This window comes from Akebia trifoliata, chromosome 7, assembly GCF_017979445.1.
Source record: "Akebia trifoliata isolate Shusen 1 chromosome 7, ASM1797944v1, whole genome shotgun sequence".
Lineage (NCBI taxonomy): Eukaryota > Viridiplantae > Streptophyta > Magnoliopsida > Ranunculales > Lardizabalaceae > Akebia > Akebia trifoliata.
Genome location: NC_141381.1, coordinates 572,056 through 644,144, shown reverse-complemented (window position 1 = coordinate 644,144; position 72,089 = coordinate 572,056). Strand labels below are relative to the sequence as shown.

At 34.5% G+C, this 72,089-nt stretch overlaps 3 protein-coding genes, 2 long non-coding RNA genes and 1 pseudogene across 10 annotated transcripts; 1 reads left to right on the top strand and 5 right to left on the bottom strand.

The window, feature by feature from the left end:
• Positions 1-6: 6 nt before the first annotated feature.
• LOC147397837 (uncharacterized) lies at positions 7-927 on the bottom strand. 4 transcript variants are annotated; one of them, XR_015179599.1, is made up of 2 exons: positions 681-927; positions 7-576 (listed from the first exon to the last, which is right to left on the bottom strand). It is a non-coding gene; the product is annotated as an uncharacterized LOC147397837 (long non-coding RNA). The 4 variants fall into 4 exon arrangements; XR_015179600.1 differs by having other exon boundaries at positions 7-573; XR_015179601.1 differs by having other exon boundaries at positions 699-927.
• A 261-nt stretch (positions 928-1,188) lies between these two features.
• LOC147397836 (putative disease resistance RPP8-like protein 2) lies at positions 1,189-6,867 on the bottom strand. Of its 2 annotated transcripts, XM_086446841.1 has the most exons (4): positions 6,305-6,867; positions 4,924-6,220; positions 4,107-4,152; positions 1,189-1,365 (listed from the first exon to the last, which is right to left on the bottom strand). In XM_086446841.1, exons 1-4 carry the CDS (start codon positions 6,594-6,596, stop codon positions 1,330-1,332), a joined length of 1,671 nt encoding a protein of 556 aa, XP_086302967.1. In that variant the 5' UTR covers positions 6,597-6,867; the 3' UTR covers positions 1,189-1,329. The 2 variants fall into 2 exon arrangements, with proteins under 2 accessions (XP_086302967.1, XP_086302966.1); XM_086446840.1 differs by having other exon boundaries at positions 4,924-6,867.
• A 3,886-nt stretch (positions 6,868-10,753) lies between these two features.
• On the top strand, positions 10,754-17,815 carry LOC147397835 (uncharacterized). Its single transcript, XR_015179598.1, has 4 exons — positions 10,754-11,085; positions 11,641-11,697; positions 12,878-12,992; positions 17,574-17,815. It is a non-coding gene; the product is annotated as an uncharacterized LOC147397835 (long non-coding RNA).
• Positions 17,816-21,712: 3,897 nt separating this feature from the next.
• On the bottom strand, positions 21,713-64,737 carry LOC147397833 (transcription initiation factor TFIID subunit 15-like; annotated as a pseudogene). Its single transcript, XR_015179597.1, has 11 exons — positions 64,255-64,737; positions 60,156-60,432; positions 59,852-59,939; positions 59,190-59,372; positions 59,020-59,101; positions 58,852-58,926; positions 54,851-57,500; positions 54,471-54,701; positions 22,778-22,954; positions 22,264-22,641; positions 21,713-22,138 (listed from the first exon to the last, which is right to left on the bottom strand). The product of XR_015179597.1 is annotated as a transcription initiation factor TFIID subunit 15-like (transcript).
• LOC147397834 (putative disease resistance RPP8-like protein 2) lies at positions 36,254-38,233 on the bottom strand. Its single transcript, XM_086448879.1, has one exon. It carries the CDS (start codon positions 38,231-38,233, stop codon positions 36,254-36,256), a length of 1,980 nt encoding a protein of 659 aa, XP_086305005.1.
• A 2,239-nt stretch (positions 64,738-66,976) lies between the features above and the next one.
• On the bottom strand, positions 66,977-71,854 carry LOC147397832 (putative disease resistance RPP8-like protein 4). Its single transcript, XM_086446836.1, has 2 exons — positions 69,776-71,854; positions 66,977-67,223 (listed from the first exon to the last, which is right to left on the bottom strand). Exons 1-2 carry the CDS (start codon positions 71,683-71,685, stop codon positions 67,220-67,222), a joined length of 1,914 nt encoding a protein of 637 aa, XP_086302962.1. The 5' UTR covers positions 71,686-71,854; the 3' UTR covers positions 66,977-67,219.
• Between the last annotated feature and the right edge of the window lie 235 nt (positions 71,855-72,089).

The following is a 72,089-nucleotide window of genomic DNA, read 5'->3' as shown; positions in this document are numbered from 1 at the left end:
ACCAGATGATAAATAAATGTTTGATATAGAACTAAACCAGTGACGGCTGATAAAATAAAGTTATTGGTTGAAAAAAATGCTTCTTACATGTTACATCATGGGGTATGATATATTTGTGTGCTCTCTCTTATATCGGAACGATGCCTCGTACAGAAGGCGGCTCCAATACTCTCTGGATCATTGAATTGGTAGTCAGGTCTGATATCTATGAAGGTCTACATGTTCTAAAAGCATCGATACTTTCCAATGAATCCACATTTTCCCCAAGTGAGTTTTTTTAAAGGACTTTTTCATTGACAACATGTCAATTCATATTTCTCTGTTGCAGGTGTTACAGATGCAGGGTTGGTTTCTCTTGGAAATGGTCTTCCTTGTCTACAGTCATTGGATGTATCCTGTTGTAGAAAGCTCAGTGACAAAGGGCCGATCATTTGGACCAAAGAGCCCTGTAGGAGCACCAACTGGACGGCCACGACCCCCAGATTCATCACCTCCACGACCCCTCCCATGACCACCAGCACCTCCACCGGTACCAGAGACACCAACAGGCCGAGCACTTCCACATTGGAACAACTGCTAGCAAAATGAAACAGAATCCACTGATGTATTCTGAGTCATATATAACACAACAAAATAATCAAAAGAGTCTAAAACTAGATGTACAAGAAAGAGCTGCTCACCAATGTCACATAACAGACCTTGAATTTGGACACAACCAGTCTCCTGCCATGCTTTCCCTGAAGCATTTCCACGACCTCTACCTCTTCCTCCACTCTCATTCATATCACTAGCATCCTCTTGCCCAACAAAATCACCAAACAAACTTGGATCTTCCATCTGATTCATTTGATTCCCTGAGTTATATAATTGATCATCTTTATTGTTTGACTCAACTATAAATACTCCAATGATACTCCCATGGAAATCCTTGTTGTTGAACCATTCCACGGCAGCCAATGCTGCATGTGGATCCTCATATGTGACTGTTGCATCTCCCTTTGGCTCATTCGTGACTTTGTGTTTGTAAAACCATATCTTGGGGCGGCCAGTCCTTTTGTCTTTCAAAATTTAATTTGAAAAAGAAACATCAACACTATTAGCTTTTACAGGTATAGACAATCCACAGAAAAGGCTATCAGATTTATTATGAAGTGTGGATTAAAATTGTTACCTGGTCAGACTCCCTACCTTTAGCAACCCAATAGTGCCAAAAAACTCAGCTAGCATATTGTCATCAGTTCCATGTGGCAAGTTACAAACATATACAGAACCATTTGACGGGACTCCACTTCCTAAGTAGTTTGCCATGTCAACAAATATGCTCCAATCTCATGAAATCGCAGCAAGCATAACCAGCACTGATTTCTGGAAATATCAAACACTTCTTAGCATAACATGCATAAAGGATGTTATCGTATTATAATTTGAAGAAAAAAAACACAGAAGAAACACATCACTTAAAATCATTATATACGTATTGGCATGAAACCCACTAATTTGGGTGCGCAATTGGGTACAAAGAATCATAGATCTTTTCATCATAATACATTAAAAACTGGCCACGTCAACCTGTGCATTCATCATTATTCAAACATCAACTCACCTCTTTCAATTCGAAGTGAGATGCCATTGGCACCCAAAATTTTACTTAAGGTTTTGTTAACATGTGCCCTAAACTAAAGTTCAATAAATACACTTTGAAATGGATTTTGTACCGGAATTGCCCTTTTAAAAAAATATTTTTTTACCAAAATACCCTCACATGCTTATTTCGTAAACCATTCGATCGTCCCCTCTATCGTAGAGAATTTGTTGAACAATGCAAGCCATAGTATCATAGCACTGTTCTAAGTTTGAAGAGGTGTGAAACTTTTCTATCCAATTCTGAAAAAAAGTGTTTCAATAAGAGAATTTTTCGTTGTGAAAAAGTTCCCTTCAAAAGATGATATGAAGTATAAAAGACGTTCGATAAGATAAATGTAACAATGTGGTGATATATAATCAAACTCTTTCCGCCAATTGGCACTAATTGTTTCTCGCAAAGCTACTTGAAGGTTGTAGGCTAGAGACACCTCTTGGGTTCCTGAAACTTGGTGCCCTTTAAGTTGCTCAATAAATAACTTCCATTGTGGATTCAAGTCAAAGCCCTTCGCTATCATCTCGTAACATTTGATTAGTTAGCTTACCAAACACAAGCAACAACATCACAGCCTTTCCAATTCTTCCATTCGTAAAACTCACCTTTTGTGTCGATTTTTTCTATACTAGCTTCTTCAAGTAGATCCTTATAAAGATCGGTTTCTCTAAGAGAAATCATATTCTTCATCATTGTTTCTCTCCAATCGAAGGGAAATACAAGGTTAAAGAAGTTCAATCTCGACGATTCAAGGAAATTCTGCAGCTTCTGCAGTGCCCAAGAATGGATTTTCCGGTCTAGTATCTTGGACTCCAAATGATGTTAAGAATGCTCTTAGCTTGGCAAAATAATGAGAAAGAATTCTGAATGCAGAACATATGAAGAGCTTCGAGTTTCTCCAATACTTTCATACAAACTGAAAGTATTTCCGAAACCCAATAACTTTGCGTGGTAGAGACAAATTGGTGAGCATCCATACGATCAAGTCCCCATTCTTACGAAGACTACTGTCATCGATTTCTTTCTTCCAATAGGCATCATTCTTTAGCAACATGTAGATGGTACTCTGATTAAACTACATTTTCCATGCACCCAAGGAACCCAAACAGAACTCCCCATAAGTCATGTACTCTCTTTCATGCGGTGTGCCAGGAGATCGAAAGTATCCAAATATATTTATAATTCTCTCCCTCCATAAATTCCGAAAAGTAAATGAGAGATTCAATAGAAACATCGGTTACGTGAAATCACATAGTCTACGTGTGAAAATGGACATCAAGGATTTTCCATGCAGAGATAATTTCAGCTTGGAGATTCTTAAGTCTCTGGGAAGAACTCAAACATTCTCCCAAGTGTAACAAGCTAACATCTTGGTTTGACAGTATGCTCGCCTCTGTACAAACTGACTCGTAGAAGACATCTGACATGTCTTTAGCAATCATCTTGGCTTTTGTAAGAAGTTCTTTCTTCGTTGTAAATTGCTTCAAAAGCCAACACTTGCTTTGGTTGCCCAAGGAGAGTTCCCAAGAACATACAATAGAATCAGACTTGATGCATCTTCTCAACACCCACACCTTTCAGCATTGCAATGCTGGCCGCTTCGAGAAAACTCCCTGATTCTTTCTCCAACAACATGAGGTTGTCAAGATAATTCTGAGTTCTTAAGAAAGTACGCATGGAATCCATAGAATGGAAGGCCATAACAAACTTCATCATAGTTGAGGTATCTTTCAACTCATGATAGTGAAGTGCACCTCTCTTCACAAAAGCTTTCTCCATTTCTTTTAATTCTTTACTTCTTCCAACCATATCAATGGTTGTATCTGCACTCCCTTTCATGTTGCGCGAAACACGTTTGAGGACTCAAATTTAGGAGACCCGTCTCAGAGATGTCATTGCAAAAATCCTACTGATTAGATGGTTGTAAAATCCTATAATTTTAGGTTTTTTTAGTAATTTCTCAATTTGCAAATGGTGAGAGTTCTCCAACATAATCAAGTGCAAGTCTGTTTGATTCGTGTGCACGCTGTGTTCTCATTGTTTGTCTATGGTTTGCATTTTAATAATCTAAACGAAAACCTTGTATTGGTAAGATTTAATGGAAGGTAGTAACACATCAAAGATGGGTCCACTACATGATAGTGTCTCACATGCTCAAACACTTACGAGAAGACAGTCCCTCCAAAACGTTGGTTCTCAATCATTGGTACAAAGAGGACAACAATGCAATCAGGAAGGACACTTGTTTCTTAAAACTGAAATGCAAACTTGGGCACTGAGTGAATTCTATCGTAAGACATGAAAAGAAAATATTTCATAGAAAGATCGCATACATAAGATCACAAAACCCACCCAAAAATTTCAGAGACAAGATATAATACAATGACAAATCTAAATTATATATATATATATATATATATATATATATATATATATATTCCTTAAAAATGTCAAGAGAAATATTCCTTACAATGACAACTCTTCTTCGCTGATACAATAGTCCTCCCAGGCTGTTGCTGATAGAGATAAGGAGAGAAGTCCAGTCATCTTCATAATGGAAGCATATAACTCACTTGCATCTTTTTCAGTTAACTGAACAATTCCTGACTCTCTTATTTGGGTTAAGTTACTTAACTCACTGGCAATGCCATCACCTACGTATAAATCACTCAAAGTCTGGAGGTTCGTCAATCGCCCTATCCTTATAAGGGCCAAAGTTCGTTCCTCCAGAAAACTGTATATTTTAAGGTGCCTTAATTGTAAGAGATTCAGATTTCCACTTGGTAGTTCTTTCAACGAAGGACAATTAAAATTCAAAGTTTCGAGGTTTCGAAGTTTCGGAATGGGCTGATTTTTTGTGACGATCATCTCTATGAAATTATGTGGGTTAATTAGGCTGAGTTTTCAAAAGCTTCGCCAAGATTTCAAAATATCGGTTGAGTCATCCCAGATCACGAATGATTCAATTTGACTTTCTCACTGATTGCCTCCAAGACCAAGATGACATTCTTAATTTATCTCAACCTCTTTAATGAATTTAAAATATATATTAAAAAAAATGCTTCATAATGCTTAGTCTTTCCATATTAATGGGTTTAAAAGTGTAGTCACATTTGAGAAATTTCTATAGACCTATCAAGACCATCCAGCATCTCTATATATTTAACACAAAGAAAGCTCTTGTAACCACAATTCATAAGTTCATAAATATTTGATAAATAATAACCATTTTTACACCATCGATCAACATGTTGTCAAGAAATAAAATTTTGAAGGAAGAATTTTACCAATGAAACTCTATCCTTGGGATGTGTTTGATCTTATAATTCTCTGGCCCTCCATCAGGACTCAACTTCCGTGCAAGGTCACTGTGACAATTGGGCATACTCAATTTTTGGAGTGTGGTGATTAATTGCAAACCGTCAGGGAGAGTTACCAAATTCGGACAACTAAAGTAGAGGAACTTCAAGCTTGGGAATGATCCTTGTTCAAGTTCCGTCCATTCAATTAGAGACGAGGATTGAATAATGAGAGTCACAAGACTAGGAAACCCACCAGACGTGCAAAACTCTTTACCAATATACCTTGCTGTGTAGGCCTCATCTAATTCAAGAAATTTCAAGTTAGGAAGAGACTCAAGGACAGAAATTGGGTTCTCCAATAGATTAGAAGACGTTAAAACTAAGTGAGTGAGGTTTTTCATGGAGCTGAAGCAATCAGGCATTTCCTGCAAGCACCCTACTAGACGAAGCTTTTGAAGGAGAGGCGGAGGCGAGAATGGTTCCAAAGAAGGTAACAACTCTTCTTCGATGCTAAAACTGTCGTCCCAGGCTGTCGCTGATAGAGATAAGGAAAGAAGTCCAGTCATTTTCATTATGGAAGCATATAACTCACTTGCATCTTTTTCCGTTAACTCAACAATTTCAAGCTCTCTAATTTGGGTTAAATTACTTAACTCACTGGCAATGCCATCACCGACGTATAAACCACTCAAATTCTGGAGGTTCGTCAATCGCCCTATCCCTATAAGGGCCAAAGTTCGTTTCTGCCCAAAACTGTATCTGTTTATTTTAAGGTGCCTTAATTGTAAGAGATTCAGAATTCCACTTGGTAGTTCTTTCAACGAAGGACAATCAATATCCAAAGTTTGGAGGTTTCGAAGATTGCCTATGCTCTCTGGAAGCTTCTCTAACTTATGAAACGTCAATTTTAGATATCTTAGGTTTATCAGATTTCCCACTTCTTCTATTGTGATGCTCTTACTTCCTTCATAATAGAATCTTAACACCCGCAACAATTTCCAATTGTATAATTTCATTTCTATGTCGTAGATAAATAGGTGACCAATATCCTTAATGTACAAATATTCATCTCCTGCTGCAATACAGTGACGATATGGGTTGGGAACAGAGCAGTGAAGAGAGTCGGGCAGATATTCATTTCGAACTTGAACCATTCCTAGTTCAATTAACTTGTTGATATTGCCTTTGACAATATCCTCCATTCTCTCTCCTCCTGGAATTTCTTCAATTAGACCTTCGGCCATCAATAGCTCAACCAAATCGCCTTCATCTGTACTCCAATCTTGAAGGTAAAGGCAAGAGTACATGAAGCAGGATTTAAGGTCTATCGGTAAAGTAATAAATTTATGTATAAAAGAATTTTCACCTTCATCAGCAATAATAGTACTATGTTTGATCGACAACGAAGCAATTGAGGTATCCAGTTGAGACTTGGCATCCAGAATTTCAACGAGACATTCGTTGATAATTCTCAATTCACATCCGAGCAGAGCAGCAGCCACTATTCGATCTGAGTCGTCCAACCCATCTTTGCTATTATTATTCATCTGAATGATGAATAGATTGATGCAATCATCAGCGTCATGGATGGTTTCTTTGAACCTAACCAACCAATTGTGAATCGATTCTTTCAATTCAATGCTTATTATGCTGGACATGGCACTGAAGTAACCGATTTGAACGAGTTCGCTATGGAAAGGTTGGATATGAGAATTTAGATGTGAAAGTTAGGACTTAAGAAATAGGATTTCATCTTCTAGGCCACCAAATATTTCAGACTCCTCACGTAATAGTGAATTTAATCTCCGAAGGAAAATGGTTGCTACGACTTCTTCCATCAATTCTCTTGATTATGTGAAAAATAGATAAAATCAAAGCTTTTTGAGGTTTAAGAAAACAAGGTCGTCTCCGTCGTCTTTTTTTTTTTTTTTTTTTCTAAAGCAATTATTGCACCTACTTTCTTTAAAAAACATCAAAATTAACCCCCACTGTGGGCACAAAAAAAGAAAAATAATAATAATAATAATAAAAGATAGGACATCACTGGCGTCAAGTCTTATCCACCTCACTCTCTCTTTTTTTTAATGCCATTATCTATCTTCTTTCTCTATAGAATACCAAAACTAAGCTCGTTGTCGAAGGAAGAGAACGAAGAGAAAGTAAAACGTTAACTCACTTCTTTCAAAGAGAGATGCTATAGTCACTCCAAATTTTAATTAGGCCCTTTTAACATTTACCTTAAACTGCAATACAAAATTGGATTTTGTATAGAAAATACCATTTAAAAAATATTCTTTTACCGAAATACCCTCACATGCTTATTCCAAGGTTTACTTATTGCATCCGTTAAGTCGTTAATAAAATCATTTTAATTATTACATCTCAATTTCTTAAATTATTTATCAAGTCGAGTCATGCTAGAGTAATATTGAAATTGACATCCTCTGAAAAACATTGGTGTACATGTAACCATATATATTTTCATCTCGTATCTCGATGAAAAATATTTATGATTTTTATTCATATGCCCTTTAAAAAAATATTTTTAAGAAAATAAGAAACATTTTTTTTCTTTAAATAAATGATAAGATAAGAGATGTACATCATTATTATAGTCAAGGTCTTCTCCATCTCTCTCTCTCTCTCTCTCTCTCTCTCTCTCTCTCTCTCCCTTTTTCTATAGCAATTATTGTGCATTCTTTCTCTAAAGAATACCAAAACTAATCCCATTGTCGGTGGTGTGCAAAAGAAAGAGAAATCAATGCACGCGGTTTAGATGGGTTCGCGATTGGATACATGGCTGATGTGGTAAATGCAAAAGAAAGAGAAAGCAATGCACGTGATTTGGGTGGGTGCGTGATTGGGTACATGGCTGACGTGATAAATGTAGAATCATAGAATACACTAGAAAGAAATGTGCATTCCGTGCCCTCGCCATGTCAACTGCTGTATTCATCATTATTCAAACATTAACTCACCTCTTTCAATTGGAAGAGAGATGCTATTGGCATCCGAAATTTTACTTAAGATTTTGTTAACATGTGCCCTAAACTAAAGTTCAATACACTTCGAAAAATTGGATTTTGTATCAAAAATACCCTTTTAAAAAAAATATTTTTTTTACCAAAATAGTCTCACATGCTTATTCCAAGGTGTACGTTTTGCATACGTTAAATCGTTAACAACACCCTTTTACTTATTACATCCTAATTTCTTAAATTATTTATCGAATCATGCTAGAGTAACATTGAAATTGACATCCTTTCAAATGTTGGTGTACACATAATCATAAATGCTCCTACTTGTATCTCAATGAAAAATACATATATGATTTTTACTCACATGCCCTTTAAAAATTATATTTTTAAGAAGAAAAATGTTGAAGTGACGTCTGACTAGAATCTCATATTGCACTTCTTGACGTGAAAGTGTAAGGAACCATAGATACTTTTCATTGAGATAGGAGTGAAATAGCATACATGGTTCCTATCCACTTTCTCGTGAAGAAGTGCCATATAGGATTCCATCTTGAGGTCACTCTAGCACGACTCTTTTAGGAAAGCAAGAAGCTTTTGTTTTGTTTAAATAAATGATAGATGGGATAAGAGATGGACACCAATATTGGAGTCAAGCCTTCTCCATCCCTCTCTCTTTTTCTAAAGCAATTACTGTACCTTATTTCTCTAGAGAAGACCAAAACTGACCCTATTGTCGGTGGAAAAGAAAGAGAAAGCAATGCATGCGGTTTGGGTATGAGATTGGGTACGCGGCCAACGTGGTAAGTGCACAAAATCATAGATCTTTTTCATTGGGATACACTAGAAAAAGATGTGCGTTTTGTGCCCTTGTCACGTCAGCTATGTTCCTTCGTCATTATTCAAACATTAACTCACCTTTATCAATTCGAAAAGAGATGCTATTAGCACCTGAAATTTTACTTAGGGTTTTGTTAACATGTGCTTTAAATTAAAGTTCAATAAATACACTTTGAAAATGGATTTTGTATCAAAAATGCCCTTTAAATTTATTTTTTTTTGCCAAAATACCCTCACATGCTTATTTCGTAAATCCTTTTACTTGGAGTCGTGATGAATGCATGCGGTTTTGGTACATGATTGGGTATGTAGCTGACTTGGCAAATGCACATAATCATTGATCTTTTTCATTCGGATACATAAAAAAAAGATTTGTGGTTTCATACCCTTGCCATGTCAACAACATATCCAATTGTGTGCATTCATCATTATTCTTTTACTTATTACATCCCAATTTAATAAAGACTAGTGTTGGAATGACACAAACAGAGAGGTGACACAAAGGACGTGGTGGTGCGTGCAACCGTAGATGCTTTTTACTCATATCTCACGGAAAAGCAGCTATGGTTGTGTGCATGCCACCAAGTCATTGTGTCACCCCAACTTGACTCTTTCATAAATTATTTATCAATCTTGCTAAGGTAACATTGAAATTGACACCATTTCAAACATTGGTGTGCACATAATCATAGATGTTTCTCATTTGTCTGATGATGAAAAAGTATCTATGATTATGTACCCAAATCCACATCAATAATGTTTGAAATGATGTCAATTTCAATGTTACCTTAGCAAGACTGATAAATAAATAACATCAAAGTATCTATGATTGTTTAAACAAATAAATAACAAATGAGATAAGACATGGAATCATTATTGGAGTCAAGGTCTTCTCCATCTCTCTCGATCTCTTTTTCCAAAGCAATTAGTGCACGCTCTTTCTCTAGAGAATACCAAAACGAACCTCGATATCAATGCAAAAGATTCTCTAGAGAATGCCAAAACCAACCCCATTGTCCAAGCAGAAAATAGATTACACAAAAGATTCTCTAGAGAATACCAAAACAAGCCCCGTTGTCGATGCAAAAGATAAATTACCGCAAAAGATTGTCTAGAGAATACCAAAACCAACCCCGCTATCGATGCAAAAGATTCTCTAGAGAATACCAAAACCAACCCTGTTGTCGATGCAAAAGAAAGAGAAAGCAATGCAAGCGGTTTGGATGGGCGATTGGGTACGTGCCTAACGTGGCAAGTGCACAAAATCATAAAGCTTTTTCCATCGGAATACATTAGAAACTCGCCATGTCAGTCTGTGCATTCATCATTATTCAAACATTAACTCACTTCTTTCAATTCGAAGAGAGATGCTATTGGCACCCGAAATTTTACTTAAGGTTTTGTTAACATGTGCCTTAAACTAAAGTTCAATAAATACACTTTGAAAATGAATTTTGTACCAAAAATACCTTTTTAAAAAATACATTTTTTATTATACCAAAATACCCTCACATGCTTATTTCGTAAACCCTTTTACTTAAGAGTCGTGATGAATGCATGCAGTTTTGGTACGGGGTTAGGTACGTGGCTGACTTGGCAAGGACACAGAATCATTGATCTTTTTCATTGGAATACATAGGAAAAATATGTGTGGTTCCATGCCCTTGTCACGTCAACAGCATATCCAACTATGTGCATTCATCATTATTCGTTTACTTATTACATCCCAATTTCATAGACTAATGCTGAAATGACACAAACAAAGATACAAGGGAGACACAACACTACCTCAAAAAAGCTAAAATTCGCTACTAATATAGCGTTAAATTCGGCGGCCCAAGTCTCACGTCAATTTTCCGTGGCCCAAAATCTACGTTTAAGCCCAACAAAATAATTCGACGGACTAAGCCCAATGAGCCACCTAAATTTTCTTTTTAAAAAAAAAAAAGAAAAAAAAAAAAACCTTAAAACTCATTCTTCTTTCTCACGACTCTTCCATCGAAAACTCACAACTCTTCTTCCCAATCTCTTTTTTTTTTTTTGAAAGGTACTTCTTCCCAATCTCTTGTTTCGATTGAAAACTCACAAAACCAGCTAAAAAGTAAAAACTATATTTGTCTTCTCTCCCTTACCTCTCTCATCTCTTTCAATCCCGAATTTTCTTCTAGAGGAATCAAAAATAGTTTTTTCTTTCTCCCTTATCTCTTTCAAACCCTAATATTCTCAATCTCTTTTTCATCTCCCTTGTCGAGATTGGAGATCAAATCGAAGAACTAAGCTCAAATCCTTGGATTGAAGAAGACCACAATAAGTTCCTCGAAGCTTTGCAACTGTAAGTTCTTTCAATCTCTCACAAGAAATTTCCTATTTTGTTGAATTATGATCTTCAATAGTTAACATTTGAGTGTTGTTTTTATCATTGTTTATTGAAATTTCCAAGAATCTTGATTAGTCACTTTGCATTGTTGATTGCTTTCTTAAATGGAGTCGAAGATCTATTTTTGGGTTAGATGCTGAAATGGAGAGATTTTAAGATCTCATCTACCATTAATATGATTTCAATTCAGATGCTCTAGGACGGATTTGCATTTTCAAGCTCGAATTCTCTATGTATATGCATTTTTATGATTTATCTATCCGATGTTAAATGAGACTTCTCTTGCGTGGAATTCATACCTGAATCTGGAACTTAGCATCTTGTTCTAACGTAGGTTTGATCGTGATTGGAAGAAAATTGAGGATTATGTTTTTTAGATTTTTTATTTTTTCCCCTGATTTGTCTATCTCAAATCTCACAGTTGGTTGCCCCACCCTACCTCTATTGAATTAATTTTTTTAATAGCTTTTTTTGTAATTTCTCTCTCTAATGTGTACAATCTCCCCTCAGACATTCTTTGAGCTCCAAGCAGCGCATACAGAGGAGTTTGGATCTTGATTTGATTTGGTGAGTTTCAACTTTATCTCCCATTGTTTAGATTTATCTCATTGTGTTGAGTGTCATAGATTCAACTGGATTTGAATTGGATTCATCAATTTAACTGGAAAATGGGGATTGCATCTATATTTTGAATATGGAAGAGAGGGAGAGAGTTCTCTTGATTTTTAAGAGAGTTGCACTTGTTCTGTGACATTAGGAGTTGCACTACTTGTTTAAGAAATAAATATTTTTAACCTTCACTATCTGAATCTCAGATTGCAATTGCCAGACCTGCACTGACTTCACAAAGAACGCCGAAACTTAGTCCCTTGACCCCCGCCCCCCCCAACATCCATCCCTTGAACAAGGTATTTCCTTGTTCTTTTACTTGGTAATTCCCATTTTTTCGCCTTTTAGGCCACCAACCCCATTTACAGAAAAGCTTTAAGCATTTTCTTTTCAATGTCAACTTGAATTCCTAGTTGTCAAGTTACAGTTGACACAATGATCATTCCCTTTATTTGACATTAATTTTCAGCAATAGATGATAATGGGCAAATTAAAGAACCTAAATATGCTTAGACATCATACCACCCATTACATCAACCTTGTATCAGTTGTTTGATTATAGTATATTTTTTTTCTTTGTTCTTATTGGTGAGCTTGTTTTTTAATGTTTAAGTGTGCTAATCAGGTGAATTTGGTTGGGGTGAGAGAGGATTGATGTTATTCTTTCTTATAAGATGTATATATAAAAGAGAATACGTGGAAGGTATATCCATTCGAGAGCCAATAAGGTTTTATGGTCATCCTTAGCTTTCACTAACCTGCATAATTTAATGGAAATGTCCAGAAAATATCATTAATAATTGCATCTGGATTTGAATAATCTTATTGTTCTCTATTTTATCACTTAAAACAAGTATGCTATCAATGCATGGTTTTGTTTGTTTAGCTAGTTTAACATTAGAGAGCTGGTTTTGGATTGGAAAACCTACAATTAGATAAGTTAAGGTTCTAATTTTTAAAAATTAACTTAAACAATATTTTTAAGTTTTTTAAATTGCAAAAGTAAAAAATGTTGCTTTTTTAAGTGTATCCATGAAATGTTTTATCTTTGTTATGTCGAGTGATTAGAAGTGGGGGACTGTACTTAAGTTGAAATATTGGCCTTACACACAAGTGTATTGTTTTGTCTTCTAAGCAGAAACCAGATTTCTATATACGCAAAGAAGATTCTTCGCCCTGTGTTTTCAGTCCAATAGCTAAACAGAGGTGGTCTTATGCCTGTGCAAACCAACTGATTGAAAGGCTAATATTTGGTAAGCTAGTTCTCATAAAATATGTACTTCTATTATAATAAGGTTATTCCAATGAGATGTTTGATCTTAAATGCCTTAAAAAAACCTGCTTAGGAGAGGTTGCTGAGAGTGGCCTTGAATTCACTATTGTAAGACCATTCAACTGGATTGGCCCAAACATGGTTCTCATTCCTTGAGTTCACTATTGTAAGACCGTTCATCTGGATTTGATTTATTGATTTCATTTTTAATATTATTGCTTTCTATTGAATTGCATAAGAGAGTTTGGGCTTGGGGGATGAGTGGTTTATTTTCAATCTACTCTCTATTGAATTGCATCTTTCAACTTCTCAAGCCTTTTCTGCAAGGCTGCATGATTTTTGCTGTTCCAAAACTTCCACTAAGGTGTCTTTTTTCCCTGTTGTGAAAGTGTTACTAGAGGTTTTGTGTGGGGTTCCAAAATTTGCACTAAGGCGCATCTTTGATCATATACGTAAATGCTTTTTACTCATATCTCGCAGAAAAGCATCTATGGTTGTGTGCACGCCACCAAGTCATTGTGTCACCCCAACATGACTCTTTCATAAATTATTTATAAGAGTTTTGTTAAGGTAACATTGAAATTGACATCATTTCAAGCATTGGTGTGCACATAACCATAGATGTTTCTCATTTGTATCTTGATAAAAAAGTATCTATTGTTCTGTACCCAAATCCACATCAATGATGTTTGAAATGATGTCAATTTCAATGTTTCACAGTATTTTCCTTATTTATCACAACCTAATTAAAGATTAAAATTTAGAACACACCATTCAAAAATTAGGAAAGTTTGAGTCAAGTTTGATATATATATATATATATATATTTGTGTTCTGAAATATTTTGCTCATAACTTGGTCTCTACTGTAGAGTTCCCAATACTTTCAGGGTTCTTGGTCATGATTCTTGTCTCTTGACGCTCGGAAATCACCCAAGTCCATCAGTTTACCTAGCAAAAAAAATGAGGAAATTTATGAAAGTATGGCTCTTCTAGAATTGATGAGTACCCTATCAACTGATTTTTCATCCAGATGATACCCCATAGACTAAACAATCCAAATGTTGGGTACCTTACCTTCAACATTAGAAATGTCGGGCACCCCATCTTTTACTTATTACACCGAAATTTCTTAAATTGTTTATCACCTATTAAAGATTAAAACATACCATTCAAACATCCTAAACGTTTGGTCCAAGTTATTATAAAGCATTGTAAGGCATTCAAACAATTTCAACAGTTGTTTACAATTAGGATTAGGCTCATATAAAATCCTAAATCTTAAAAATAGAAATCTAGAGTTTTTATTGGCATCCCAACTTTTGTTGACAAACCATTTCCCCAAAAAATCAATTTGTTGGAAAAAGAGAGAACAATGAATATAAAAGGGTCAGGGGACTTGACTGGGGTATGGCACACTCGAGTGGAGGAAAATATACACTCAACACTCCCCCTCACTCGCCCACAAGGGTGGAAAGATGTGAATCCGTGACCTATATGAACCTAACGCTCTAATACTACGTGAAAATTGAAAAATTCCACAGAAAAAAATTGACGGGCCAAGGCCCACAGATTTTAGAAACTGAATTTTGACAGTCTAAGACCATCAAAATTCTTGATGTTCCCAGATTTGATGGCTTAGAATTGTCGAATTTTTCCCATCCTTCATTAATTTGATAGTTTCAACCCATCGAAAACAAAAATTTGACAATGAAAAATTTGAAGCCAATTCGACTCCTTTGTCCGTCGAATTTTATGAAATTTGATGGCCCAAGGCAGTCAAATATGGGCTTTTTTCACATAGTGTAATACCATGATAAGTTTGGGGGTCCAACTCAAAATCAATTGACAATGAGTGGAGAAGCCCAGGAACTTATAAGAAGTGACAAGGAAATTTGTGTTCAATGTGGGACTACACTCAACACGCCCCTGCAAGTATGGGCCGGACTGGGCAAAATCACGTGAAGATATGAATTGGATGAGGAGAGGAGAGAAAGGCCCGTTCTGATACCATGTTGACAAACCATTTATCCCAAAAGACCAATCTATTAGAAAAAGGGAAAACAATGAATATAAGGTCACGGGACTTGACTGGGATATGACACACCCGAGAGTGGAGGAAAATATACACTCAACTTTTACATATTTTCAACCATTGACTTATTTTATTATTTTAAAAGAGGTGCAATAAGTAAAAGTTGGGGTGACAATAACAGCTCACTAAAATTATCATTTAGGTGAAACCCCAAAATTAGACGTTGAATTCATAGACGAACCCTGAAATCCACTTAAGCAAATACCAACTTCAAAAAAATAATTGAAATGTAAAGTATCTTACATTCTAAGGTGTTGTTTGATATAGCTTCAAAACGTAGATTTTACTACGTTTGCGTTGAAAAGTCGCGTTTTGAAGCTGAATCAAATGCATCCAGCCGCTGCGTTTTGAAACGCAAATGAGTGAAGCGGATATATGGAGCTTTTTTTTCGCGTTTGCGGGTGGAGCTAAACACAGAAAAACGTTTCGATTGAAATGTCCGTTTTGCCCCTATCTCTTCATTTCTATTCTCTCCATCGACCGAACTCTCTCGCATACCTCTCTCTCTCTATCTATCTCTCTCTCTCTCTCTGCTTCTCTTCTTCTCTTCTCTATCGACATAAATCGCACACAGCTGCGCATAGCTGTTCGTCTCTATCGTGCTTGAAAATTCATCTCTCGTCTTCCTCTCTTCTTCTCTCCATCTTTCTCTATTCTGCACCATATCTCATTATCTCTCTCTCATCTCCACATGAGTTCATCCATCTCTCTCTCTCTATATCTTTCCATCTCATGAACTAAATCGTTCTCACCTCAATCCTTTCTTATCTCTCTATCTCTCTCTCACGCTATGGATCTGGATTTGTGGATTTCAAAGGTTTAAGAAGGTTAGTATTTGATGGAAGATGAGCTTCAACTTCTTTGCGAATAGGTAAGATTTTGAGCTCTGATAATTTTCATACCTCCATGCTTCTGTGATTTAGGGTTTTCCTACAACTACGATGGTCATAGTTTCCATTATCTTGTTGAAGACAGTTTTAGTAAGTATTTCTTCAAATTTTGATTTGTTTTCTTTGTCAGATTCATGAATTTGGTTGTTTTTTATCATGATTTTGGTATTTTCAATAATCTAATTTATAAATTTATAAAAAAAAATTAATAAATTAAATCGAATATTATCGAGTATTTGATAATCTGAAGTCGTGTAAATGGAGAGTGGGATTGGAATTTTTGAGAATTTTATACGGTAGAACTCATTCAAATCAATCCTTCGTGGAGGTAGAAAGTCTGGTGAAGATTCGGCAGATGATGCTAAATTGGGTTTCAATTTTATAATTTCGATTCATAGTGAAGGTCTTACTGAACGTTCTTTGATAGAGTAGAATTTGGGTTTTTGGGTTCATTCTAAATTCTTGGTGGTGTTGATGTTTTAAATCACAATTGTTCTAACACAATCTTGTTGTTGTAGTTGTAGTTGGTTTTTTAAAAATTAAAATAAATATATCTATCATGTTCTTTGTTTGGGAATAATTCTGTTCATAGTGAAGGTTTTGTTAAATTTGTATTGAATTTTATTTGATGGAGTAAAGCTTGGGTTTGGGTTCAATCCAAATTCTAGGTGGTTCTATTGTTTTGAATAAAATAAACAAATTTTTTTTTAATCAATCGTGTTCTTTGTTTGGGAATAATTATGTTCATAGTGAAGATCATTTTAGATTTTCTTTGATGGAGTAAAATTTGGGTTTGGGTTCAATCCAAATTCTTAGTAGAGCTGTTGTTTTGAATAAAAGAAACAAATTTTTTTTTAACACAACTTTGTGGATACACGGGCAAGTAAGATACGAGGTATGGCTAGGTGGTGATGGTGTGGAAAGTTAAGTACTTATATATTAGGGTCATTATACATCACTCCAACTCTACGGCCGACATCATCCACATCTGTGGTGTCTTTTCACTTGGTACTCTTTTTATTTTACTTTTGGAACTCAAGACAGCCATTTCCCGAGGTTATCTCTAATGGAGGACTAAAACTAACTAGGTTATGAGATTTTATGGGATTCAAGCCTTAGACGTGGTGCTAGTTTTGATATCAATTGATATGAACCTAACTAAAACACCAAATGCACATATGTGATAATGGTGAGGAAAATTTGGCCCTTATATCTTTGGGTTGCACACGTCACACCCTTCACAGTTGACATTTGTGGTGGCCTACTCTTTAGTGGTTTTGACTCTTGTACCCTTCTATGAAACCACAAAGATGCATCCGAGAATGGATTTTGCATATTTCCAATGCCCTTCGATGAAGTCACTAGATTGATAGATTATGATTTCTTTTTATTAAGTTATATATTGGTTTTTTTGATGTAGTATGCAACGAAAGTGTGGAGCCTAAGAAATTATGCTTGATTTATCAATTTGATATTGATTCCTATGCTAGCATGGTTGCTAATGATTATTTACATTCTATGATCACTTTGTCTTATTTTGGATCCCTACCATAAACTTGTTTTTCACTGTCATGTAGAAAGTGCCTTCTTTGATACATTACAATATGCATTCTTCGACAAGGATTTTCTAGAAGAAGTTGAATTGGGGGGATTAGAAGAAGATAATGTTCCATTTGTTGAGTTGGATGATAAGGAGTATTTGTTATAAGATTGAGAAGAGGTGATTTTTTTTTAGTTAGAAGCTATGCTCTGACAAGTTTACTTGTATCAATCCATTTACATTAATTTATATATAAATGTATGTTTGATTTCTGTTTAATGAAGATTTAGATCACTTTGTACTTAGTATCTACGTTATGGTTATCGATTCTTTTTTAGATTTATTGTTTTGATAAACATTGTGAAATACTGATCTTATTGTTCTTCTAAATCAAAATGCTATTGTGGTCCAATTTTATAGTTTTATTATATCTATTTTGATCCTAGACCATTTTTTTCATTATATATTTATAAGGGTATTCAGATAATATTTTATGCATTCTAAATGCATTATGATCAACATTACGTATTATGCAGGTATTTTGTTTATCAGGAAAATTTAAAAAGTTCATTTTTAAGAGGAGATGCTGTCGAAATTTCTATAGAATTATAAATTTTCTATAATTTTTTTTTATAATTATAAACATTTTAAAATTAAAATAATTATTTTTTTTAATTTTTATATATATTTAGTGTAATTATATATTTATAGGGGTATTCTGGTAATTTTTTATGCATTCTAGGTTCACTATCAACCTTAAGGATATTTTGATCATTTTACCCTAATACAACAGATTCTTGAAGCTGTATCAAACAGTAATTACCAGATTCTGATAAACAAAACAGCACTTTTACAAAGCTCTATCAAACAAGCTTTTCAGTGTTTCAACTTCTGACAGCAGATTCTGACAGCAGAAGCTGACAGCAAATTCAGACAGTTGAATCAATCGGGCCCTAAGCTATCGTCGGCCATGAGTTCTTGAAATTATCGGTGACCTTCCGAATCATGTGAGCATCTACCTATTATTTTCGCATTAAACTTGTCTTCCGTTGTATAAGATGCCAACTTTCACTTTCACTATAGCTCCTTCGCATGTCGACACCATAGGGACTTTATCTTTTCTCGGCATCTTAGAATATCTAGGATCAGACTTTAGAAGGCGTTTAGTAGTCAACCAAGAAGTAAGAACAATCTCCCCATCTTCAGTCACTTCAGTGGCTGCTTCTACAGTTATAATATCAGTAATAGAGTCTGGAAGTCACGTGCACATCGCTGAAAAGGAAAATCAAGTATTAAATTTATGTTCATTAAATGTCTATTTACGTTAGTTGAGAAATTGAAATATTTTGACCAGAGTGACAATTATAGATTCTTGAAGGAATTGCTGGAATAGTGGAAATGTGTAAAACTTTAGGACATCATGAAACAAGCATAAAACCTATGTCATCAGATTAAAATTAAAATAAGAGTCGTGTGATAATTTGACGTCCCCCTCTGACATACACCCCCATCACAGAACCATAGATCATTTGCCTCAAGATACACAAGAAAGAGATTTATGATTCTACATATCTCGAGGAAAATGATCCACGATTCTGTGATGGGGGTATCAAAAAATCATTATTCTTAAATATAACCATATGGTATGTGAAAAATGACGATTGATAACATTTCGTTCATGTTGGTGTGAGTATCGACGAGTAAAAATTTCCCTATTAAAATGATCGTAACCATCAAATTGGAGTCCGACTTTGAAGCGGCCTGGCAACTTCAAAATTTTGGAGGAACTCTCCTCGCAACACAACACGTAACCTCTTTTGTTTTTATTTCACCCCTCATTTTTCGTTAATATTTGGGATACCTCCTTGAATAACTACATGTCATCTAAGCGAGAGGGTTCTACCGAAAGTTTAAAGAGGGATGGGCGCTTCATAGTTTTTTTCCATAAAATTGAAATTGTTCCACACAAAAATGCAAAATAGAAGAGTATGTGATACATGAGATCACAATTATAGAGATCTTTGAAAACTTATTGCCTCCATCCTAGCTAGGACATTCAAAGAGCATGTACCTTCAATAATTATAGGATCAACAACATGGTGTAATTAGAAACAATTCTGATATGGAAATCCTAAGAGTCAACATGAAATGATTGTGGAATTACCTCATAAAGAACCTTAATGTGCTCCCGGAAGAGCTTTTCTGTGTCAGCTCGATCTAATTCAGAGTTAATTGCACGCGTTTGGGGATCTTTCTCCAATTTAGGCTTTGATTCAGTCCAAGATGCCTAAAAAATGCATATGCAGGCACAAAAGTTATATTTAATTAACTCAAAGTAGGTACTAACCAAGAAACTAGAAACTTGGGATTCAACTAGATAGTCACAAAGCTCTCCGAATTTTTCAAAAAAAATGTAAAATTCTCCAAATTAGGGGTTAACTGATTAAATCGGCAAATTGATGAATTAATTGAGTATTCCTCAATTAATGGGGAACACGGGAATATTTTTACCCTTCACCTCCAAAATTTTCATTTTTTATAGGATTTTCAGAGGGTTTGAAGATGTTGGGCTTTGGCAAGAAACCCAAAAACATATTTTGTATAATCTCCAGAATTTTGCCGATTTTTCACGTAACTTTCCCGAATTATTTTCGAACTAACCAAATTGAACCCCCCACCGAATAATTAACAAATTTGAATTTTGTTACCATTATTAGCCAAAATACGAGATTTAATTTGAAGTAATAGACTTCTAGAGAATAAGTGTGGTGTGAATCCAGTTTTGTGTGAAACCACAAAAAAAGAAGGGTATTTAATGCCATTTCACAAGTGTTTGCACGGTCCACCAAACATTATTGAACTAACCAAATAAGATTTGGAAACTACCTGAGGATCTTTAATTATTTCTACTAGTAAAGCTTAATAAGAAGCAACTGCCTCCTTTCTGCGAACTTTCAATCTTACTCTCTCCATTTCTTGCTCATCTCTCTTTCCGCTTCTTCATTTCTCTCTCCCTTTCCTTTAATTTATCCTAACAATCAACGAAAGCACACCAAAATCATGTGTGTTTCCAAAACAAAACAAACAAAAAAAACCAACATCTCTTCACCATCGAGAACATACTCGCAACAAAGAGGTAATTCCAACATATCTAGCCTTACCAAGAGAGGATCACAAATTGAAAAAAATTGGACTGTCCATAATACCATTAACTTGAAACCCTCATTTGACATGGCCAGAAGTCAACAACTTTGTATTTCAACACCTAATGGAGAGCCTAGAGAAGGTGAAACGATTTGGCCTTGCATGGCAACACCTAGACAAGTGTCTTTTGCCCCTTTTGATAACACTGATAAAAAAGGAAAGGAACAACATGTGCCCCTATGTCAACCCTATGGAGCTTTGAAATATGTCGAAAAAGACCCATAATTAGGATGACAAGAAACATGCATTTTTTGCACATACCTTCACCACTTCAGGTCAATATCTTCTTTCAAGTACTATTATTCCTTGCAATTTCCTTTATTATTTTAGTCTTAATGTATTTATAATCCATCGGTATTTGAATTTATACCACGCAAGAAAAATATTAATCCTACCGATGTATTCTTTATTTTTTTAGTAGAATTTCTTTGCAGAAAATTATGTTGTGTTGCATATTCATTCTCAAAAGAACTTTCAGTCAACTCAAAGATTTATGTAAAACATTTTTCATATAGTTTGCTAAGTTGGTAAAGTCAATGAGTATTGATGCCATGATCTATGTTCGAATCACGCCTTCACCTACAAATTTCTAACCTCTATGATGCTACTTATCAAAATATTATAGAGCTATAATATTACATTGTCCTAGATTCTAGCTTCAATTTGGAAATATGGCTAGCTCAACCAAAAAAGGGTTCTATGAATAGTGTAGTTATCTTTGTAAAACGGTTATGATTTTTATGTATCTTTGCTTAAACTTATAAGGTCTTATAAAATTGCCTCATTAAGAAAATAATTTTCCTAAGAAGCACACACTAATATTTTTTTTATAATGTTTTTTGGGTGTCAACAATATCTATAAAGATCATATAATTGACTCACTACACAACCTTGCATAATTCAACATTAGCCCTATGATACATGCACAATTCAATTATAATGTATAAATTGTAAAATCTAGGCACAAAAGAATAGTAGCAGCACATTGGCAAAGCATCTCCAGAAGGCACAGCCCCTTTTTTTCTATTAAATAAGCCCAAAAGGAAAGATGTCACCTTCTAGACATATATAAATGAATAGGTGGGAAAAAAACAGAAAAATGAGCTGATAGAATCAATTATGAATATCAACCTTCGAAACTTTCCAGAAATCCCACAAAGCATGCAAACGATCAAACTAGAACACAAGTTAGATTAATCTTACATTGGCCAAGACCAATCATTTGGACCAAAGAGCCCTGTAGGAGCACCAACTGGATGGCCACAACCCCCAGATTCATCACCTCCACGACCCCTCCCACGACCACCAGCACTTCCACCGGTACCAGAGACACCAACAGGCCGAGCACTTCCACAATGGTTGCACACACCACGAAATGAGAAGTTTAAATTGGAACAACTGCTAGCAAAATGAAACAGAATCCCCTGATGTATTCTTAATAATATATAACACAACAAAATAGTCAAAAGAGTCTAAAACTAGATGTACAAGAAAGAGCTGCTCACCAATGTCACATAACAGACCTTGAATTTGGACACAACCAGTCTCCTTTTTGTTGCCATGCTTTCCCTGAAGCATCACCCCGACCTCTACCTCTACCTCTTCCTCCACTCTCATTCATATCACTAGCATTTCTCTTGCCCAACAAAATCACCAACCAAACTTGGATCTTCCATCTGATTCATTTGATTCTCCGAGTTATATAATTGATCATCTTTATTCTTTGACTCAGCTATAAATACTCCAATGATACTCCCATGGAAATCCTTGTTGTTGAACCATTCCACGGCAGCCAATGCTGCATGTGGATCCTCATATGTGACAGTTGCATCTCCCTTTGGCTCATTCGTGACTTTGTCTCCGTAAAACCATATCTTTGGGTGGCCAGTACTTTTGTCTTTCTGCAAGGTACAAAATTTAATTTGAAAAAGAAACATCAACACTATCAGCTTTTACAGGTATAGACAATCCACAGCAAAGGCTATCAAATTTATTATCAAGTGTGGATTAAAATTGTTACCTGGTCAGACTCCCTACCTTTAGCAGCCCAATAGTGCCAAAAAACTCAGCTAGCATATTTTCATCAGTTCCATGTGGCAAGTTACAAACATATACAGAACCATTTAACAGGACTCCACTTCCTAAGTAGTTTGCCATGTCAACAAATATGCTCCAATCTCATGAAATCACAGCAAACATAACCAGCACTGATTTCTGGAAATATCAAACACTTCTTAGCTTAAAATGCATAAAGGATGTTATTGTATTATAATTTGAAGGAAAAAACACAGAAGAAACACATCACTTAAAATCATTATATACGTATTGGCATGAAACCCACTATATATGAAGCCTATCCCGTCCATACAGTAAAAAAAAATGAGAACCGAACCTAACAAGCTAAATAAACTTGTTAATGATCTAAGCACACTTTTTTTTATAAATTAAATTAAATTTTTTTGATAAATAACTCAAAAAACTAACGAATTATTTCTCAAATATAAAGACCTTAAAATCTTTGAAAACTAAAGACAGCTTGATGATGGAGGCTTTATACTTCTCGATATTCTCATAAAAATAGCATAAATGAGACCAAGGTCTAAAATCTCGTTTTGTTCCGTTGTTTCAATTTTTTTAAAAACCGAAACATTATCGAAATATTCTGAAACATAAGAAACATTCCAAGACATAAATTTAAGCATTTATAGAGGTCTTTCAGAAGATACCTAAGTCAAGGGGCATGCCATTCGTTTAAAAACAGTGGTATCTTAAATATTTACAAAATGTGAAGGGGAGTTGTATAACTGTGTCAGTCTTGAGAACATGATTTCACTCTCAAGTCTCATTTCTCAAACATCAAACCAGATAAGAGAACCAGAAAAAGAAGAAGAATGAGGAGGAGGAGGAGGAGGAGGAGGAGGAGGGAAAGAGCTTACTTGGATCTATCACTCCCAATTTTTTCCTTTTTTTTTTTTCTTTATTTGGGTTTTTAGGATTGTTTCAGTTTGTTTCGGACGAAACATTTCGATACAAACGAAACATTGAAGGATCATTAGATTGTTGCATGTTTCTTCTTGGCAAGTTAAAATTCCGAAATGTTTCGTACGAAACGAGATGAAATTTTAAACCATGAATGAGACCTTTGGTTCTTGGTATAGTAAAAAATCGCGAAAGAGGGGCTTCATTGAAAAAATCAATGATTAATGGGTTGATTGCAAAAATCCGCAATTTTTTTAATAAGTCATCAATTATTTAGAGAAAAAAAAAACTCACCGATTTTTCAAAATAGTCAGAAATTCTTTTAATCTATCCCTCTACTTGAATTTTTTGTAGCCTATTCCTCCACCTGAAAATTTCCCAAATTTTTGTGCATTATCCGAATTTAATCGAACTGACCCATACATACGAAATAATTTTCAGAATCCAAACTTCGTTGCTATTTTTTTTTTTGAAATAGTAACCAAGTTTGGATTGGGCAAAACAAAAATAATAACTTGAGCAGAGCAATATAGTCAAAATTCTAATTTTGCAACAACATAAGTTCCTGAAATATATATTATTTTCTGATCCGTAAAACATGATACATTATTGGGACAATTTAATTTAACAAATACATCTGGTTTGAGAAATTTATAATGTCGATTAACAATTTGAGACACCGCCCGATCTCTCAAATTCTAATTTATTTATTTATTAGGGTTAAGGTTTAAGAGAAACAAATTTCAACAAACAATATACACTGAAATCGATCGATCGATCGATCGATTCGATGTACATCAAGAGAGAAGAAAAAACCAAACCGTAAAATCAACCTCCTGGATGAGATTCAAATTCCAAAGAATCCTCAATTCTTGCAAAAAAAAATAATTAAATTAAATTAAAGAAAGAAAGTTCGATCCACTCACCTAAAGATAAATCTGCAGACAATACAAAGGAGATTTGATCATAAATTCGGCGTTCTAGACTTCGAAATCGAATAAAAATGAGGTTTCTTCGGCCCAGCGAACGATTTGAATAACAAAAGGGGTTCTGGGAGGACAACAGAGTTTCGGCGATGGAAAACGAGGGTTGGCGGACACCCACACACCATGACAATTATACCCTTTAGTTAACAACTTATTGACATGCGAATAAAGATCCTTGTTAGCAGTTCGGAATACGGCAAAAATTCAGTACTTCAATTTTCTATTCGATTCTGGATTGCAAAAGTCCGGCATAAATTTTGGTAAAAAAATTCGATAAATGAAAAATATGCGCCATACAATTCGATAATAGTAAGTTGATATACTAGTGATGGTAATTAAGACATTGAGATTACTATTTCATTGATTTATAATAAAAAAATCCAAATCAAAAAACACATCATCAATCTGAAAAATTAAGATATAATTTTAAATAAATGTAGAAGGTCATGCCATTATATTTTAAAAGATAAAAGAGACATTTATCACATAAAAAAGTGGATTTCTCCCAAATTTTAAAGTACAGTCTTTTCAAAGTCGATTTGTGTTATAGTAGCATTTTTTTTTATCGAATTTTATAAAAATTCGTAAAAAATATGTTTTATTCTTTTTTAATTAAAAGTACATGAATTATTCAAAATAGTTCAAAAATTCAGAGAATATTACTTAAAAAAAAAATTGAAAAATTCATGAATTTTTCAAGAATAAAATGGGATATTGCCAACAAGGGTAAAAGATTCACTTATTTTCAAAGATAGGTACTATTGGCACTCCAAATTTTACTCAAGGTCATCTTAACTTGTAACTTGTGCCTTAAAGTGTAATAAATACACTTTGAAATTTGGATTTTGTACCAAAAACAATATGTTTTTACCAAAATACCATCACATGCTAATTCCCAAGGTGTATTGGACATGTTAACAAAACTCTTTTACTTATATCTCATTTTCTTAAATTATTTATCGAGTAACATTGAAATTAACATCGTTTCAAACATTGGTGTGCATAAAACCATAGTTAGTCTATTGGTAAAGTAATAAATTTTTGTATAAAGGAATTTTCACCTTCATCATCAATAATAGCATTATGTTCGATCGACAACGACGCAATTGAGGTATCCAATTGAGACTCGGCATCCAAAATTTCAACAAGACATTCGTTGATAATTCTCAATTCACATCCGAGCAAAGCAGCAGCCACTATTCGATTTGAGTCGTCCAACCCATTTTTGCTATTAATATTCATCCAAATGATGAGTAGATCAATACAATCATTAGAGTTAAAGATGGTTTCTCTAAACCTAACCAACCAATTGTGAATCGATTCTTCCAATTCGATGCTTATTATATTGGACGTGGCACCATCTTCTTCATCTTCAATCATGAAGTAACCAATTTCAACGAGTTCCCTCTGGAAAGATTGGATATGAGAATTTAGATGTGAAAGTTGGGACTTGAGAAGTAGGATTTGGTCGTCTAGGCCACCAAATATTTTGGACTCCTCACGTAATAGTGAATTTAATCTCCAAAGGAAAATGCTTACTATGATTTCTTCTATTAATTCTCTTGATTATGTGAATAAACAGGTAAAACCAAAGCTCTTTGAGGTTTAAGAAAGCAATTATTAGATATATGGACAACATTAGAGTCAAGGTCGTCTCCATCGTCTCTCTTTCTCTCTCTCTATTTTTTTTTTTCTAAAGTAATTATTGTACCTTCTTTCTTTAAAGAATATCAAAACTAACCCCACTCTCAGTGAAAAAAAAAAAAAGATTGACATCCTTGAAGTCAAGTCTACTTTATCTTTTTCATTTTTTTCTAATGACATTATTGTATCTTCTCTCTCTAAAGAATACCAAAACTAACCTCGTTGTCCGTGCAAATGAATAGAAAGCAAAACATTAACTCACTTCTTTCGAAGAGAAGAGAGATGCTATTGTCACTTCAAATTTTATTTTAGGGCCTTTTTAACATTGTCCTAAAGTGCAACAAAAAATTGGATTTTGAATTGAAAATACCATTTAAAAAATATTATTTTACCAAAATACCCTCACATGCTTATTCGAAGGTTTACGTATTGCATCCGTTAAGTCATTAATAAAATCTTTTTACCTATTACATCCCAATTTCTTAAATTATTTATCGTGTCAAGTCGTGCTAGAATAACTAATTGACATCCTTTCAAAAACATTGGTGTGAACGTACCCACATATACTTCTCCCATATCTCCACGAAAAATATCTATGGTTTTTACTCACATGCCCTTTAAAAAAATATTTTTAAGAACGCAAGAAGCTTTTTTTTTTTTTCTTTAAATTAATAACAAATGAGATAAGAGATGGACATCATTATTGACGTCAAGGTCTTCTCCATCTCTCTCTCTCTCTCTTATTGTACCTTCTTTCTCTAAAGAATACCAAAACAAATCCCGTTATCGGTGCAAAGGAAAAGAGAATGTGGTTTGGGTGTGCAATTTGGTACGTGGCTGACGTAGTAAGTACAAAAAATCATTGATATTTTCATCATAATACATTAAAAACTGGCCACGTCAGCCTGTGCATTCATCATCATTCAAACATCAACTCACCTCTTTCAATTCGATGTGAGATGTCATTGGCACCCAAAATTTTACTTAGGGTTTTGTTAACATGTGCCCTAAACTAAAGTTCAATAAATACACTTTGAAAATGGATTTTGTACTGAAATTACCTTTTAAAAAATATTTTTTTTTTACCAAAATACGCTCACATGCTTATTTCGTAAACCATTCGATCCCCTCTCTACCGTAGAGAATTTGTTGAACAATGCCAGTCATAGTATCATGGCACTATTCTAATTCTGAAAAAAAAAAAAGTGTTTCAATGAGAGAATTTTTCATTGTGAAAAAGTTCCCTTGAAAAGATGATATGAAGTACAAAAGACGTTCGATAAGATAAATGTAACAATGTGGTGATATATAATCAAACTCTTTCCGCCAATTGGCACTAATTGTTTCGCAAAGCTACTTGAAGGTTGTACAGGCTAGAGACACCTCTTGTGTTCCTGAAACTTGGTGCTCTTTAAGTTACTCAGTATATAACCCATTCCAAATAGTTCAATAGCAAAACATGTGTGCTTACCGACTCGTCTCTTTTGGCTTTTGTTGCTTCTTCAGCTTCCTCTTCCACTTCCACAACCCTCAATTCAGATATATACTTGTTAAAAAAATCTCTCTTTCTTCATGCTTGACAGATTTGTATCTGGGCTCATTCCTTAGGCTATACTTCTCCTGTACTAATAACAAAAGATTAAACATATCCTTTGTAAAGATGAATAAATAAGCAATGAAAGGAACATCAAGAGAAAAGTACCCCATGCATGTGTGCAACAGTGTTGTCAAAATCAAATCAGTGCGAGAAATTGTAAGATTTAGAATTCATACTGAATCAAAAGAATCATAAATATTTTCTTTACGAGCTAAAACAAACGGAATGATACACTCCATGTAATGACTAAACAATCTATGTACTACAAATATGTAGGTCTAAGCTCATAGTCATCTGCACAACAAATCTTTTCTCTAAAAGAAGTATCAAACCCATGTATCATGTATCATACCATAACTCTTTGTAAACAATCAATGATAAGCAAACCAATCAAAACTTACCCCCATCGTGTATTGATGATCCAATCAATCCATTTCTTTTGGAATCAATTAAGTAGGTGTAATCTTCTACTAAAATTTCATCACTAAGTCCATTTCTTTTGGAATCAATTGTGAATAATACAGATGCAATTTTTCAAAAATTAGTGTGATTTTGATAATGTCAAGAGCACAAAATCCTGTTTTGGTCCCCATTTCTCTGAGTACCAAATGGATCAGGGTAAAAAAAAAAAACTAGTTTTCAGAGAACATATGATTTGAAATTTCAAATCCAAAGAAGTTTGTTGGGCAAATGCAACTAATCTTTCTGATGAGCAGAATGTTTTCACATGTAACAAGTAGTTTTAGTACATTTTCCAATGGAGCATCCAGATGGCTTTTAATAGGCGTTTGCAAACAATATAAAGAAGATATGTTAAGCCAAAATTGAGTGGACATAAATGCCCCCACTTTTATATTTAAATTTAATGTAATCAAGATCATTTTGGGGAAAACCCAAGAAATCGCAACCCACGACAGTATAATCACAGTTCTCAATTTTCAAAGTTACAAAAGTATCCTTTTTTTACTATGTAATTTTCATAAATCTTTAATAAATATCTTAAATTGCAAATAAACCCTTCTGATACATGTGTGTTTGCACATGCTACCTTTTAGTATAATATAACACGAATGGGCAAAGAGGCATTGTATACAATGCATGGAAGATCTTAACGACCGTACAAAAATGATCACCATTGATCCAATGCATCACAAACTTCGTATCAATGGATCTGATGGCCAATACAATGTTAGCGTGGGTGTATCACCCGCCATGCTTCACTTTCTCCAAGAAATCCCAGACTTCATTCATGTAGACGTTGTCTGTATAAACATAGGTACCCTTGAACTAAAAAACTCAAAACTCCTCTGTTTCTTCTTTTATTCATAAAATGGTGCGATGACTTTCAAGTTAGAGTTGCTTCACTCTTAGTGTTGTTTCTTGTTTTAATAGATTAAATTTGAAAACTCCTATGTTTCTTCTTTTATTGTTTATTTATCGTTGAGGTTATGTAAGTCTTGATTGTTCGTGCTCTCATGCTCAACTGTAGAGGACATATGGGCTTGAACACGATGATCACAATCATTCTTCCTGATTGGTCACAGATGACAGGGCCACACATGATCACCCTCATTCATTCTACTAAGTAACCTGATGACACATCATAAGAAAATGATTCCTAATGGTGTTGCACACATGGGAACTTTCACTCAATGAAATTGCAAATGCCTTTGTACTCATTTTCCACTTTGCTTCTCGAAGTTGTTGTGGATTGAATCTCTTTATGAGCACACTTGCACTTGGCCCTATTGGCCACAAAACACTTGACCCTCGACTAGTTCTGATTAAATCATTGTTAATCTTTGTCTCTACTATGTTTTCAGAATCCATACTTTGTCAACATTCTTCTCGTTGGTTATGACGAGGAGACTGGACCATCTCTCTACTAGAAGATCGAGAAGACGACGTTTTGGCTATGGGTCTTATTTCAATCAAGGTAGTGCGGCTGGGGGTGCTATCCTGAGAAATGACAAGGGTGAATTTGTGTGTGGGGGTTATTGGTAGTTCAACCAACAACATGACCGAGTGTTTAGCCTTGTTAAAGGCATTATAGACATTCAATCTTGTTGGGGTGAGGGTCTTTGGCGGGATGGATTCAACACTCCTAGTAGACAGCCTGAATGGTGCCATTCTCCCTTGGTGGATTATCAGGAGACCATTGTTTAGACTAGTATGTGCTTGCAAATGAATCCATTTCTAAAACAGAAAACAGGGTTTTTAATTATATTGATTATCAGGAGACCATTGTGTGGATGCATTCATCAAAATATATTGATTTTAATTATTTTATATATATATTTTTAGAAAATAGCATATACTGACGGCAGTAAAGTTTGTTGGTAAATGTGTAAGCAAGCAGCAAAAAAATACATTTTCTCCACAAACTTATTTTTCACATGCAAAACATTTAATTGTTCACATGCAAAACATTTTCCAGAAAATAGGGATATAGCAACGGTTGTATTAGCCTATAGCGACAGCCATCACTAAGGCCTTGTTCAATAGTCGGGGATCCACTTAAAATACAGTTCAACATATCAATTTAATGGAACTTAGACCTAACAAAGAACTCATTGAACATCACTTCAACAATATCCAAGTCACCTATTGGTCACTTTCTGACTTGGATAAAAATTGCATAGAAATTTGGCCATTACTGAGTCCAATGACCAGAAATTATACATAAGTTTAACAACTTTGCTAAGGCATACCACATTCGGTCAAGAAGTTTAAAATCATCGTTTCACCTTCTAATGCCACAGCTGAGACATTTTGGTCTCGTGGATGGCTAGAACGAGACATTGGTGGTTTGTATTGGTGTGATTTAAATGGCATGAATCAGAGTGGTAAGAAGACATTATTTGACAAGTCCTACAGATCGGTTAATTCAAATAGTATTGCTTGTGGAATACTATTTGAACGATGCATCTAAATCAAACTAAAAGAAACTTTTTATAGGACGATGGTAAGACTAACTATGCTATATAGAGAAGAAACTTGGCAACAAAGAAACACGTGCAAGATTTAGCATTGCAAAGATGAGGATGTTGAGTGGAAAATTAGGAAAGATAAAATTAAAAATTAACACATTAAAGAAAATGTAGGAGTAGGTCCAATGGGTAATAAATTAAGCTGATTGAGATGGTTTTTTTTTTTATGTGCAATGAAGCCGTTACAGCCCCAATTAGAAGGAATATGCAAGCTGATGGTTCTAATAGGTCAACCGGGAGATAAAAAGAATTTGGATTTAATCGATTTAGGACAAAACAGAGCCATCTTGAGTGTTTATGTGTTACGAAGACACGAAAACATGTGTCGGTGTTCAACATAGGTATGAAATGTCTAACAAAATCCCCAAATATATATTACAAAAAAAGTCCACATATTTCTATTATAATATAGTGCTTTAGTTATTGTAAATTATAAATTTTTAAAACAAAAATAAGGAAAGAAATATGAGATGTAAAAGAAAACATTTCATATATCACAGAGCTCTTCAATAACTTAATAAATATAGGTCGATTTATAAGAGGGGATACTATCAAACAACTATGGTTGTGTTCAACAACTTAATAAAGAAGGCACCGAGGATGGAACACATCAACTTTTTTTTTTTAATAAAAAAATTTAAAAAAAAAAAAAAACACTAGGTAGTTAGGCATGACAGATTGATGTCTATTGGATGGATATGGTCTGAGTTGGCCATATCAGTCCTCCATATGGGGTGTGTGTTGGGTGAGCATGCATGTTTGTAACATATAAGAACCTCCAAAGGACATTTTACTCTTTGTGGTATAGAAGATAGTCATCTGAGGCTTGACGTGTGGTTGTGTCATACGCCAACTGCAGGCTGAATGTGGAAGGAGATTTCTCTGTCCCGTATGAAATTGGATTACAAGCTCAGTTATGCCTTTAAATGAAAGACTATATAAGGTTTCCTTTTGGCATTTATCAATAAGGTTTTTTGTTACTCTTAGTTTTGCTTAAGTTTTGCTTTTCTCCTTTTCCGTGCTTTCTCTTGTCTGGGAGCGATCTCGGCCTCCTTTGTACTCTTCTTCTCTTTTGGTATTTATAAAATTTTTATACTTATCAAAACAAAAATAAGGTTTTTTGTTCTTCGTGTTGAACCGTTTCAGTAATGGGAATGTTGCTTTTGAAATGGTATCTCATACACATCTCTTCAGGAGGGTGACTCTATTCCTCCTGTCTGTCTGCACCTTGGAGTGAGAGCATTGATATTGAGAAGGTATCTCATAATGGTTAATTAGATCATAGGGTATTTCCATTATTACCACCTGGGTGAGGTGGTAAAGTCTGTATGCCTGGGATCAAAACCCCTTCTCCCCACTTAAACCTATATAAAAAAGATATATTTATAGTTCCATGCAGCATTGTGTCACCTGGGTGAGGTGGTAAAGTCTGTGTGCCTGGGATCAAAACCCTGCCTTAAACCTATATAAAAAATATATATTTATAGTTCATGCAGCCTTGATTCCCTAGCTCACAAGTCAAATTGACTGGAGGCCAACCAGATGATAAATAAATGTTTGATATAGAACTAAACCAGTGCCAGCTGATAAACTAAAGTTATTGTTCGAAAAAAATGCTTCTTACATGTTACATCATGGAGTTTGATATATTTGTGTGCTCTCTCTTATATCGGAATGATGCCTCGTACAGAAGGCGCCTCCAATACTCTCTGGATCATTGAATTGGTAGTCAGGTCTGATATCTATTAAGGCCTACATGTTCTAAAAGCATCGATACTTTCCAATGAATCCACATTTTCCCCATGTGAGTTATTTTTTAAAGGACTTTTTCATTGACAACATGTCAATTCATATTTATCCGTTGCAGGTATTACAAATGCTGGGTTGATTTCTCTTGGAAATGGTCTTCCATGTCTACAGTCATTGGATGTATCTTGTTGTAGAAAGCTCAGTGACAAGAAAATATTGAAAACTTGGGGTTGGAGTTCTGATTTCTTCCAGTTTCAATCCAAAAGTTGAAAAGAAAATACTGTAATTTGAAAGATCAAGAACACGACTGGAGTTCTGATTCTAACAGCAACATCATTGATGATCGGGAAATTCTGTGTTTTTCCTGTGAGAACTGAAAATCCGATTTCCATAGTTGAAGTAGAAGAGAGAGATAAAGAACAAAGAATCTCCATTGTTGGAGTTAATGGAGTCGGATTCTGAGTTAATCGATGCCTTGAAATCTCCATTGAAACGAAAGATCGAAGATCGAGAAGATGAAGAAGCTTTGGAGATCTTGAATCATGTGATTTCAGCTGAAAAAAATTTGGGTTGTCTATTATACCATTAACTTGAAACCCTAATTTGACATGGCCAGAAATTTCAGAAAGAGATTATCTTTCACATATAACATCTACACCAATATCTGTCGTCATCCAAAAATGAATCCCTTCATCAAATCATTGGAATCACTCTGAAGTGTGTAGGTCAATGACCCACATGATCATATTGGTTGGTTTTGTTCAAATCATCGTTTCACCTTTTAATGCCACAGTTGAAGACATTTTGGTCTTATGGATGGGCAGAACGAGACACAGGTGGCTTGTATTGGTGTGATTTAAATGGCATGAATCAGAGTGGTAAGAAGACATTATTTGACAAGTCCTACAGATCGGTTAGGTCAAAGTTGATCCTATTAAATGAATGTAACCAAAGAGGGTAGACATTTTCCTAGGCTGTTCATAATATTCATTCTGAATAAATAATATGAACAATTGGTTGAACAAACTACTAAATGTATATTTCGAATCGTACTCAAATTTATCTTGTAATGATTTTTTGCCATAATCTCGTAATAATTAAATTACTATACACAGAACCATAATCTCGTAATGATTTTTTGCCATACAGAATTACTAACTATGCACATAATCATAGATGCTTCTCACTTGTATCTAGGGCTGTCAACGGATGCTTATCGGTTCGGATGCAGCAATATCCGAATCCAAATCCGAAATTTTTATCTAATATCCGAATTTGAATTCGAATCCGATTATCTTATCAGATATTGGATAATATCCTATTAGAATTCGAATAATTTGTATATAAAAAAAAAACATAATTTTTCTTTATCCAACTGATTTTTCATTATTAAATTTTTTTTATTATATATTATATTATTTATGTAATGAATAAATAAAATAAAATAAAATTATATATATTATATATACAAAAAATTAATCAAATAAAATAATATATATCATATATTATTTCGAATCAGATATTATCGGATTCGAAATGTTAATATCTGAATTCGTATCCGATAAGGATTCAAATATATAAAATTATCTGAACTCGAATCTGATATCTGAAATTTTCGGATAATATCCGATTTTTCGAATTCAAATTCTAATCGGATTCAAATTTTCGACTATCCATTGACACCCCTACTTGTATCTCAATTCGAAGCACCTATGATTTTGTGCCCACATCCAGGTTAGTAATGTTTGAAAAACGTTAATTTCAATGTTACTTTAACATATTCCTTATTTATCACAACATACTTAAATGTAAGAACACACAATTCAAGCATTACAAAAGTTTGATTTAAGTTATTACCTTAACATTACAAAGAATTATAAGATATTCAACTTCAGTAAGTGTTTACAATTAGAATTAGGCTCATATAAAATCCTTTATCTAGCTAATAGAAATCTAAAAAAGAAAAATAAAAAAACAGAGATAGAGAGTTTCTATTGGCACCCTGATTTTTATTATTTCTTAATCATGACTTATTTTGTTATGAGATATTTTTCAAAACGTGCGCAACATATGTCAAAATTCTCTTTCCGGTATGGTGTTCATTTTAATTCCTAAAACATATTTTTCCAATAAACACACAATTGCCAATGCACGACTTTTTCTCAACTATTAAAGAAAATATGGGAATCAGAGATTCGGCCTATGTCTCTCTATGTACCCTAGTGGTACTTATAGAAAAGAAAACAAAACTCATATCAATATATATATATATATATATATATATATATATATATATATATATATATAGGGTCCCGTTCAGCAACAAACATTTTGACAAACATTTTTGAAAAACCGAGGAGATCATTCTCACCAAAAATCAGCCCATTCCAAAACTTCTAGCCCCAGTTTACAAGTTGAAAAATTGTGGATCGTCCACTTTTTGTAAACTATTTTTGACGGGGTTAGAAGTTTTAGAATGGGCTGATTTTTGGTGATGATGATCTCCTCACCGTAGAGATCATCCCCACCAAAAATCAGCCCATTCCAAAACCTCTAACCCATGTTTTGATAAATGTTTTGCCAAAATGTTTGTTGCAGAACATTTCCCATATATATATATATATTTGGGACTTCTTCTCTGGTTAGACCACTGTTATCAACAGATTTTTTTTTATCTTCATTCATCTTTTAATGATTTTCTCATTTTCCTTTTATATGATTTAACTTTAATTTTGAATTACAAACTAGTTTGTTTGTTAAATCAGATTTGTACTTAGAATTACTAGAGTGATTGAATAATTGGGACAGTGCCCGTTCCAAAATACTTACCCATCCCTGTTTTTTATTATGTGATAAATATTTAAATTTTAAAATGGTAAGCTTTTACACTAAAATACCCTAAATACTCCTTACCCATGTGCATTAATTTTAGGGGCACAACAGATGCTCAAATTCGAATTCGAAGTTTATTGATGTATGTATGTATATTTAAATGATTATCATCTATTAGAAGGTACTTCAATTCAACAGATGCACAAATGCTTAACCACAAAATCATATCTTATATAGATCACAACCATTTAAAGTATTAGAAAACAATATAAAATATGAAATTATGTGGGTTAATTAGGCTGAGTTTTCAAAAGCTTCACCAAGATTTCAAAATATCGGTTGAATCATCCCAGATCATGAATGATTCAATTTGACTTTATATCATTGATTGCCTCCAAGACCGAGATGGCATTCTTAATTTATCTCGACCTCTCTAATGAATTTAAAATATAAAAAGAAATGCTTCACAATGCTTAGTCTTTCCATATTAATGGGATTTAAAAATGTAGTCCCATTTGATAAATTTCTATAGACGACCTATCAAGTGGAAATTTATATTGTATAAGAGTTCATTCATACATAAAGACCATCCAACATCTCTATATATTTAACACAAAGAAAGCAACTGGAACCACAATTCATAAGTTGATAAATATTTGATAAATAACAACCATTTTTACACTATCGATTAACATGTTCTCAAGAAATAAAATCTAAAAGGGAAGAATTTTACTAATCAAAATGTCGTCCTCGGGATGTGTTTGATCTTATAATTCTCTGGGCCTCCATCAGGACTCAACTTCCGTGCAAGATCACTGTGACAACTAAACACAATCAATTTTTTGAGTGTGGTGATTAATTGCAAACCTTCGGGGAGAGTTCTCAACCTCAAACAATGAAGGTAGAGGAACTTCAAGCTTGGGAATGATCCTTGTTCAAGTTCCGTCCATTCAATTAGAGATTTGGATCTAATAATGAGAGTCTCTAGAGTAGGAAACCCACCAGACCCGCAGAACTCTCTACCAATATACCTTGCTGTGTAGGCGTAATCTAATTCAAGAAATTTCAAGTTAGGAAGAGACTCAAGGACAGTAACTGGGTTCTCCAATAGATTAGAATGCTTTAAAACTAATTTAGTGAGGTTTTTCATGGAGTTGAAGCAATCAGGCATTTCCTGTAAGCACCCTACTAGATGAAGCTTTTGAAGGAGAGGTGGAGGCAAGAATGGTTCCAAAGAAGGTAGCAACTCTTCTTCGTTGTCACAATAGTAGTCCCAGGCTGTTGCTGATAGAGATAAGGAGAGAAGTCCAGTCATCTTCATTATAGAAGCATATAACTCACTTGCAGTTGCATCTTCTTCCCCCAACTGAACAATTCCAAGCTCTCTGATTTGGGTTAAGTTACTTAACTCACTGGCAATGCCATCACCGACGTATAAACCACTCAAAGTCTGGAGGTTCGTCAATCGCCTTATCCCTATAAGGGCCAAAGTTCGTTCCTCCCCAAAATTGTATCTGTTTATTTTAAGGTGCCTTAATTGTAAGAGATTCTGAATTGGTACTTCTTTCAACGAAGAACAATCAATATTCAAAGTTTGGAGGTTTCGAAGATTGCCTATATTCTCTGGAAGCTTCTCTAAATTTTGAAATTTCAAATATAGATATCTTAGGTGTATCAGATTTCCCACTTCTTCTATTATAATGTTACTTTCATAACAATGAAGTACCAGCACCCGCAACAACTTGAAATTGTATAATTTCATTTCCAAGGGATTCAAAGGAGAGCTCATGAAATGTAAATAAATAAATAGAGATCGAATTGATGAGATATGGATATTTTCCAACAAGGATGTTGTTTCGTTGGGGTCAGTAAGGATACGTACGTGACGATGAATATTGAGAGGGATATTTGTATCTGTATAGTACAAATATTCAACTCTTGCTGCAACAAAGTGATGATATGGCTTGGGAACAGAGCAATCAAGAAGGTCGGGCCGATTGTCTCTTGGAACTTGAACCATTCCTAGTTCAATTAACTTGTTTATATTGCCTTCGATAATATCCTCCACTCTCTCTCCTGGAATTTCTTCAATTAGACCTACGGCCATCAATTGCTCAACCAAATTGCCTTTATCACTACCCCAATCTCCAAGGTAAAAGCAAGAGTAAATGAAGCAGGATTTAAGGTCTATCGGTAAAGTAAAAAATTTATTTATAAAAGAATTTTCACCTTCATCATCAATAATAGCACTATGTTCGATCGACAACGACGCAATTGAGGTATCCAGTTGAGACTTGGCATCCAGAATTTCAATGAGACATTCGTTGATAATTCTCAATTCACATCCGAGCAGAGCAACAGCCACTATTCGATCTGAGTTGTCCAACCCATCTTTGCTATCATTATTCATCCGAATGATGAATAACTCAACACAAACATCCGCGTCATGGATGGTTTCTCTGAACCAAACCAACCAATTGTGAATCGATTCTTCCAATTCGATGCTTAGTATGTTGGACGTGGCACCATCTTCTTTAGGCCTATAGTAACCGATTTCAACGAGTTCCCTCTGGAAAGGTTGGATATGAGAATTTAGATGTGAAATTTGGGACTTGAGAAGTAGGATTTCATCTTCTAGGCCACCAAATATTTTGGACTCCTCACGTAATAGTGAATTTAATCTCCGAAGGAAAATGGTTGCTACGACTTCTTCCATTAATTCTCTCTTAATTATGTGAAGAAACAGATAAAATCAATGCTCTTTGAGGTTTAAGAAAGTAAGAAGCTTTTGTTTATTTAAATAAATAAATAACATATGACATAAAGAAATATATGGACATAAAATCAATTCTTTCGTCGTCTCTCTTTCTCTCTGTTTTTTTCTTTTTTCTTTTTCTAAAGCAATTATTGTACCTTCTTTCTTTTTAAAGAATATCAAAATTAACCCTACCGTTGATGCAAAAGAAAGAAAATATATATATATATATATATAAAAGAGATGGACATCATTGGACTCAAGTCTTCTCCATCCCTCTCTCTTTTTCTAATGCCATTATTGTATCTTTCTTTTTCTAAAGAATGTCAAAACTAACCTCGTTGTCCGTGCAAAAGAAGAGAAAGCAAAACATTAACTCACCTCTTACGAAGAGATGCTATTGTCACCCCCAAATTTTACTTAGGGCTGTTTTTAACATTTGCCCCCAAAGTGCAATAGAAAATTGGATTTTGTATTGAAAATACTATTTAAAAAATATTCTTTTACCAAAATACCCTCACATTCTTATTCCAAGGTTCACGTATTACATCCATTAAGTCATTAATAAAACTATTTTACTTATTACATCCTAATTTCTTAAATTATTTATCGAGTCTAGTTGTGCTAGAATAACATTGAAATGGACATCCTTTAAAAAACATTGCTGTGCACGTAACCATATATATTTCTCCTTCGTAGTAACTCGATGAAAAATATCTATGATTTTTACGTACTCGTATGCCCTTTAAAAAAATATTTTTAAGAAAATAAGAATTTTTTCTTTAAATAAATGATAAGATAATAGTTGGACAACATTATTTGAGTCAAGGTCTTCTACATCTCTCTCTCTCTCTCTCTCTCTCTCTCTTTCTAAAACAATTATTGTACCTTTTTTCTCTAAAGAATACCAAAACTTACCCCTCTATCTGTGGTGTGCAAAAGAAAGAGAAATCAATGCATGAGGTTTGGATGGGTGCGCGATTGGGTATGTGGCTAACGTGGTAAGTGCATAATCATATAATACACTAGAAAAATATGTGCCTTTACCACGTCAGCTTCTGTATTCATCATTATTCAAACATTAATTCACCTCTTTCAATTGGAAGAGAGATGCTATTGGCAACCGAAATTTTACTAAAGATTTTGTTAACATGTGCTCTAAACTGAAATTTAATACACTTTGAAAAATTGAATTTTGTATCAAAAATACCCTTTTAAAATTTTTTTTATACCAAAATACCCTCACATGCTTATTTCTAGGTGTACGTATTGCATACGTTAAGTTGTTAACAAAACCCTTCTACCTATTACATCCTAATTTCTTAAATTATTTATCGAATCGTGTTAGAGTAACATTTAAATTGACATCCTTTCAAACATTGGTGTACACACAATCATAAATGCTTCTCCTTGTATATCGATGAAAGATATATATGATTTTTACTCACACACCCTTTAAAAAATATATTTTTAAGAAGAATAATATTGAAGTGACCTCAGACTAGAATCTCATATCGCACTTATTGACATGAAAGTGTATGGGAACCGTAGATACTTTTCATCGAGATAGGAGTGAAAAAGCATACATGGTTCCTATCCACTTTCACGTCAAGAAGTCCCATATCCACCTTGAGGTCACTCCAGCACGACTCTTTTAAGAAAGCAAGAAGCTTTTGTTTTGTTTAAATAAATGACAGATGGGATAAGAGATGGACACCATTATTGGAGTTCAGCCTTCTTCATCTCTCTCTCTTTTTCTAAAGCAATTACTATACCTTCTTTCTCTAGAGAATACCAAAACTGACCCTATTATCGGTGAAAAAGAAAGAGAAAGCAATGCACGTGGTTTGAGTATGAGATTGGGTACGTAGCTAACATGATAAATGCACAAAATCATAGATCTTTTTCATCGGGATACACTAGAAAAAGATATGCGTTTTGTGCCCTTGCCACATCAGCCGTGTGCATTCATCATTATTCAAACATTAACTCACCTTTATCATTTTGAAGAGAGATGCTATTGGCACCCAAAATTTTACTTAGGGTTTTGTTAACATGTGCCCTAAACTAAAGTTCAATAGATACACTTTGAAAATGGATTTTGTACCGAAAATACCCTTTTAAAAATAATTTTTTCCCGAAATACCCTCACATGCTTATTTTGTAAATCCTTTTACTTGTGGTTGTGATGAATGCATGCACTTTTGGTATGTGGTTGGGTATGTGGCTGACTTGGCAAGTGCACATAATTATTTATTACAGTCTTGCTAAGGTAACATTGAAATTGACATCAGTTCAAACATTGGTGTGCACATAACCATAGATGTTTCTCATTCGTATCTTGATGAAAAAGTATCTATGGTTATGTACCCAAATCCACATCAATAATGTTTGAAATGATGTTAATTTCAATGTTACTTCAGTATTTCCCTTATTTATCACAACAAAATTAAAAATTAAAATTTAAAACACACCATTCAAAAATTACAAAAGTTTGATTCAAGTTATTGCCTCAACATTACAAAGAATTATAACACATTCAACTTCAACAGTTGTTTACATTTAGAATCAGGCTCACATAAAATCCTAAATCTAACAAATAGAAATCTAAACAAAACCAAACAAAACAGAAGGGAAAGAGAGAGAACTTCTATTTGCATCTGAATTTTTACTATTTCTGAACCATTCTTACTAATCATGAGTGAATAACCCGTGTCAATAATATTATTTGGTCAACATTTTGAAAATTCCCCACAACGTTTTGAAATTTGAGAGTGAAGCCATTTTGGAATTTTTTTCATATAAATATATGAAAAGACTCAAAAGTAAATAAATAAAAAATGAACCTAACAATTAGAAGTGCTCAATAATGATAATTTTGGTATGTGTGTAAAGATTTGCAAACAACTGGAGAACTCAATAGTTTTACAGAAGGCAACATGAGCCCCAACAGAGATTGCAGCAGCAGCAACAACTAGGTCAGAAACAAAATTTCAATTTTATTTTCTAAAGTTCTGTCACATTGTTCGACTCTGAAATAATGTACAAACTATAAACCTTTATGGTTATAATTTTGTAAACAACTCTATTGTGTTCCAAAATATTTGCTCATAACTTGGTCTCTGTTACAGGGTTCTTGGTTATGATTCCTGTCTCTTGACGCTCGGAAATCACTCAAGTCCATTACTTTACCTAGCAAAAAAATGAGGAAAACAATGAAAGTATGCCTCTAGGATTGATGAGTACCCTCTCAATTGATGTTTCACCAAGATGATACCCCATTCACTAAACAATCAAAATCTTGGGTACCTTACCTTCAACATTAAAAAGGTTGGGCATCCCATCTTTTACTTACTACACCCGAATTTCTTAAATTATTTATCACCCTATCAAAGATTAAAACACGCCATTCAAACATCATAAACGTCTGGTTCAAGTTATTACAAAGCGTTATAAGACATTCAAACAACTTCAACAATTGTTTACAATTAGGATTAGGCTCATATTAAATCCTAAATCTAGAGAGTTTTTATTGGCGCCCAACTTTTGTTGACAAACCATTTACCCCAAAAGATCAATCTGTTGGAGATGGAGAGAACAATGAGTATAAGAGGGTCAGAGGGTTTGACTGGGGTATGACACATTCGAGAGTGGAGGAAAATATACACTCAACACTTCTCCTCCTTCACCCTTAAGAAAACAAGAAGCTCTTGATTGTTTAAATAAATAAATAACATATGTGATAAGAAATATATGGACATCATTAAAGTCAAGGTCGCCTCTGTCGTCTCTCTTTCTATCTGTTTTTTTTTTTTTTTTTCCTCCCTTCTAAAGCAATTATTTTTCCTTCTTTCTTTAAAGAATATCAAAACTAACCCCACTATCGGTGCAAAAGAAAAAGAGATGGACATCATTGAAGTCAAGTCTTCTCCATCTCTCTCTCTTTTTCAAATGCCATTATTGTATCTTTCTTCTCTAAAGAATACAAAAACTAACCTCGTCGTATGTGCAAAAGGAAGAGAAAGCAAAACATTAACTCACTTCTTTGGAAGACAAATGCTATTGTCATCTCAAATTTTACGTAGGGCCTTTTTAACATTTGCCCTAAAGTGCAATAGAAAATTGGATTTTGTATCAAAAATACCATTTAAAAAACATTCTTTTACCAAAATACCCCCATATGCTTATTCCATGGTTTATGTATTGCATCTATTAAGTAGTTAACAAAACCTTTTTACAAAAAATATCTATGGTTTTTACACATGAGTAAAAGGCAATTATTTTTGGCATGTGATCACATGCCCTTTAAAAACATGGGTGTTCGTGAAACTTGGTGCTCTTTAAGTTGCTCAATGTATAACCCATTCCAAACAGTTCAATAGCAAAACATATGTGCTTACTGACTCGTCCCTTTTTAGCTTTTGTTGCTCGTTCAGCTTCCTCTTCCGCAACCCTCAATTCAGATATATATTCGTTAAATAAAATCTCTCTTTCTTCATGTTTGACAAATTTGTATCTGGGGTCATTCCTTAGGCTATCCTTCACCAGTACCAATAACAAGAGATTAAACATAATCCTTTATAAAGATGAATAAATAAGCAATGAAAGGAACATCAAGAGAACAATACCCCATGCATGTGTGCAGCAATGTTGTCAAAATCAAATCAGTGTGAGAAATTGTAAGATTTAGAATTCATACTGAATCAAAAGATTCATAAATATTTTTCTTTATGAGCTAAAACAAATGGAATGATACACTCCATGTAATGACAAAACAATCTATGTATTACAAATACGTAGGTCTAAGCTCATGGTAATCTCCACAACAAATCTTTTTCTCGAAAAGAAGTATCAAACCTATGTATCTTGTATCTTGTATCTTGTATCATGCCATAACTCTTTGTAAACAATCAATGATATGCAAACCAATCAAAACTCACCCCCATCGAGTATTGATGATCCAATCAATCCATTTCTTTTGGAATCAATTAAGTAGGTATAATCTTCTACTAGAATTTCATCACTAAGTCCATTTCTTTTGGAATCAATTATGAATAATATAGATGCAATTTTTCAAAAATTAATGTGATTTTGATAATGTCAAGAACACAAAATCCTGTTTTGATTCCCATTTCTCTGAGAACCAAATGGATCAGGAAAACAAAAACAAGTTTTCTGAGAACATATGATTTGAAATTTCAAATCCAAAGAAGTTCGTTGGGCTAATGCAACTAATATTTCTGATGAGCAGAATGTTTTCACATGTAACAAGTAGTTTCAATACATTTTCCTATGGAGCATCCATATGGCTGGCTTTTAATAGGCGTTTGCAAACAATAAAAAGAAGATATGTTAAGCCAAAATTGAGTGGACATAAATGCCCCCACTTTTATATTTAAATTTAATGTAATCTGGATCATTTTGGGGAAAACCCAAGAAATCGCAACCCACGGTATAATCACGGTGCTCAATTTTCAAAATTACAAAAGTATCCGTTTTTTACTATATAATTTTCATAAATCTTTAATAAATATCTCAAATTGCAAATAAACCCTTCTGATACATGTGTGTTCGCACATGCTACATTTTAGTATAATATAACATGAATGGGCAAAGTGGCATTGCATACAATGCATGGAAGATCTTAATGACCGTACAAAAATGATCACCATTGATCCAATGCATCACAAACTTCGTATCAATGGATCTGATGGCCAATACATTGTTAGCGTGGGTGTATCACCCGCCATGCTTCACTTTCTCCAAGAAATCCCAGACTTCATTCATGTAGATGTTGTCTGTCTAAACATAGGTACCCTTGAACTAAAAAACTCAGAACTCCTCTGTTTCTTCTTTTATTCATAAAATGGTGCGATGACTTTCAAGTTAGAGTTGCTTCACTCTTAGTGTTGTTTTTGTTTTAATAGATTAAATTTGAAAACTCCTATGTTTCTTCTTTTATTGTTTATTTATCGTTGAGGTTTTGTAAGTCTTGATTGGTCATGCTCTCATGCTCAACTGTCGAGGACATATGGGCTTGAACACGATGATCACAAGCATTCTTCCTAATTGGTCACAGATGACAAGGCCACACATGATCACCCTCATTCATTCTACTAAGTAACCTGATGACACATCATAAGAAAATGATTCCTAATGGTGTCGCACACATGGGAACTCTCACTCAATGAAATTGCAAATGCCTTTGGACTCATTTTCCACTTTGCTTCTCAAAGTTGTTGTGGATTGAATCTTTTTATGAGCACACTTGCACTTGGCCCTATTGGCCACAGAACACTTGACCCTCTTGACTAGTTCTGATTAAATCATTGTTAATCTTTGTCTCTACTATGTTATCAGAATCCATACTTTGTCAACATTCTTCTCGTTGGTTATGACTAGGAGACTGGACCATCTCTCTACTAGAAGATCGAGAAGGCAATGTTTTGGCTATGGGTCTTATTTCAATCAAGGTAGTGCGGCTGGGGGTGCTATCCTGAGAAATGACAAGGGTGAATCTGTGTGTGCGGGTTATTGGTAGTTCAACCAACAACATGACCGAGTGTTTAGCCTCGTTAAAGGCATTATAGACTTTCAATCTTGTTGGGGTGAGGGTCTTTGGCCGGATGGATTCAACACTCCTAGTAGACAGCCTGAATGGTACCATTCTCCCTTGGTGGATTATCAGGAGACCATTGTTTAGCCTAGTATGTGCTTGCAAATGAATCCATTTCTAAAACAGAAAACAGGGTTTGTAACTCCTTGGGGTCTTTTCCATTTCTTCTAAAACAATGCTTCATGGGGATTCGTCTTGGAACATGAGGCAGTTGCCATTTCTTTTCCTCTTTTCTAGTACAAATCTACTTATAAAAAAAATAATATATATATATATGGGAGCGGTTCAGCAGCCCCATTATGGTGCCCCACATGGTGCCATGCATTTTTCAAAACATGGGTTACAAGCTTTGGACTGAGCTGATTTTTTGTGAGGATGATCTCTACGATGATGAGATCATCCTCACCAAAAATCAGCCTATTCCAAAAATTCTAACCCCATCAAAAGTGATTTACAAAAATTGGATGGTTCACGATTCTTCAACTTGTAAACTTGGGTTAGAAGTTTCAAAATGAGCTGATTTTTGGTGAGGATGATCTCTTCACCGTAGAGATCATCCTCACAAAAAATCAGCCTATTCCAAAACTTGTAACCCCATCAAAAGTAATTTACAAAAAAAGCATGGCACCATGTGTGGCACCATAAGGGGCTGCTGAACCGCTCCCTCTATATATATATGGGTCAGGTTCAAGGGCCATATGAGAAAACACATGAGAAAACTTTCGTTTTTCAAAGTAAGGGTTAGAGGTTTTGGATTGAGCTGATTTTTTGCAAGGATGGTCACTATGATGAGAAGATCATCCTCACAAAAAAAATCAGCTCAATCAGAAACTTCTAAATCCATCAAAAGTGATTTACAAATTTGTGATAAAAATTGGTAAAAAATCGACGATCCACATTCTAAATCACTTTTAATGGGGTTAGAAGTTTCAGATTGGGCTGATTTTTTTTTTTTTTTGGATGATCTTTCCATCATAGAGATCATCCTCACAAAAAATCAGCTCAATCCAAAATTTCTAACCCATATTTTAAAATTTTATTTACCGTCGAAAGTTTTCTCATATGGCCCTTGAACCTGACCCATATATATATATATATATATCCCTTTCAACAACAAACATTTTGGCAAAACATTTTTCAAAACATGGGTTAGAGGTTTTGGAATGGGCTGATTTTTGGTGAGGATGATCTCTACGGTGAGGAGATCATCCTCACCAAAAATCAGCCCATTCCAAAACTTGTAGCCCCATGTTTACAAGTTGAAAAACCGTGAACCGTCCATTTTTGATGGGTTAGAAGTTTTGGAATGGGCTGATTTTTGGTGAGGATGATCTCCTCACCGTAGAGATCATCCTCACCAAAAATCAGTCCATTCCAAAACTTGTAACCCATGTTTACAAGTTGAAAAATCGTGGACCGTCCATTTTTTGTAAACTGTTTTTGATGGGTTTAGAAGTTTTGGAATGGGCTGATTTTTGGTGATGATGATCTCACCGTAGAGATCATCCTCACCAAAAATCAGCCCATTCCAAAACCTCTAAGTCATGTTTTGAAAAATGTTTTGCCAAAAAGGTTGGCCATTGAACGCCCCCCTATATATATATATATATATATATATATATATATATATATATATATATATATAGGGGGGCGTTCAATGGCCAATATATATAGGGGGGCGTTCAATGGCCAACCTTTTTGGCAAAACATTTTTCAAAACATGACTTAGAGGTTTTGGAATGGGCTGATTTTTGGTGAGGATGATCTCTACGGTAAGGAGATCATCATCACCAAAAATCAGCCCATTCCAAAACTTCTAAACCCATCAAAAACAGTTTACAAAAAATGGACGGTCCACGATTTTTCAACTTGTAAACATGGGTTACAAGTTTTGGAATGGACTGATTTTTGGTGAGGATGATCTCTACGGTGAGGAGATCATCCTCACCAAAAATCAGCCCATTCCAAAACCTCTAACTCATGTTTTGAAAAATGTTTTGCCAAAAAGTTGACCCTTGAATGCCACCCTCTATATATATATATATACATATATGTGGGTGAGGTTCCTACGACCCCATTACGACTCACATTGCGACACAGTGTTTGTCTTCTATGGGCAAAAATGTTTGGAATGGGCTGATTTTTTGTGAGAATGATCTCTGTGATGAGGGGATCATCCTTGCAAAAAATCATCCCATTCCAAAATTTCTAACCCCATCAAAATTGATTTACAAAAATTGGACGGTTTAAAATTTTTCAACTTGTAAACATGGGGTTAGAAGTTTCATAATGAGCTGATTTTTGGCAAGGATGATCTCCTCACCATAGAGATCATCCTCAAAAAATCAGCCTATTCCAAACATTTTTGCCCATATAAGACAAAACACTGTGTCGCAATGTGAGTCGTAATGGGGGTCTACGGAACCGATCCTATATATATATATATATATATATATATATATATATATATATATATATATATATATATATATATATATATATATATATATATATTTATTTATTTATTTTTATTAAGAAAATAGCATATACCGACAGCAGTAAAGTTTGTCAGTAAATGTGTAAACAAGCAGCAAAAAAATACATTTTCTCCACTAAATTATTTTTCATATGCAGAACATTTTTCAGAAAATAGGAATATAGCGACGGCTTGTTGATATGGTCGTCTCTAAAGCTATTACCAATGAGGGAATCAGCAACGCGTGGCGACAAGAACCTGAACGTCTGTACCACATATAGCGACGGTTGTATTAGCCTATAGCAACGGCCATCATTAAGGCCTTAGTCAATAATCTGGGATCCACTTAAAATACAGTTCAACATATCAATTTAATGAAACTTAGACCTAACAAAGAACTCATTGAACATCACTTCAACAATATCCAAGTCACCTATTGGTCACTTTCTGACTTGGATAAAAATTGCATAGAAATTTGGCCATTACTGAATCAAATGACCAGAAATTATACATAAGTTTAACAACTTCGTTAAGGCATACCACATTCGGTCAAGAAGTTTAAAATCATTGTTTCACCTTCTAATGCCACAGCTGAGACATTTTGGTCTTGTGGATGGCTAGAACAAGACATTGGTGGTTTGTGTTGGTGTGATTTAAATGGCATGAATCAGAGTGGTAAGAAGACATTATTTGACAAGTCCTACAAATCGGTTAATTCAAATAGTATTGCTTGTGGAATACTATTTGAACGATGCATCTCAATCAAACTAAAAGAATTTTTTTATAGGATGATGGTAAGACTAACTAGGCTCTATAGAGAAGAAACTTGATAACAAAGAAACATGTGCATGATTTAGCATCACAAAGATGACGATGTTGAGTGGAAAAATTAGGAAAGATACAATTAAAAATTAACACATTTAAGAAAATGTAGGAGTAGGTCCAATTGGTAATAAACTAAGCCGATTGAGATGGTTTTTTTATGTGCAATGAAGCCGTTACAGCCCCAGTTAGAAGGAACATGCAAGCTGATGGTTGTAATAGGTCAAGGGGGAGATAAAAAGAATGTGGATTGAATAGATTTAGGACGAAACAGGTCCATCTTGAGTGTTTATGTGTTACAAAGACACGAAAACATGCGTCGGTGTTCAACATAGGTATGAAATGTTTAACATTGCCATTGAGAAGCCCAAAACACCCCCAAATATAGATTAAAAAAAGAGTCTACATATTTCTATTATAATATAGTGCTTTAGTTATTGTAAATAATAATTTTTTTAAACAAAAATAAGGAAAGAAATATGAGATGTAAAAGAGAACATTTCATATATCACAGAACTCTACAATAACTTAATAAATATATGTAGATTTATAAGAGGGGATACTATCAAACAAGTATGGTTGTGTTCAACAACTTAATAAAGAAGGCACCGAGGGTGGAACACATCAACCTTTTTTTTTTAATAAAAAAGTTAAAATAAAGAATGAAACAAGCATTAGTGTCAATCAGGTAACACTACCCATGTGGCATAAAGATGTATAATTCTTTCTACTTTTATCCTGTAAAGAATTTTACAAAATCTAATGGAGTTGTGTGGTCATAGCACAAACCTGGATCAAAACCCTACTGTCACACGTACGCCTAGCAAAAAATGCTACGAGAGTTTGTAAAAACATCTATGAAACCTGCCAATTATTTCTTGCCTCCCCCCTGCTGTAAACATGGGTTTTGTTAAAAAAAAAAATAAAAACTAGGTAGTTAGGCATGACAGATTGATGTCTATTGGATGGATATGGTCTGAGTTGGCCATATCAGTCCTCCATATGGGGTGTGTGTTGGGTGTGCATGCATGTTTGTAACATATAAGAACCGCCAAAGCACATTTTAACCTTTGTGGTATAGAAGATAGTCATCTGAGGCTTGAAGTGTGGTTGTGTCATACCAACTTTAGGCTGAATATGGAAGGAGATTTCTCTGACCTGTATGAAATTGGATTACAAGTTCAGTTATGCCTTTACATGAAAGACTATATAAGGTTTTCTTTTGGCATTTGTCAATAAGGTTTTTTGTAACTCTTAGTTTTGCTTTTGTTTGTTCTTTTGTTTTGCTTTTCTCCTTTTCTGTGCTTTCTTTTGTTTGGGAGCTATCTCGGCCTCCTTTGTACTCTTCTTCTCTTTTGGTATTTTCAAAATCTTTATACTTATCAAAACAAAAATAAGAACTAACTTCGTTGTCTCCATTGACTTCAAAATTCCAAATGATTTCCTAAAGTTGTCGCTGAAAATAACCTGGGAATATTGGAATAAAATAGAAGACAATTTGAAAACCTATATAAAAGAAAAATACAATAAATTGTGGAAAACGTTTAGAACAAATCTTCCACTATTGAAGACAAAATTACCTTCCACTTTGCACTTTTGAAAAGTATGCTACCCCCCTTTAGCAAATCATCCAACTGATCGAGCTCTTTCTTGACATTTAATATTTCTTTGGCGAGGTCCTTATCTTCTTCTGAGTTAAAGAAACAATGACGATCCTTAGCATCACGGACTAATGCTGCCCAAACAGACACACTGTTAACAAGAGCTGTTCCATTTCCCAAAATCCAAAGACGGTGCCTGCAAAGCCAAGAATCCAATATTGAAGTAAATAGAGACAACTACGTAATCAGCTTGGCAAATATCTATTTAAGAAGCACACAATCCATACTTAGCCCTTGTCAAAGCAACGTTAGTGAGCTGACGAATCGACAGGAACCCAATTGATCCTCTAAAATTAGATCGAACAGTAAAGATTATTACAATGTCTTCCTCACCACCTTGGAACCCATCAATGGATTTCACCCTTACAGAGAACTCCTTGAGTTTCTCGTACTTCTGTCTCAGTTTCTCTTGAATTATAGAAACTTGAGCAGCGTATGGGGATACAATACCAATGAGTTTAACAGTTGAAATCGAACTTAGTATTGCAGCAGTTTGAGACTCATTCAGTGTGGACGACAATCCTGCACTTAACCTTCTGGCCAGTGTGTCATCTATTTGTAAAGAGCATCGATCACAGATTTCCTCGGTTTGCAAATAAATAAACTTCAAATCATTTTCTACATAGTTTCATCTAATATAATACTAGGCTTCTAATTGCATTTTCTTTCCAAATCCAATTAGACTTTTATAAACCGCGTTTAAAGAAGAACAGAATGCACTACTAGGTAGAGAAAAAAAAGAAAAAAAACAAGAGTCCCAAATGAGGGGGATCCACACTCACAATTTGACGTATTCAACATTGGAGATTTCATGTCATATATGTCTAAGATGAGTTGAATCGTTCAAAACATTGAATATCTTGCCTGATAAGCTCATATACTGGGACGACTGATGAGTTGCCTGAGAAATCCTGATCACATTTCCCCTTGAATTCTCAATCTAGGGTTGGAGTTCTGATTTCTTCCAGTTTCAATCTGAAAGTTGAAAAGAAAATACAGTAATTCGAAAGATCAAGAACACGACTGGAGCTCTGATTCTAACAGCAACATCATTGATGATCGGGAAATTCTGTGTTTTTCCTGTGAGAACTGAAAATCCGATTTCCATAGTTGAAGTAGAAGAGAGAGATAAAAGAACAAAGAATCTCCACAGTCGGTGTTAATGGAGTCGGATTCTAAGTTAATCGATGCCTTGAAATCTCAATTGAAACGAAAGATCGAAGATCGAGAAGATGAAGAAGCTTTGGAGATCTTGAATCGCGTGATTTCAGTTGAATCGATGGGAAGATCAGAAGTTAAAAAGGTTTTGGAAGTGATTTTGGCTATAAATCCTCTCAATTATGAAGCTCTCTTACAGAAATCCTCGATCATGGAAACATGCGGAGAAAGCCAAATTGCGCTCTATCAGCTTGACTAAACCCTAAAACTCGCTTACGAAGAACAAAAGGAGAAAGAAGCTTGAGATGTTCGGTTGGTCATCGCTCCGATTCATCTTCTACAGAAGTACATTGATGAAGCAATGAAGATTTATCAAGATCTTTTCAATGAAGATCTTGAGGATTATCGGCTGTTTTTCTGCCAAGGTGCGATTTTTCGCTTACTCGATCTGATCAATGAGGTGAATGAGTGATTCACGAAGTGTAAAGAGATCTATCCTCCAATCAGACTTAAGGTGGAAGGATTCTCACAGAATCCACTATTGAAACAATATTCTTTGAGACAAATGCAGATAATTGAATTTGAAACATTTTTCTGCTTCATTTTGGTAGACTTTCTGCATTTTTTCCTCTTTAATTTTGAAGAGATGCTATTGAATCTGTATTGCAGTTAAACACGGGAAATAAATACAAATAAAGCTCAATGCAGTCAAGGTGGGGAGGAAGGCGCCTTAATACACGTGAGGCGCATCAGGCGTGCCCCTCACTAAAATGAATTAATATATTTAATTAAGACACTAATTTCATATTTGATTGTATATTTTTAGGGTCGTGCTGGGGTGACAGTATTTACTGTGATTCTTACAATTTTGACGTGGACATGCATACATAAGCATAGATGATTTTTACTCATATCGCAAGGAAACACATCTATGGTTATGTGCACATCCCACGTCAGACTTGTGAGAATCACAGTAAATGCTTTTTGTCATTTCAGCATTTTCCATATTTTTACATACAAAATAAAATTTATTTGAAAATTTTAATTTTTTACCATTAAAAATATTGCATTTACATTTGATGATTTTTACTCAGCACAAGCCCCCTAGGATTTAGTTGACTTAGGCCTGATAAGAATATCGACCTAGTGTAAGTTTGAGCCTGCTTTTTTAGGGTTTGGCTAGTTTTCAACCAAGCCTAACCAGAACCCACTCATTGGTAGACATAGTTGTTCTGCCGTAGCAACAACAAAACATGTTGTTGACCTACTTTTACGCTTTTTTTTCTTCCCTACCTTTTATTCTCCTTATGCCTCTCTACTTTATCTTTTACTAATTGTTCTTCTTCTTAAAGTGTTGAATACTTTAACTTATTTCTAAAAATTCACGTTTATACATGTTATAAGTATAAAATATTTAGAACTCACTTTTCACTATTTTAATTTTTATAATTTTATTGTGTCTTACTTTACTCAGGCGTACGCCTCACGCGTTAAGTGCACTTTTTGCCCTGAAGTATACTAATAAAACTTTGTTCTTCTTGATCTCCCTTTAATTGATGCTATTTATTGGTTAATGTCCATGATTTGGTTTAATTACTGAACTTATACTGTGCTTGGAACCAAAATTATTGGAATAGAAGTGATCAATAAATCTATATTTGACACTATCCGAGACTTGGTACACTACAAATGGTTTGTGATGACAAATTTACTATTGCTTGGTAACCATTTGGAAATCTCTTGCAAATCCCCTTTTTTTTTTTTCACCAGTTGGTTGATATTTTCAATACAAATGTGTGATGTGATTTCTTGTTAAAATAAAGCATGAAAACAATTTTAACTTATTCAACCTCATCAAAGAAATTATTCAAATTACAAATATACCCTCAATACTTGATATCTCAACATAAAAATGAATTTACAAAAATATCTATCAAATGGTATACTAACTTGCATATTGGAATTAAAAAAATACTTATCATCAAATAAATTATTCAAATTATAAATATACCTTCAGTATTTATTACAATAACATGCATATGAATTTACAAATATACTCTATGATGAGAGATATTTTGGTAATAAAATAATGAGGGTTATTTAGTAATTTCATATACAAGTAAATGTTAGGATGGGATGCATTTTTGTGAATACATACGCATGTTATGGCAATAAGTATTGAGGGATATTTTTTTAATTTAATTTTTATAAGGAGTATTTTAGTAATTTTGATATGCATAGGTTGGGGTCAAACTGACTCGTAGAAGACATCTGACATGTCTTTAGCAATCATCTTGGCTTTTGTAAGAAGTTCTTTCTTCATTGTAAATTGCTTCAAAGGCCAACACTTGCTTTTGGTTGCCCAAAGAGAGTTCCCAAGAACATAAAATAGAATCCGACTACATGCATCTTCTCAACACCCACCCTTTCCTAGAAAATCAGCCTCAAGAAGAAGATCACCTTTCAGCATTGCAATGCTGGCCGCTTTGACAAAACTCCCCGATTCTTTCTCCAACAACATGAGGTCGTCAAGATAATTCCGAGTTCTTAAGAAAGTACGTATGGAATCCATAGAATGGAAGGCCATAACAAACTTCATCATAGTTGAGGTATCTTTCAACTCATGATAGTGAAGTGCACCTCTCTTCACAAAAGCTTGCTCCATTTCTTTTAATTCTTTACTTCTTCCAACCATATCAACGGTTGTATCTGCACTCCCTTTCATGTCGTGGGCAATGCGTTTGAGGACTCAAAATTAGGAGAACCCGTCTCAGAGATGTCATTGCCAAAAATCCTACTGATGAGATGGTTGTAAAATCCTACAATTTTAGGTATTTTTTAAGTAATTTCTCAATTTGCAAATGGTGAGAGTTCTCCAACATAATCAAATGCAAGTCTGTCTGATTCGTGTGCACGCTGTAGTGTTCTGTGTTCTCATTGTTTGTCTATGGTTTGCATATTAATAATCTAAACGAAAACCTTGTAGTGGTAAGATTTAATGGAAGGCAGTAACACATCAAAGACGGGTCCAATACATGATAGTGTCTCACATGCTCAAACACTTACTAGAAGAAAGTCCCTCCAAAACGTTGGTTCTCAATCATTAGTACAAAGAGGACTACAACGCAATCAGGAAGGACACTTGTTTCTTAAAAATGAAATGCAAACTTGGGCACTGAGTGAACTCTATCTTAAGACATGAAAAACAAGAGTAGCTACTAAAGGACTTCAGAAAAAAAAAAAAAAAAAACAACGTAAATGATATTGTGAATCTCCAAGTTGACAAACCCAACTGAAGGTTTGCTACTTCAGAAAGATAACAGAAAATATTTCATAGAAAGATCGCATACATAAGATCACAAAACCCACCCAAAAATTTCAGAGACAAGATATAATACAATGAAAAATCTAATATATATATATATATATGTATTCCTTAAAAATGTCGAGAGAAATAGTCCAAACCTGCCCTTTTATATTCCTCTAACTCAATAAAACATTGGGCAGCTATCTCAGCACTGCCAATTGTTTCAAAAATTGTGGAAGCTTCCATAAGGGCAATACGAGCCAATTCAAGATTTGAACCACACATACGTTCACCCGAAAAGCTCGAAGGCCAGCAGCCCGTGCCCATTTCTCCCTGTACAAGTCTCCAGCTCTTTGAGTCTCCATCTCAAAGTTACCCTTGTTAAATAACTGCGAGGATGTTAAATATGTAAGAGAAGCAAGGAATGACTCAGAACTTCTCAACCAAATATTAGAACAAGTGATGAAGTCGAACAATAAGGAAAAAAAACAAATATGAAAAAAGAAAGAAGAGAAAACTCAAACATCCCAGTTCAAACCTTGATACCACGTGAACTCCAATCCTCTTTGCTGCTAGCAACTTGCATCGCCTGTGCAAGTGAGTCATCAAGTAATCTAACTTGGACAAGGCACAACTTCTTCCAATAGTCAAATATAGGCTTCGAAAAATCTTCTATATTCTCACAAATCCATAACCTTTGCCTTGTACGTTTTATAGCAACGTTCGGATTGCTTAATTTCATCACAAAGGATGTTGTGTTTGGCCTTACCAAGTTCTGTGAAACTTGGTGCAGTGGAGTCAAGCATGTCTTGCTCCTTCATATAAACATAGATTACTCTCCATTGATTTTTCAGAGGAGATGTGCCAAAAAAATTGTACAACAATACATCCTGCAAAAGCAACAAAATGTACGAGGACAGATGATCTAAAATGAAAAAAGTTACAAAAATTGATTAGACCAATATTTAAACTGAGCTAACATTTTATGCGACATTGCAAATGAAAAATCAATACATGTATGTCTTGGACATGAAAATGGGACTTATCCTAGAAATGAAAAATCAATCACCTGAAACTCTAGGCCCTTGCACTCAAGTATTGTCAACACAAGGGCGAAAACCCCAAATTTAGGCATTGAATTCATAGACGGACCCTGAAATCCAATTAAGCAAATAACAAATTCAAAAAACAATTGAAATGTAAAGTTTCTTACATTGTAAGCCATCTCGGCCATGAGTTTTCCTTGAAACTATTGGTGACCTTCCAGAATCAAGTGAGCTTCTACCTATTGTTTCTGCATTAAGCTAGTCTTCCGTTGTATGAGATGCCAACTTTTTCTTTCGCTGCAGCTCCTCCGCATGTTGACGCCATAGGGATTCTCTATCTTTTCTTGGCATCTTCGAATATCTAGGATCAGACTTTAGAAGGCGTTTAGCAGTCGACCGAGAAGTAAGAATGGTCTTCCCATCTTCAGTCACACTATGTGAAAAAAGCCCATATTTGACGGTCATAGCCCGTCAAATTTTGAGAAATTTGACGGACCATCCTGTCAAATATGCCCTTCAAATATTTTCTTGTAGAATTTTTTTTTTTACGGCCCTAAACTATCAAATTATTAGAGAATGAGCTTAAAAAAAAAACAAAAAAAACCATAGAATATGACCGTCGAATATGGAGGTTTAAGAAACAATAGGGTGATCCTTTAATTTACCAATCACAAAAAACGAAATAGTAATAAAAAAATTAGAAAAATATAAAAAACAAAACAAAAATCTTAAAACAAGCTCCAAATTAAATTAAACTCAAAATTCATATTATATATTGAAATTCCATTACTAAACAAGCTCTAATTGAAGCAATTAGCACTTAGAAATGAAATTACGTCACATAATTGCTTAAAAACACGGTGTACAGATTCTGTTCCACTTTGCATTCCAATCACAACACCGGAGATTATCCACTTGGGAAGCTCGGGAAGTCTCCCAATGGTCTCAATGAATCGTTCAATGAGCTCCGAAGGTGAGTTCCCATGCAGTATTCTTCCTCGTGCCAACTCACCATGTATCTATCAACAATATCCAGAATATGAAAGACTTCAAACAGACTATATGTTAAAACATCAAGCCATCAAAATATGTTATAGAATGTTATTTAACAACCATGAATTACCCATATTTGAACTGTATCGTATCTCATTAAATCGAAAACAGAATAGTTGTATCCTTCAAGGTAAAGTGACCTCATTTTTTATGTCATAAGGGGTTGTTACAAACAAGTTCCTATGTGTCGCATTGAAAACCATAGACGCTCTATCGTGAGACGGGTTCCAATCAAACTGTGCTTTGGGTTAAGTCCCCATGATAAGGCTGCCTAAAAAACATGGAAAATTGATCGAGAGAATGTGAATCATCGTTAGGTGAAGGAGTTGTAGTGTTTGTGAGATTAACAGTTGAAGACTCAAGAATGAGTAAAAATATGATCTCTTGAAGACTCATGAGTAAAATTGCCCGATGACTAATGAGTCAACTTGCCTGACTACTCGACAAATAATCATTTTCCCAATATAGTTAAACATTCCTAATCTAGTGGGTAGATTGACGTTTGGTCAATCACGACTATCGGCTTTGTCTCATTTCAAACGATTCAAGCCCAATTCTTGGGGGATAACTAACTTAAAATGTAGTTTAAAATGTTTTTTTGGGTATTTATTTCTCTCTTTAAAAGTAGGTAAACTTCCATTTGAAAGCAGTTTCACGATGTGCAACAAGTTGGAATGAGTTGTGCATAGACAATTACTGCGAGCAACTGAGAAATGGAAACTTAAAATTCATGATGGAATGGAGTAATTGTCAGATAATATTACGAATGCAAGTGAAAAATCAACAATAATTAATTTCAGCATGAGTAAATTTAACAAAAAAAATTCAAGAAAATAGAATATACATGTACCATACCTCAGTCCAATCATGCAAGAAAGGTCTCAACTGTTCGAAGAATTTATCTTCAACAACAAAGTGCTCTGATTGGGACTTGACCTTTTCTTCATGACTTAATGTATAGAGTGATGTGGCTAGGTGAACAATAACCGATGGATCCGAGTCCTCAAGGATAGCCTGCAATTTCCTTCGAATCCATGGTTCTATTCGCCGCTGCATTCTTTCCTTCACATCATCATTCCATAGTATGTTCTACAAGTAGAATGAAATGAGATGTATATCAAATGATGAAGATACAAAGTTTGGGGATGCTAGTCATAACTCATAATTAGTTTCTCAAGTGAGATTCAAAGCATAGTTTTTTCCTTAATCCATGTATGTTCAAGGTGAATCATGTTGACACTCAAGATTAAACAGTAAGAGGTCTATGTGAGAAAAAGTGCAAAATTTCCTTAAACCGAAAGCCTCATTTTCTTATGGTGTAATTTCTTTTAATGACTTCAAGGAACTCTTTTTAAGGGTGTTATCTTCGGGTGGGAGGTTGCAAGTAAAGCGAGTAAAGATCTTTGGCATTTAAGGTATCCTTGAGCTCATTTCTCTCTCTGCTTTGGTTTAATGAATCTTATACTATCAAAAAGAAAAATATAATCTCAAAAAACTTTTGAAACAAAATAGAAGTACAAGCATACCATTGAATAAATTGATAAAGATGAAACTTCAGATCCTCCACATCTCACTAAATTCATTTTCACGTAGTGGATGACTGTGTCTTGGGGAGAAAATCAGCTAGACGTTGAAAATGATGGCATTTAGGTCATTTATGGTAGTCTCAAAGAGAAGTCATAAGTCAAGGGAGGCATGTCATCAATCTCAAAATACAAGAGGGTATTTCTGATTTACAAAAATATTAGAGAAGACCTTCAACGTGGACATGCCATCAGTTAGGATACTTAGAGAGGATCCAATGTTTGTCATAAATGAGGACTTCATCTAATAGATTTTTATCTTTTGGTCTACACCCCTAGCAGGGAGGGAACCCAGTTACTACAAACAGAACATATAAAAATAACTCAAGCCTTAACAATGGCCATCATCTTATTGTAACCCCTCATTCTCAACCATATACAGACAAGTATTTGTGATAAGGCTTCGATTGAAATAAGTATGCTGCTGCTAATACAAACACTTACAAATACAAATCTAAATTTACAAAATGAAAAAGCATAAGATGGTTGCTAAGACATCTTATTTGAATTATCCTTTGTCATTGAGGTGGAACTTTGATTCATGCTTTGGTTATTAATAGAGTTGTTTTGCGGCATATTTAGTAATTTTGATTTGCTTGTATGGTTTATATAATAGTCTCTAGAATTGGAGTTTCAATTTGATACATTGCTTATAATCTGTGTTTAATGGTGGAACGGTTTATCTTTTGTTGGATAGCTGTAAAGGGCTTATATAGGGTTGAATTTAATAAAAAAAGAGTGAATTAGTTGTTGTGTCTAATGGCATCTTCAAAAAATAAACAGAAATTGTCGTCCAAGTTTCTCAAAATGAAAATCCTTGCAAAAAAAGGGAACAAATGATTAAAGCAGTGGCTGACCTAAATGTTAGGAGCAAAGCTACCTTCATCACCAACATTAGTTGCATCTTGCCCATACTTCTTCTTAATCACAGACTGAGAAAGCAAAATGGAGACAATTGTGATGAATGCTGAAGATAATTATTGTGTTGTAAATTTGTGTTCTTTAAAAGAAAGGGAAAAGCTTGCCTTTAAATGATGATTATACTTCTATACCCATCTTCATGGCTTCCTTGAAGGAAGATGCCCCAACAGGCAGAATCATAAATTCCTACAAGAAAAAGAATGCACTAATTAGAACAAAGTCCTACAACAAAAAGGTATAACTGCTCATGGCACATTGCTGATCTGAGTATTACTTGCATTGCCAGCTTATTGCCCGCATGAGAACCTCCATTGATGACATTGAACGCAGGTACAGGCAACACTAAGCTTTTGTTACCGGCAAGATTGGCAATGTGCTTGTAAAGAGGGATCTTATTCACACCTGCTCCTACTTTACAGAGAGCAAGCGATACTGCCAATATAGCATTTGCACCAAGCTGACACATTGAAAAAAGACGAGAAGGAAAAGAACAATTAGCTTATGTAGGCCAAAAATGATGGTGTCATTGAAATATTACATAAATACAGTCGTAACCATTGTCGGTAGTTGAGGAAGACATGTTCAAAAGGTTTAATAATGCTATAAGAGTTAGGGCCATTCGAATTGGAAGTGTTTTTTATTTTATTTTTCTTCTCATTCTGATTCTTGAGGATCAGAATTGATGGGTACCCATGATTCTTGGCCATTGCAATTCTTGTTCCATTTATTTTATTATTGGAACCAAAACTAAAAAGAATCAAAATTGAAAAGGAAAAAAAAATGATCGTTTGTATACTAGATTGAATTTTTTTGTTTAATTGTAAGTAAAAGGATTGCTTAATGTACCTATTGGTTTCATAGTAAGGATGATCAAAGAATATTCTAAATTGATCGACTACAATCATCCAATATAAAAAGGAGATGAAACTAACTCACCAAGATTGAAACACAATTGTTGTACTCTTGCAAAATTGCGACGATAGTCTTCTTGTCATTGCCTCAATGATATTGTAAATCTGAAACACTTGGGTGTTTCTCAAATTTCAGTTAGAATAATTAGATTAGAATGCTTCTTCTTGTACAAATATCACTAATAGTGACTAGATCAATTGGACCATGATCCCTGTTCAACTCAATTGCTAGTCTATATGTGGAATGATTAAAATGGTGGGTTTAGATTGATCTTTACTAAAATGAAGAGTTAATATGAGTCAAAAGGAATTAGGGTTCAGAGTTAGACCTTTCTTTTGTTTGAACCATCAAAGAGTGGAAGATTGTCTTTAGTGTAAAACAATGCCCTTAGAATCTTCATATTGTCAATGTGGATTGTGTCGAAGAGGCGCACAAGTGTCTGATAGAAGGAAAACACACGTCGGATATGTGGCAACATGGGTAATATTCCATTAACCCTACAATTATGGGCTATGTTCTCTTCAACTTCCTCGTCATTGAAGTCTGAAGTTGTGATGTCAACTCCAAACGTTTTTTGCAGAAAGATGGCTAAAGCTTCAGTGCCACTGTCGTGGAATAAATAGAAGAAACATTTTTCAAGACAAATTTTAATATGGATACTTCAACTCTACCTATTGATACAGTTCATCTAATACAAATGTCCAAGATATCATTCATGAAATTGTAAAGAAATGTTGCACATTACAAGTAAACAGTGACATCAAGCAACAGATCAGCAGACACACTTGATTAAGTGATAAGAATTGGTAGATTTAAATGAGAATTAGGATGGGTTTGAAGGAGAAGGGCAGAAATAAGACATGCTTGACAAAGATCCCTAAATCACTCCATCCGTCCATCCAAGATACGAACTATAAGAACCCATACATGGGGCCATCAAATGGTAGGCCTGGAGATGTTCCTGAACAATTTTTCAAGATATGACAATGATTTTATTCCTGGGCTTTGGCTGAAGGTGGATAACATTGCCTCCATATCACGACATACATCCCAAACTAATCTTATCAACTATAATAACTAGAAAAAATTTATGATTTATTTAAGGGATTTAAACCTTAGTGATTGGATTCTTCTGTTAGGAATCCATTTCCATTCCTATACTTTGGATCTTATCAATGTCCACACCTTACTTCCAAAATATTACTACGGGCTACAATTTGTTGGAAATCTTTTATTTTGAAAAATCCTAATTACTAAGAGTCTCGTAAACCTTACATTAAAAAAGAAATTCAATTAATCAAATGAAATGAAAATTAATTACTAATAAATTATAAAATCTATTATTAGTTTATGTTTCATCGTATTAAGTCCATTGACCCAATCATATTATCTAGGATTAGATCATGTGGCTACAATAGTTAAATGATTATGTAACAACTCATAGTTATATAACAAGCCTCTCGTTTTCAATGAGAACCAATCAAAATCCTATTGATTTTGAACTTCATTAGCCCAAAACATTTGACATTGTTGCAGGGAGTATCGGACCAATTTCCTTCAATTAAGCACATGCCATTGTTGAGACCTTAGATCAAGAAGCTCGATCATCTTTCCTTTCTTTGTGCACTAAAACAAAAATTGTTTGAAATATTGGCATTACTATTGTTTATATCGCAAGGTCCAAAGTCCATTGGCTCAAGATGAGACCAATCTCCATGTTAAGGTCCAAACTTATCTCCATTTAGTTCAGGCATGATTATTTTCCCTAATTTGAGTGCTTCAGAACTGATTTTGAAGTGCGCTTGGGAGGAGTTGGAGAAGTGGTGGACCACAATGTGTGTTTGGGAACCAGTTCTGAGAAGTGCTGTGAAAAATGCTCTTGGGCTAAGTTAATATTTGGGAACCATCCTGGGTTTTTGAAAAAGTCCAAAATGCCCGTCCATGCAAGGGGTATAATTTTTAACCCTTCTAATGTAATATTAAGGTCTGAAAAATGTTGTCCCCTGATTTTTTATTTTTTATTTTTTATTTTGTTAAATGGCCAGAATGACCTTTTAAGCACTGCTTATTATTTTAATGCAAGTTTATTCCCTAAAACATGGAACTATCATGCATGATTTACATTTACATAGGTTAGAACAATCGATGCTTTTGTGCCTAAAGAAGGGAAGCAATGTGTACTTTCAAATTAAATGGCAATCATAGAAGCAAAAATAGAGTACTCTTACTCATCCAATGAAATGGGTATTACAAAAATAAGTATTTCTATAAGAAAAACACTTTCCTTACCATCATCATGGAAAAACAAGGATTAGAATTTAGAAGAAAACTAGATCACATGTTACCTATTTACTCTAATCTCTTCTACATACTAGCATAATCTAAACTTCTTTTTTATGATGTAGATCATATTGATGATGAAATTATCAAGGTTAATTTATATTATATTGTACTCTCTAATCCCAATTGTTGAACTTAAATTAGAGAAATCATAGATTTACATTGGGAACCAGAATTTTCCAATTACATAAATTAGTTCCTCGAGGCTGATGGAAAGATATTGGTTACTAGTGTATTTTATCTAGCATAAATTTCACTCCTAAGAGACCCTACCATACTTGTTAGGCAGCAAAGATTGGTATATTCACTAAATTTTCCACAAAGTTCAACAAACAATGCTGAAACTAGTGTAATGTTCGATCACTGGGAGTTTCAGACAAGCCTGAAACTAGTGTAATGTTCAATCATTGGGAGTTTAAAAACAGAAAGACATAACACCAAAAGAGAGGGAAAAAAATATTTATAAAAATCCTCATGGTCAATGGTATGAACAAAATCACATTCATGGTGGATTCTCTAACTCATTAGATTTGTACATGTCATCAATTCATAGTCCATTGGTGGGTCTTACACTTAATGGGAAAATCACACGGCCAAAAAAAAAATATAATAAGCTGAAATGAATGACAGACTCTAATAAATGAAATCCTTGAGGGATCCCAAGTGTATGAGTCAATCCTATTTGCTCAATCACTCTCTTACAGAATATCAGCTCCAACTAAAACCAAATTGTATGTGTTTTGCCGCTCCTAGGTGCCACAAGCATATGCGTGTCATGCCCATTCCTAGGCACCATGCCTAAGATGCCTAGGTGTCATATGTGTATCGAATCCATCAATATAAATGGCAATCTCAAACGACAAACAATTAGAGGAATCCTAGATACTAAGGTCTAACCAATACTAGTGCAATATGTGTGCTAAACAGATTGCCTAAATAAAAAACATAATTGGCCACACTCAAGAGTCAAGACTGCTTAATAGGGATTATAGAGATCAGGCCATGCTAGATCAAATCACACCATATTGTTTCGCACATGCCAGCATGAAAGAAGATGATATGTGATTGTTGATGCACCAGTATTGTATTTCATTCTCAACCCTATCAAAACATATTTACACGGAAAAACCATGGGAGTACATATTCTAAACAGTGGCTTGATTTGATGACAAAGGAGTTGATTCTGGATTTTAGATCCCGGTTATAGATTCTAATTTGGAATTTAAGAATCAATTTATAGAAGCTTATTTCAGAATTTAGAATATCACCTGTCCATACTACTTTTATACATTGTTTCGGAATGACAAAGTAGCCAAGTTAAGAGTCCTCGAGTCCAAATTTTATATTGGGGTGCATAATACTAATAGAACAGATTTGTGTTTGGTTGAGTAAGCCAAATTGAAATACTAGAACATTCATAGAAAAGGCGTGTTGAGTGATCTAATCCAATTTAGTAAAAGGCATAAAGTTATCTAGGGTGCTAAATAATTGAGATAAAATATTTAACAAGTTCAAAGTTATTTTGAACCTACATCACAGATCTGATAAACATCAACTCTAAAGTGGCAACATTGCAAACAAGCACTAAATCCCAATTCTTGTGTTTAAGAAGTATGTTCAATATCAAATTAAATCTTGAAATATGATGCCCAAAGAAATTCCTCATCAAAACCAATTAGACAATGAAGTTTTTAACTCAATTAACAGTATTTGCTTGAAATGCAACTTCATTTCTAAATATTCTTTTGTCCCTTCCAAATACACAATAATCTCAATGAAACCAACAAACTTTTTATTTATTCCTTGCTTTTTTAAAATGCTCTCTTCGTATTTTCCTTCTCATTTTAAAATCAGATGTCTCTAGAAAGAAACTGCATCTATACAGAAAACCACTCATCTAAATAAAAAAAATTGCTCTTACTTATTCAAATAAAATTACATGCTTCAAAATATAGGAATCTATCGGTATCGAAATTGATACGAAATATATCGAATAAAAAACCTAAATCTTCCATCCAAATCTAAATGGATCGGATAAAAAACCTTAATATAGTATATATAAAGAAAAGAGGGATTAAAGAGAGTACCTAGCCTGAAGTCGCAATGATTCTTGGCTTGTCGCGTGAGGTGACGCAGCAATCTGATCCTTCAAGCTATTAGAGACAAATAGCGAGATCGATAGGTCACTTTGAGCTATCAGGGACAGGTAGCGAGGAGATACAGAGAGAACGGGTATACAATCTAGGAGATCGATCGATCAAATAGAGTGGGAGATGAGATCTATCGAGGGAGACAGATCGATCGAGAAAGAGACTATGAGAGAGAGATAGAGAGGTCAATCGATCAATGGAGTGGTCGATCGATTGAGAGAGCGAATGAAAAAATGAGGTCGATCGATCAAGAGAGCCACTGTGAGAAAGCAAGAGACCGTGAGAGGCGATCGATCGATGACTGTGAGAGAGAGAGAGAGATCGTGAGAGGCAATCGATGACTATGAGAGAGAGACTGAGGCAATCGATCGATGCGAGAGGCAGAGAGGCAGAGAAACAGTGAGAGAGTGAGAATATAAGTTGGGTTTTAAAACGTGTTCCACAGGCCGCGGATTTTGGGTTTTAAAATTCGACGGACCAGGCCCAACAAATTTTTTTAGGCTAATTTGGGATTTTCACGTAGTGTCACTTCGGTAGCTGCTTTTGCAGTTATGACATCAGCTAATAGAGTTTGGAAGTCACGTACACATCGCTGAAAGAAAAACCAAGCATTGAATTTATGTCCTTAATTGCATGTCTATTTAAGTTGGCTGAGTGGCAATTATAGATTCTTGAAGGAATTGACGGAATAGGGGAAATGTGTGAAACTTTAGGACATCATGAAACAAGCATTAGGACATCATGAAACAAGCATAAAATCTATATCATCCAATTAAAATTAAAATAAGAGTCATGATATTCTGACGTTCCCCCTCTGACATATGCCGTCATCATAGAACTGTAGATTATTTGCCTCGAGCAACACAAGAAAAAGATTTATGATTCTCCGTATCCCGAGGAAAATAATCTACGGTCCTATGATGGGGCATCAAAAAATCTTTATTCTTAAAATAACCGTATGGTATGTGAAAGATGACGATTGATAACATTTCGTTATATGTTGGTGTGAGTATCGAAGAGTAATCCCTTCTAAAATGATCGTAATCATCAAATTGGAGTCCGACTTTGAAGCAGCTTGGTAACTTCAAAATTTTGGAGGAACCCTCCTAGCAACACAACACGTAACCTCTTTTATTTTTATTTCACCCCTATTTTTCGTTAATATTTGGGATACCTCCTTGAAGAACCACACGTCATCTAAGCGAGAGGGTTCTATCGAAATTTTAAAGCGGGATGGGCACTTCAAAGTTTTTTCCATCAAATTGTTCCACAAAAAAAATCAAAATAGAAGAGCATGTGATACATGAAAAGGTTACAATTATAGAGATCTTTGAAACCTTATTGCCTCCATCCTAGCTAGGACATTCAAAGAGCGTGTACCTTCAATAATTACAGGATCAACAACATGGTGTAATAGCAACAATTCTGATATGGAAATCCTAATAGATGACATGAAATGGTTGTGGAATTACCTTGTGAAGTGCCTTAATGTGCTCTCGAAAGAGCTTTTCTGTGTCAGCTTGATCTAATTCAGAGTTAATAGCACGCCTTTGGCGATCTTTCCCCAATTTAGGCTTTGATTCAGTCCAAGATGCCTAAAAAAGGCATATCCAGGCACAAAAGTTATATTTAATTAACTCAAAGTAGGTACTAACCAGGAAACCAGAAACTTGGGATTCAATTAGATAGTCACAAAACTCTCCGAATTTTTCAAAAAAAATGCAAAATTCTCCAAATTAGGGATTGACAGATTAAATCGGAAAATTGATGAATTAATTGAGTATTCCTCAATTAATTGGGGAACATGGGAACATTTTTACCCTTCACCTCCAAAATTTTAATTTTTTACAAGGTTTTTAAAGAGTTTGAAGATGTTTGGATTTGGCAAGAAACTCAAACACATATTTTGTATAATCTCTGAAATTTTGCCAATTTTTCACGAAACTTTCCCGAATTTTTTTCGAACTAAACCGAATTGATCCCCCCCACCGAATAATTAACAAATCTGAATTTTGATACCATTATTAGCCAAAATAGGAGATTTAATTTGAAGTAATAGACTTCTAGAGAATAAATGTTTGGTGTGAATCCAGTTTTGTAGGAAACCACAAAAAAAGAAGGGCATTTAATGCCATTTCACAAGTGTTTGGTTGTCCATTATACCATTAACTTGAGACCCTCATTTGACATGGCCAGAAATTTCACAAAGATAATCTCAAGCGATCCAACATATAACATCTACACCAATATCTGTCATGATCCAAAAATGAATCCCTTCATCAAATCATTGGAATCACTCTAAAGTGTGCAGATCCATGACCATATGATCATATTGATTGGTTTTGTGCAAACTTTGGAACCTAAGTTTCACATTTAGGTTACCCGGGCATAGTTCGGCATCACCTTGTTTATAACCCATTCCGAACAGTTCAATAGCAAAACATGTGTGCTTACCGACTCGTCCCTTTTGGCTTTTGTTGGTTGTTCAGCTTCCTCTTCCACAACCCTCAATTCAGATATATACTCGTTAAATAAAATCTCTCTTTCTTCATGCTTGACAGATTTGTATTCGGGGTCATTCCTTAGGCTATCTTTTTTTTTTTTTTAAAGTATAATATATTGAAGAAAAGAGGAAGAACAAAGTACAAGGAGGCTGAGGAAGCCTCACAAATAGCAGCAAAGCAAAAGAAAACTACAACATCAGTGATTACATAAAGAGTTACATCTAAAAACAAAGTCATCAAAAGTAATCCCCACAAACTCTATGTAGTGTTTTGACGAAAGGTACAAAAAGCCCAAGTTCTCCAAGAAACCTACATGAGAGCTTCTAATCTTACTATTGAACACCATGTTATTTCTCTCGTTCCACACCCCCCCCCCAAGCAATAGCCGAGGCTATCCTTCACCTGCACCAATAACAAAAGATTAAACATATCCTTTATAAAGATGAATAAATACGCAATGAAATGAACATCAAGAGAAAAATACCCCATGCATGTGTGCAGCAATGTTGTCAAAATCAAATCAGTGTGAGAAATTGTAAGATTTAGAATTCATACTGAATCAAAAGATTCATGAATATTTTTCTTTATGAGCTAAAACAAATGGGATGATACACTCCATGTACTGACAAAACAATCTATGTACTACAAATATGTAGGTCTAAGCTCATAGTCATTTGCACAACAAATCTTTTCTTGAAAAGAAGTATCAAACCCATGTATCATGTATCATGCCATAACTCTTTGTAAACAATCAATGATATGCAAACCAATCAAAATAGTACAATTGATAAAACAACTCTTGAATGGACCATAACCAAAACTCGCCCCCATTGAGTATTGATGATCCAATCAATCCATTTCTTTTGGAATCAATTAAGCAGGTGTAATCTTCTTCTAAAATTTCATCACTAAGTCCATTTCTCTTGGAATCAATTATGAATAATATAGATGCAATTTTTCAAAAATTAATGTGATTTTGATAATGTCAAGAACACAAAATCCTGTTTTGGTCCCCATTTCTCTAAGACCCAAATGGATCAGGAAAAGAAAAAAAACAAGTTTCCTGAGAACATATGATTTGAAATTTCAAATCCGAAGAAGTTCATTTGGCTGATGCAACTCATCTTTCTGATGTGCAGAATGTTTTCACATGCAACTCATCCTTCAGTACCTTTTAATAGGTGTTTGTAAACAATACAAAGAAGATATGTTAAGCCAAACATGTGATTTCATACAAAATCACCTACCTGGGACCAACGGGTATTTGTATTATATCCCCTTTGTCGCGAAGCATGGACTTGAATATTAGAATGCATCATTCAAACATTACAAAAGTTTGATTTAAGGTATTACCTCAACATTACAAAGAAATATAACATATTCAACTTTAGCAAGTGTTTACAATTGGCACCTCAATTTTTACTATATCTAACAAATAGAAATCTAAACCAAACAAAACAAAAAAGAGAAGATAGAGAGTTTCTATTGGCACCTCAATTTTTACTATTTCTAAATCATGATTTATTTTTTTATTAGATATTTCCCAAAACGTGGGCAACTTATGTCAAAGTTCTCTTTCCGATATAGTGTTCATTTTAATTCCTAAAACATGTTTTTCCAATAAAGACACTATTGGCAATGCACGACTTTTTCTCAACTATTAAAGAAAATATGGGAGTCAGAGATTCAGTCCATGTCTCTCTATGTACCCTAGTGGTACTTATAGAAAAGAAAACAAAAACACGTGTGTGTGTGTGTGTATATATATATATATATATGTCCCGTTCAGCAACAAACATTTTGACAAACATTTTGGCAAAACATTTTTCAAAACATGGGTTAGAGATTTTGGAATGGGCTGATTTTTGGTGATAATGATCTCCTCACCGTAGAGATCATCCTCACCAAAAATTAGCCCATTCCAAAACCTCTTACCCATGTTTTGAAAAATGTTTTGCCAAAATGTTTGTCAAAATGTTTGTTGCTGAACGGGACCCTATATATATATATATATATATATATATATATATATATATATATATATATGGGATTTCTTCTCTGATTGGACCACTGTTATCATCAGATTTTTTTTATCTTCATTCTTCTTTTAATGATTTTCTCATTTTTCTTTTATATGATTTAACTTTAATTTTGAATTACTAACTAGTTTGTTTGTTAAATCAGATTTCTACTTAGAATTACTAGAGTGGTTGAATAATTGGGACAGTGCACGTTCCAAAATACTTACCAATCCCTGTTTTTTCATTGTGTAATATATATTTAAATTTTAAAATGGTAAGCTTTTACACTAAAATACCCTAAATTCTCCCTACCCATGTGCATTAATTGTAGGGGCACAACAGATGCTCAAATTCGAAATGGAAGTTTATAGATGTATTAAAAGGTGGAAGTTTATAGATGTATATTTAAATGATTATTATCTATTAAAAGGTGGTTCAATTCAACAGATGCTCAAATGCTCAACCACAAAATCATATCTTATATAGATTACAATCATTTAAAGTATTAGAAAACAATATAAAATATGAAATTACGTTGGTTAATTAGGTTGACTTTTCAAAAGCTTCACCAAGATTTCAAAATATTGGTTGAGTCATCCTAGATCACGAATGATTCAATTTGAGTTTCTCGCATGATTGCCTCCAAGTCCGAGATGACATTCTTAATTTATCTCGACCTCTTTAATGAATTTAAAATATAAAAAAGAAAAAAAAAATTCATAATGCTTAGGCTTTCCACATTAATGAGTTTAAAAGTGTAGTCACATTTGAGAAATTTCTATAGACCTATCAAGACCATCCAGCATCTCTATACATTTAACACAAAGAAAGCTCTTGTAACCACAATTCATAAGTTGATAAATAACAACCATTTTTTAATACCATCGATCAATATGTTGTCAAGAAATAAAATCTAAAAGTGAAGAATTTTACCAATGAAACTCTATCCTTGGGATGTGTTTGATCTTATAATTCTCTGGGCCTCCATCAGGACTTAACTTCCGTGCAAGATCACCGTGACAATTGACCATAGTCAATTTTTGGAGTGTGGTGATTAATTGCAAACCTTCGGGGAGAGTTCTCAAACTTGGACAATAGAAGTATAGGAACTTCAAGCTTGGGAATGATCCTTGTTCAAGTTCTGTCCATTCAATTAGAGATTCGGATTGAATAATGAGTCTCTCTAGACTAGGAAACCCACCAGACCTGCAGAACTCTCTACCAATATACCTTGCTGTATAGGCCTCATTAAATTCAAGAAATTTCAAGTTAGGAAGAGACTCAAGGACAGAAACTGGGTTCTCCAATAGATTAGAAGACGTTAAAACTAAGTGAGTGAGGTTTTTCATGGAGCTGAACCAATCAGGCATTTCCTGTAAGCACCCTACTAGACGAAGCTTTTGAAGGAGAGGCGGAGGTGAGAATGGTTCCAAAGAAGGTAGGAAATGTTCTTCGTTGAGAAAATAGTCTTCTTCACAGGTTGTTGCTGATAGAGATAAGGAGAGAAGTCCAGTCATCTTCGTTATAGAAACATATAACTCACTTGCATCTTCTTCTATTAAATAAGCAATTCCAAGTTGTCTGATTTGGGTTAAGTTACTTAACTCACTGGCAATGCCATCACCGACGTATAAACCACTCAAAGTCTGGAGGTTCTTCAATCGTCCTATCCCTATAAGGCCCAAAGTTCGTTTCTGCCCATTTCCGCGTATATTAAGGCGCCTTAATTGTAAGAGATTCCAAATTGGTACTTCTTTCAACGAACGACAATCAATATCCAAAGTTTGGAGGTTTCGAAGATTGCCTATACTCTCTGGAAGCTTCTCTAAATTATGAAACGTCAATTTTAGATATCTTAGGTTTATCAGATTTCCCACTTCTTCTTCTATTATGATGCTCTTACTTCGTTTAAAACAGAGACTTAACACCCGCAACAATTTCCAATTGTATAATTTTATTTGCGAAGGATTTGAAATAATTAGAGATCGAATTGATGAGATATGGATATTTTCCAAGTTGACTACTATTTCTTTGTCGTAGATACGTAGGTGACGAATATCCTTAATGTACAAATATCCATCTCTTGCTGCAACACAGTGACGATATGGGTTGGGAACAGAGCAGTGAAGAAAGTCGGGCAGATATCCATTTTGAACTTGAACCATTCCTAGTTCAATTAACTTGTTGATATTGCCTTCGACAATATCCTCCATTCTCTCTCCTCTTGGAATTTCTTCAATTACACCTACGGCCATCAATTGCTCAACCAAATTGCCTTTATCTCTACCCCTATCTCCAAGGTAAAAGCAAGAGTAAATGAAGCAGGATTTAAGATCTATCGATAAAGTAATAAATTTATTTATAAAAGATTTTTCACCTTTAATAATAACGCTATGTTCGATCGACAATGACGCAATTGAAGTATCCAGCTGAGACTTGACATCCAGAATTTCAACGAGACATTCGTTGATAATTCTCAATTCACATCCGAGCAGAGCAGTAGCCACTATTCGATCTGAGTCGTTCAACCCATCTTTGCTATTATTATTTATCTGGATGATGAATAGATTGATACAATCATCAACGTCATGGATGGTTTCTTTGAACCTAACCAACCAATTGTGAATCGATTCTTTCAATTGGATGCTTCTTATGTTGGACCTGGCACTGAAGTAACCGATTTGAATGAGTTCGCTATGGAAAGGTTGGATATGAGAATTTAGATGTGAAAGTTGGGACTTGAGAAGTAGGATTTCATCTTCTAGGCCACCAAATATTTCAGACTCCTCATGTAATAGTGAATTTAATCTCCGAAGGAAAATGGTTGCTACGACTTCTTCCATTAATTCTCTCTTTGATTATGTGAAAAAACAAATAAAATCAAAGCTCTTAGAGGTTTAAGAAAACAAGAAGCTCTTGATTGTTTAAATAACTAAATAGCATATGAGATAAGAAATATATAGACATCATTTGAGTCAAGGTCGTCTCCGTCGTCTCTCTTTCTCTCTGTTTTTTTTTTTCTTCTAAAACAATTATTGTACCTTTTTTTCTTTAAAAAATATCAAAACTAACCCCACTGTCGGTGCAAAAGATAGGACAACATTGGAGTCAAGTCTTCTCCATCTCTCTCTCTCTCTCTCTTTTTCTAATGCCATTATCGTATCTTCTTTCTCCATAGAATACCAAAACTAACCTCGTGTTGTCGAAGGAAGAGAAAGTAAAACATTAACTCACTTCTTTCAAATAG

Excerpts from the sequence above, each read along its gene's own strand:
- LOC147397836 (XM_086446840.1), bottom strand. The coding sequence starts at position 6,596 with ATGTCCAGCATAATAAGCATTGAATTGAAAGAATCGATTCACAATTGG. Across the intron at positions 4,153-4,923 it reads CCAAGGATAGAGTTTCATTG|CAACAGCCTGGGAGGACTAT; the intron begins GTAAAATTCTTC and ends TATCTCTATCAG. Across the intron at positions 1,366-4,106 it reads AGCGAAGAAGAGTTGTCATT|AAATCAGTGCTGGTTATGCT; the intron begins GTAAGGAATATT and ends TGATATTTCCAG.
- LOC147397834 (XM_086448879.1), bottom strand. The coding sequence starts at position 38,233 with ATGGAAGAAGTCGTAGCAACCATTTTCCTTCGGAGATTAAATTCACTA.
- LOC147397832 (XM_086446836.1), bottom strand. The coding sequence starts at position 71,685 with ATGGAAGAAGTCGTAGCAACCATTTTCCTTCGGAGATTAAATTCACTA.